General features: G+C 36.0%; 3 protein-coding genes across 4 annotated transcripts; all 3 read right to left on the reverse strand.

Moving 5' to 3' along the window:
- Positions 1-6,787: 6,787 nt before the first annotated feature.
- LOC139847167 (uncharacterized) lies at positions 6,788-15,224 on the reverse strand. 2 transcript variants are annotated; one of them, XM_071836785.1, is made up of 23 exons: positions 15,085-15,224; positions 14,866-14,971; positions 13,942-14,475; positions 13,622-13,842; positions 13,190-13,258; positions 12,954-13,088; positions 12,733-12,857; positions 12,274-12,570; positions 11,927-12,014; positions 11,744-11,849; positions 11,307-11,414; positions 11,066-11,229; positions 10,564-10,684; positions 10,239-10,463; positions 9,931-10,121; positions 9,584-9,751; positions 9,386-9,491; positions 8,656-8,793; positions 8,369-8,530; positions 7,841-8,047; positions 7,509-7,703; positions 7,303-7,374; positions 6,788-7,206 (listed from the first exon to the last, which is right to left on the reverse strand). In XM_071836785.1, exons 2-23 carry the CDS (start codon positions 14,911-14,913, stop codon positions 7,036-7,038), a joined length of 3,651 nt encoding a protein of 1,216 aa, XP_071692886.1. In that variant the 5' UTR covers positions 14,914-14,971; positions 15,085-15,224; the 3' UTR covers positions 6,788-7,035. The 2 variants fall into 2 exon arrangements, with proteins under 2 accessions (XP_071692886.1, XP_071692887.1); XM_071836786.1 differs by lacking the exon at positions 15,085-15,224 and having other exon boundaries at positions 14,866-15,058.
- A 4,231-nt stretch (positions 15,225-19,455) lies between these two features.
- On the reverse strand, positions 19,456-23,295 carry LOC139848172 (succinate dehydrogenase subunit 6, mitochondrial). The gene is made up of 3 exons (XM_071837903.1): positions 23,027-23,295; positions 20,978-21,080; positions 19,456-19,739 (listed from the first exon to the last, which is right to left on the reverse strand). Exons 1-3 carry the CDS (start codon positions 23,201-23,203, stop codon positions 19,585-19,587), a joined length of 435 nt encoding a protein of 144 aa, XP_071694004.1. The 5' UTR covers positions 23,204-23,295; the 3' UTR covers positions 19,456-19,584.
- A 3,717-nt stretch (positions 23,296-27,012) lies between these two features.
- On the reverse strand, positions 27,013-31,547 carry LOC139846875 (beta-adaptin-like protein A). Its single transcript, XM_071836421.1, has 11 exons — positions 31,414-31,547; positions 30,692-31,208; positions 30,446-30,570; positions 30,067-30,265; positions 29,648-29,876; positions 29,380-29,546; positions 29,065-29,274; positions 28,841-28,951; positions 28,582-28,758; positions 27,501-27,914; positions 27,013-27,419 (listed from the first exon to the last, which is right to left on the reverse strand). The coding sequence occupies exons 1-11, from the start codon at positions 31,458-31,460 to the stop codon at positions 27,129-27,131; spliced, it is 2,487 nt and encodes an 828-aa protein (XP_071692522.1). The 5' UTR covers positions 31,461-31,547; the 3' UTR covers positions 27,013-27,128.
- Positions 31,548-72,089: the final 40,542 nt, after the last annotated feature.

Here is a 72,089-nt window from a genome sequence, read left to right on the forward strand (position 1 = left end):
CTAATTTATTAGAGTTTTTATCAAGGTTGCTGACACTTGGCACTAACAGGCATTTATTTAAAATGAAGAAAGTTGCAAGATCTGTGCGAAAGTCGCTGTTATATGGGCACAGACTTAGTTCAACAATCCTAAAGAGATTGTGTGCCACGAGTTGATTCTAAACCATAGTGAGGTATGCTTCTTATTTGATTGTTTTTATATTATGTGTGTATATAATTTGTTTTTTGGTTACAAGTACAACTATAATTTATGAACTATACTTTTGACAAGAAGTTTACAGTTGTTTACAAAATGCTATACATGTCACGTATTAGATCATTTACTACACATCCGATTATGTAATTTTATATTTTTTTGTGTTATTCTTATCATTGCTAACTTACCAGACACGACAAGACAGGGGAACACAATAGTTACAGGCGTTAAGATATTCATGTTTGAAGATTGTGCACCATTTTTGGTTGATCGCTCAAGTAAGGTTAGCTTCTACCAAAACACAAAGGTTCATCAACCCCCATCAATGTTGCAACATATGTTTATGTTTCAAAAATAAAAATTGGAAGGTAAGTTACTAATTGAATAAAATCTTTTGAACAGGTGACTAGGTGAGCCACGAGTAAGAAATCAACTATTTGGGCATGAACCATTTGGGAAGGTATAAATCAGTTGCAAAATAAATAAATAATGAATATTTATGTGGGAAAGTATGATTTTGTCATGTTCATAAAATTGGCGCAATGAGCAGTCCTTCGATATGCTGATTATTTTAGCTGTGTGTGGGTACTAGAATATCCCCGAGTTTTAAACTGATTTTTTTTTTTTTAAATCTGAACATATGTGGTAATTTGGCTAATTATATGTATGCTTTTGTTTTAAATGAAATTAGGGACTGTATTTTCGTCTTTGCATTCGTGTTAGATTATGCAGGTACAACCCTAAACCGTCACACACACGTTCTTAAATCAGATATGAAATAATTGTTGTATATTCTAAAAATTTATTTCTGTTTGATTTGTATGTTCCTTTCACTACGGATTAAGAAAGCCAAATAAGTTTTGTGAGAATCGCGATTTCGGGTTTCCATTATCAAGCTTTGCTGACGGCCAATCACAGACTTGCGTGTTAGGTTCGTAATTCATATGATTTTGTTTATTATTATAGTACACTAAATATGAAGAACACTGTTATTAGATTATTCGTACAGGGTACAACTAAACCATCTTACATACGATGATGAGGTTATATAGTTTAATCTCAAAACATTACACATGTTATGACTTATGCGAGAATCATCGGTTACAATAAACAGCAGTTAATGAATATTACAAAATTGCACGCCATGTTTTTGATGATATACTCGAGATACATGTTATATGACGTTTAACAGTGATGAATATAATTAAGTCTGTTATACTTTTAGAAATCTTGCATAAGCCTTTCATTTATAGTTGTATGATTATGGGACAGGTACTCTGAATTAATCAAGTTATGCATATCTTCATATATTCTCTATAATCAGTACTATGATCAGTTAGATATCCAGATACGCAAATGTTGTGTTTTTTCCGTAAGAAAGATGTCATTAACATGTGGTTAGAATGATTAAAGTTACCAACTTGATTTGGGTAAGGTTTTTTGGAATCCTTATCGAATTACAAAAGTCACCAACTTGATGTATACTCTGTATTTCAATGTATGAATATTGAATGTAAACTTTAATTTTTTGTGTTTGCAGTCTGTTATTAACTCTAATTAAATATGGGCAGGATGCAACAATGTTGGTGATGAAGGTGGTTTTGCTCCTAATATTCAGGTAATCATAGTTTTGCAGTTTCATATATCACTTTGTTCACCAGTTCAGTTTTCTAGCACAACTTTATCGCGGCTTCTAACATTATATGTGGGTTTATTTGTCTTAGAAAACAAAAAGGGCCTTAAGTAGCTCATGACAGCCATTGCTAATCTGGTCCGACTTGTGGTGGTATTTAATTTCAAGAGTAAGTATAAATTATGTTATAGTAAATTAAGATTCGGGTTGAGTAATAAATCAAGTAGCCTATTGTGTCCAGGCAATATCCATTTGAGCAATATTATTGAGACATACTATCGAAAAAATACCTGAGAATCTCGTGACAAAGTACATATTGTTGGATACGATCTTTAGGTCACTAACCCTACAGTTATAATTTTTGCTTCTAATCTTTAAATACTCAAAAGCTTAGATTTAATGTTCACTAACCTTCTGGATTGTATAAACTCACCTAAATTACATATTCAAATTGTGTTACAGAGAGTTAAGATGAAAATCTCCAAGAAGACTTGTGACATCCTTCTCCTCAAGGTATATCAATAACTATTTGTTTTGTGCTTTACCGCTTGGCAATTTTGGCACATTTACTTATACACGTAATTCCCGTTTACGACTGATCTAAAATGGGTGAACAGATGAACTTAAGGCTAAAAGAAAATGTGTCAAGCATGTCAAAATCCTTTTAATTGTATTTTCTAACATATAACCTCTTCACTAATTCAAAACCAGATGCAAACAACTCAAAAGATTTTATTCTCTGATGTGATATTTTACAAATATAATATTTTGTGTTAAGTCTAAACTCGATGAAGTTTAGACTGATATTATTTTACATGTGTTTTGATCAAATCTTCATACATTCCTTCACAGATAACAAGAGATGTTCAGTTTGTTGATTCAAATATCCAACTTTAGACAAGTTATCCGATGATTCAATAACGTCAACGATTATTTGAGACTTATTCGAACCTGGTATCGTTTATTAATTACCAATCCACATGTTGAGTTTGATTTTTTTAAATATGTTATTACTTTATACACTCTATTTTGACCATCGCAATGCTTAGTGTAGACCACAAAGATCAAAGATCTATATAATTTAATGTTTGTGCCACCCATTTGATGAATACATGGATGATGAACAATTCGCTTGTATATCACATGCTTAAAATGTTAATTGGTAACACTGAAAGGCTGCCGAAAGAGATGGAACTTGCAAATAGGCTGCTTGGATTTGGTTGGGTAAGATTTGCCACGAATTCATGTGATCATCTTGGTTATCTTCAATTATAAGTGATCTTGTCGTTATATTCCATTATATATATTGGTGACAAATTATGGATCCAAGGCATGTATAGATTAAAAGGGTTACGCCTCTTTCGTTAATGTTCTATAACAGTTAGAGGTGGCAAACTAGGTGGGTTGGGGTGGTTAGAGGTAATGGGTAATGTGGTGGTTGGTACATGTCAACATGGGTCGGGTACTTGAACAGACCCGCATATTGTTCGCTTATGTAGAGTTGTGCGTATGAAGAATACACTTTGGGTGACCTTTGACCCACTCGGTCGTGGTTGTTGTATGCTCCTTTGTTTTCTTGTCTCTTTTCGAGACTAAGATGTGTTATAAAGTTTTTGTTTTTTTGCCCAAAAAAATGAAAGAGTCATGGTCAGGAAATGAATCATTCCTAGGGGGTAATGCATGGTGGGTAATGAAAAATCAATGTCCTATGGGAATTGAAGTTGCGATATTGACGTAATGAAATTGTTTGATCTTATAATGTTGGTTCACACGTTAACATACAAATGTTTGTTTATTTTGGTATTGCAAAACTAATAGAAGGGTTTATGGGTTGTCAATGTTGTATAGGTCTTGACTGACAATATTGATGTTTGTTGAAGATGCAGGTGGAAGTGGTGCTCAACTTTTTAGTTTCAGTTTAATATGATGCGCAAGAAGTTAATACAGTTATTGGAAGTGTCGCTAATGGATTGAATCTTGTGTGCATACGCTTTGATCATTTAATGTAGATGCATTTGTGTTTTGATTCACTTTTTGGGACAACTAGAGCCAAAAAGGATTAATGATAAACTTGCGTTTACTTATTTCATATAACCATAATTTTACAATTTTGTACATATACTTAAATTAAATGTCTAACAAATAGTATACAGTAACACTTTCTCATATAATTCCCCGATAAAACAAGTTGAGAATGATGTTCTCTCTCAAGTACATCTACACTTTGATTTATAGACATTCCTACTGAAAATATATGATGTCAAAGTCCCGCGAATACGCGGGTTATAAACTAGTAATAATATAAAATAAAATATTACCATAAAGTGAAAAATATAATAAAATCAACTCACTCATATAAAATCACAGGAACTTCCACTTAAGACAACCTCTCACTTTCTTTGAATCATTAAAATCATAGGAGCTCTCCTCTTTGATAGCCTAGGTTAGATTAATAGACAACAAACCGGACCACATAACATGGAGAAACGAATCATGTGAGTCTTATTCGGTAGCCGACGCCATTAGAATTATGGTACAATCGGGTAACCCCTCATCTTCAGTTTGGCCCAAAGTCGTGTGGGAAAATAATGTTCCTTCTAAAGTTATGCTCTTTCATTGGTTATCGATTAAATAAAGTATTCCCGTTAAGGTTGTCCTTTCACAAAGACATATTCTTCCTAGTAACCAATCAAAGTTATGTGTTTGGTGCATGCTTGAAGACGAAACGATCGAACATTTGTTGCTTCATTGTAAGTGGTCTTTTAATATTTGGGTCGAGTTATTTCGTTGGGGAATTTTAGATGGATTATCCCAAGAACGGTTGAAGAGTTTTCCTTCGATTGGTATCACGGTATGGGTACTAAAGCCACAAAGTATTGGAAGATGATCGGTCCCGCTACTATTTGGGCCATTTAGATAGCTCGAAATGATCTCATCTTTAATGGCAAGCGCACTTGTCATTCTATCATAGTTCGAAACATCAAGCTAAAGGTCTTCTTTTGGGCGTCGAATCTCAACTATTGTAACGGCTTTCAATTGTATGTATGGGAACAAAATCCCTTCTTTTTATGTATGTAGGTGGTCGATTTCATATTTTGTATTTCTTTCATTTCATGATCGAGCACGACTCCATCATTGTATCTTTTTTAGAAGTTTCTTCATTGTTTTGATGAAGTTCTCTTTTATCTTTTATAAAATTTTCGCCTTTGATAAAAAAAACTCACTCATATATGATTGATTGATAATTCAATAAATTATTAATGATTTTGGAGGTTGTTCGCATGTTTTATGAGAACATACCTAAATATGAGGAAGCTGCATTGATTATTTGTTCATAGAAGGTACGTAAAAAAATTTGATATGAACGATGGACTATCCAAATTAGCTTCTCTTTTACTTAATACAATTTTTTTTTTTTTTTTTTTATGAATCTTATACGGAGTACAAATGTTTGATTTTCGTTTCATATATAAAGTAAGAAGATGAACAAATACTTATTGGCTATTTCACTCTAATCTTATTAAATGTTTTGGTTACTTAACATTTTTCTTTTTTTGAATCGTGGACTCTAATTTCTATGATTATAGTAACACATTTGCTTGTTGTTGGGCTCTATTTTTGTCAACGCCAAGCATCGATTTATTGGCGTCTTTTTAGAGCCTAAATTGAATTCCAGGCAGGATTTAAAACATATAGAAATTTGATTTCTACCATTTTCATGGCGTCTAAATTTTATTTTACTATTTTTTTTTAAAAATTTCCTACTTATTGGTCTGAGGTCCACTCAGAAGCAATCCCTTTATCCGTCGAATAGAGAGAGGGATGACTTTCTCTACTTTTGAGAGTGTTTTCACTCTGGGTGGAGAAATGACTTGTATTTATTCTCGGATAGAGGAAGGATTGTCAGCATCTCACCTCCTCCATACACCACTCATGTGGTATTGATTTTTATTGTTGTTGTATTTGCTATTTTATTGATGATATGAAAGTCCAAATAATAACAAACAAACACTGGTTTTAGAAATCAACACAATATTAACTATTACTAACACGTTTTTCGTAACTAAGCTTCTTCATACGAACGAAGATACGTTATTACTTGTGTTGGTTGGTCGTAATGAAAGACAATATTGCGATTGTGAGAGACCCTCTTGCGAAGGTTTTTGTAAATCGTGGTATACCTTGAATACAAGTGTTTCAAGTGGTCTACTTGGAGACGTTGATTTGAGATCGAGAAAGAAGGTAAATGAGGCGTCCACTTCATGTTCTTATAAGTTTAAAGATCACATTGAAATTGAAGACTTGGATTATGGAAACACAATTCAAAACTTGTTTATGGGAGTTAAAGAAGTCAAGAAGGGCGTTTCAATGGATGCAGTTAAAAAAGGCGGTTCGTTGGCAAATGGGAAACGAAAAATGTTCAAGGAGAGTTTCTGGCTTTCGATGAAATGATGACGAGTATGGTTGAGGAGAGCGAACCGGTTATGCTACTCTTATTAATCCTTGTTAGATTCTTGGTGCGCCGTTTAAAAATAAGAATCAACAAACGAGGAAGAAAAAAATTAGTTTATTGCAGAGATAAAAGAATTTGGCTTATTTATTAAAGATATTTGCTCGGAATTCTCGATTTCGTGTTTCATAATGTCTATTTTCTTGTTAGTTTGTTGAGAGTGTTGGGTTCTTTCTGATTATTTCTTATCCCAACTTGTATCGATTTTTGTTTCAGTATAGTCAAAGACTCGAGACTCGGTAAACATAGTTTGTATGCTTGCCGCTCTTTAGGTCCGAGTCTCATCGAGTTCCCTATGTATCTTATGTTGAAGACATTTTCTATTCGAAAACATTTTCCGTACGTGTATCCATCCGGTAGTGTTTATTCTTTCTATGTCATTGTAGCCTCCAAACAGTAATGTTGTCTAATACTGACAAGTTGGATAATTGCATTGCTATAGTAACTAGTAACTATGATATATAATATTCACTATTAACTAAAACATCAAGAAACAGATATCTAACATGATTAGTCGATCAAAAGATATAAGTAAAAACCATGCTAGGGAAAAACCGACAAAACTTGAGCTTGGAGATCAACCAACAGGAGTCGAGTCTAACACCATCCATGAGCGACGCAGCCATATTCCTGTATGTTATGTTAGGTGTTTTGTTGTTGTTGTATGTGCATCTACAATACTTCTAATTCTGATATTCTAATAGTAGAAACTACTACTCCTACTAGTGTTGTTGTAACTACTACCAGCAGCATCCTTGCACAGCATTGATCGCACTTCAACCATGGATCTTGGTGGTTCGACATCCTTTTCTTGGAGTGTGTTTCCAACCAATTGTTGCATCTGTGACGCAAATGTATCATCCAACATCTGCAAATTTGTGGGTCTTAATTAGTTAGTTTGATGACTCAATTAGTTAGATTAGTAGTAAGTAATAATGTGTAGATAACACAGCCAGGAACTTACAGAAACAGCAACTCTTGAAGCTTTGTACCACGAACGGTTCTCTTTCCTGTTCTCAAGAAACTTCAAAACATCCTGAAGCAAGAAAACAAACAAACAAACATCTAAGCTTCCAAGTACACCGATAAAAAGGAGGTTGCATTTATTATTACTCTTTACATTCTTGTTCTGTTTATATTTATTTAGCAGAATGTTTAAGATAAACTCACTTGCCCCATTCTGTCCCAGTATCCTCTGCATATTGCAATAAAAACACGGGTCTCAAATATGGTGTGGAGATGATTTATTGTATTTATCAGCTGTTCTATTAACGGTTGCATTCTGCATCGGATCTCTGATTCCGCAACACTTTCCTTTGAATCTTGAAGGATCTTTTTCAGTTTCGTACCATTATGTAATCTTGTCTGCAAAAAAAAAAATTAAAAAAGACAATCAGATGCGCTATAAACTGGTCAGATTTGACTTGGTGTTTTACTGTTATACTAGGAAAAAAAAGAAGAAACGAAGCAAGTAATGATGAGTATAATAATTGGGGTCTCACATTCTCGAAAAGCTTGTCAACGAGCGCTTGAATATAAATTCTGAATTTGGATCTAAGCATCACAGTGACTTCGCTTAAACGTTCTCCAGCTGCAACATTATTCCCGCCGTCAGGGATGCAACATGAACCCCGTGATTTGAGTTGGACCTCAATCTTTGGCCGTAAAATATCAAGCATTCTCTTCATGGAGTTCAACAAAATGCCAAGCTAAATGGACCCAAAATAATAATTAGATTATTAAAATTATGAAATAACTTGATACAAGGACAAACTAATTCCATCTATACGAAAAAGGGCTCATTGCTAAAGGTCAAACAGAAAAAAAGTTGAAGACTTTAATGATTTTAAGAATCTGATTTTAAGGATCTACTTAAATAGCTTTAATATAAAAACTTGGATGATAAATTCTATAATTTCTTGAGCAAATGGATGATTCATTATAAACAAAAGGTGTTGGCAGGTCAACCCTACCCGTGTTGACCCCATTTTGCGATCCAAACAGATCTACTATTACAAAACAGGACATACCTCGGGAGGCACCACATATGGATTAGTGGTTCGTTTGGCTAGCTTTTGAACGTACTTGAGCCCAAACTTCTTGGGTGCCAAATTCTGTTTCAATGGTGCTACTACATCCGCATATTGTTTGTCTAGGGCTTCAATTACCGCCTTTTCAACGTCAGCAACCGCCTATACATACAATTCAAGCAACATACAAACCAAGTTACAAAATACAAATCAGAACATCCCCTTTAGCAATTCTATTGTAAAAAAGAGATACGGGCAACATCGTATTAAAATAAATAAAGACATACATTTTCCAAAGCGAATGTATATTCAGGCCATCGGCATATAATGACCTCATAATCATTCAAAGTCTGTTTGATTTGATCATACATCTCATCCACAAATGGAGTAGTCGAATGTTGTGTCCTCACTCCACACCATTTTACCTACAAATTCATCAATTTGCAATTTAAACCTTATAATAGCCATATATCTAAAGTATACATATAAAGATATATATTTTCAATTATTTTAACTAAAACACATTATTGGAATACATAATAGATCTCAAACAACAAGAAGGAAGTAATACATGATCATTTTCCCTCTTTACCAACATAGCAAAATGAAAACGCAATGACTCAAAGCTACAATGAAGAACAATTCAATCTCTAGCACATAAATACGCAAATTACTATTAACAATCTTATACATCACAACGGATATTTGTTTTACCACCAACCACCTAAAAGGGACTATGATTGTGTTTTTGATAAACTTCACATAAAAATTTGCGCTTTTGAGTGGATCAATAAATATATCAAGAAAACATGTTATAAATATTATTCAATGTTGTATTAAACTCGTAAATAGACACTTGACACAAAATGGTGTGTAAGTGAGATAGTAAATATAGGAGAGTCAATTAATTTAAGACAAGAAAAAATAATAAAAAAATATAAAGAGATATCTCATATATAGCATGTAACAAAAACAATATAAGATTATATACGAAGCAGGATTTAAGTTGGTACGTACCTTGTCCACCTTACACGTCTCAAGAAGAGAGAGGCGCTTATCTTGAATCCAGATCATGATATACAAATGAAACATTTCTTTTGCGTCAACCCCATTTTTTACATGACTGAAACAAAGGCTCGCATTAGTAATGTGTATAAATTAGTCAAACAACTAATTAGCAAGAACAAAATTTGGTTGAATATTATTATTAAGTACTTGATATTCCAGGTGGCAAGATCCTTTTGGAAGTCTGCAGTTGCAATCACAAGATCAGTAACATGAGGACAAGGAGCCGTTGGTGGGCAGGCAACAAGAAACGCTCGTAATCTGCTCGAAAGTTCCACACTATATATTGCTGCTGAAAGATTCGGAAGATCGATAAAACTGCAAAACCCGGGGGACGCAAATTACTTTTATTGCTAAATCCTTCAAAATTAACTTTGTGTTAACAGATATTGTGCCTGCTAATCATCAATATTTGAACTAAGCATCCTCATTTTAAGGAGACTGAACAAATATGTGTAAACACCCCCATTTTCTAATCCGTATAAATACATACATACCTAGGGAGTATATTGGAATTGTGAATCTCAATGTCTGTAAAAATCTCGTTTCTTATGTTTACGCAAAGTGATCTCATTTTCTGATAGGCCGTAGAAACGGCAACATGATCCATCAAAATGCCTTCACCATTCCCACTAACATACTCGTCAGTTTCAGTCAAGTGTCTTCTCGATCTTTTTTTGACGGCAGCCTAATCATCACAACAATTGGTTTCTAGTTACGATAAAAGGATTAATAGGTAACAATGTCTTTTGAATAATAATTGTTATAAACATAGAAGATAGTTAATGTATGTGAAATTGTAAACCTGAAAGTAGCTATATAGCTTATTCTGGGCTTCAGGAGATAAGATATCGTGAGTGAGCTTATAAAGTTTAACCGCATGCTCCAAAACAGGTGGCACCAAACCAGTTGCAGGCCTAAAAACATCCATGATGCCCGATGCTGATTGCTCATCCAATGACTTGTAGTTCTCAAAAACAAGACCAACAACCTCTTCGACTTGCTCCTCAATGTCTCCCAATATTCTATTCTGTTAAAATTCATTAAAACAATAATACTCCGTATCACACAATAATAAGTACACAAATTATTGCTTTATAATACAAAAGGTTAACTAATTGGGGTCAAACCTCTTGATGGCTAAGGGTGGTCTTGGTGTTTCCCTTCATCATAATCGGTAATAACAACTCATAAACCAGTGACAGACAGTCAGCTGTCGGGGTCGCAACATCCATTACATACGATAGGTACCTGCAAACATTTTTATACAAGATTAAAGATTAGAGTTGACCCGGACTAGAACAGAAAAATAAAATGGTAATAACCAAAACCAACTTGAAACGGGTTGATACTGGCTCACTTTGTCTTTAGAACCAACTAGGTCCTACCCTACCAGATTCTGAACTAAATAGAAATTCAGGTTTCCTAAATTTGAAATGGAAAAAACATTCAACTTTGGAAAGAAAATGATAGGTGACAATTTCAACCCATTTAATTATGCATGAGTAGATATGGAGTCTAACGAGTCACCCAAGATTTTGGTCAAACTAACACTACCCTTTTTAGCCCAAACTTATTTTGACCCTCCTACTTTGCACCTTTTTGAAAATATAAGCGATGGAAGCATCCAACCTTAGCTTAGTGTAAGCATCAGAGACTCCGTAATACGATGCAAATTCAACGAGCAACCATTTCCATGGACCATTCAACAGCAACTTTCTTTGTTGGAAGTTTTGGACTTTCATGGCAACCTCCAAAACAATGTCATAAGCCACCGTCTCAGCAACTGAACCACACTGTTAAACATCTTTTGAGTCAATTTATCAAGATTTTATGGTACATACTTAGATTCAAGAATTTCAACACTACTAACCTTGAGGTTATCGTCTAAACTTGTTGTATAGCTTACATATAGTTGAATTTTGCCAACAAGCTCATGCTGCGGTTCTTGGTATATAGACCACCATCGTAGTTTCTCGTTCTACAAGAGATAAGTGTCTTATATAATATAAGAACTTGTGCAAAGTGTAATACACAACTTTCCTTTGTATTTGAATATTGGTCATTGGCTACATAAGTTGTTAAGGACTAATGGGTTGAAGGATGCACGGATCTTCTATTTTAACACATACAACCTCCTAAACAATTTTCTGTTGACATTCCAATTATTATGTACGGAAAAACAATGGTTGGGGGTCAACCAATCATTACCCATTTAACGTCTTACCAATCCACTCAACATGTGATCTTAAATATTAAACTTTTTGTAATCTTGACCCACTAATAATAGTACGAAAAATTGACTGTTACCGGATCTTCAGAAATATTAGCCACTTGGACCAGAACCCGGCCATAATGGTTCCCATTTGCGTCATGCACTTCTACAATCAAGTCATCCCCAAGGCTATCCGGCAAACTGTAATAACATCATTGGTCAGAAACGCCAATTTCCACACAACAAATCAACGAATAACAGATTTATTAGAAACATACAAAATATGAGTTTCGCTTGAACCAGGTTGCATTCGGATAGAATCCCCTTCAGCCGAGCTTTTGAGTCTTAGCAAACACGAATACGCTTCTGTTGAAATGCAACATGAGAGGTTGATATTAGATTGAATAACAAGTATAGTGGGGTGTTTGAACTTACTTATTAAATTATTTGACATAGTCATGTAACTCTTGTTTGAATGAAAATTAGATGAAACCCCTATTACACAAGACGTGTCTCATTATCGCGTCTAAATTACCTTATTTGTTATTAACTTTAGTAAATAACTCATGGCATGACGATTACAAATGTCAAAATAATCCAAATTCAAATGCCACCAAAGTCTAACCTTGTGTAACCTCATTAGCAGACGAAGTGCTCCGTAAGCTCGAGACACCGGTTTTAAGAAGGCCCGAAACTTGTTTGATGTATTGTGTGCTTGCTTGCATATAGGCCAGGCTCTGGTTAGAAAACGAACCGTTGACGGGAACACGAGGCGTAAAAGGAATTCTTCTAACTGCTTGCCACCCGGATGAGAGTTTGGATTGTGCAGTCGACAAGTGTCGTTTAACAGTATCCAATTTTACTTTCGATGACGAAAAGTTGCATCCTGTAGGTGGGTCCAAGGCCATTCTCACCTTACGAACTGCAATCATAAACAACAGTACCCACGATTATTCAAAATTATTTCTATCATGCAATGAGTAAAGGTGGAAATCTAAACCCAATGCTAATGATTGAAAAGGAAGTTAATTATAATTCTGTGTGCAGGGTAATAATCTGCTATGTGTTGACTACAAGTCTATACCTTGTACTTTCATCTTTCCAACCATTTTCTTCGGTTTGGATGCACTTCCTTTGTTACCACCAGCTGCTTCAGAAGACCTTTTTAAATATAATTCTTCCTCGGATTGCAATAACACTTGTTGCAAACTATACCAAATATTAGAAACAAATGCATACGTATAGATTAAGCTTAAGAGTTAAAAGGTCCACTCATCAAAATAATAAGAAATAAAAAAAACTCACTCGAACGTTTGGCGTAACAAGGCACATTCATTCTCAAGGAACGTCGGGGCCTCCATGCAACCCTTGGCCCAAGCATGAAGGCAAAGGCGTACACATGCATCGTACGCAATCACAGAATGCCAAGGCCCAAGGGAACTACATTAAAAACAGAGCACTGTTTTAGCTATAAGGTATATCGTATAAGTTTATAGAACATAAATTAAGTGACCTTTAGATTTTATTTATTTTTAACCTACCTTGCATGAAATGTGGGAAGACGGGCATGAAACGGTCCAGAAGACGGCACACTTTCGGCACAAACACTCCTAGAAAACAATGTATAAGTTACGAATACAAGCCATGCAGTAATAAAAATTAATCTTTATGCTAACATAACCTTGACTCGGGGCATGTACAGCAAATCATCAATTAATACAGATGAAAAGTTACAAACATCATTATAATAATTCTTAAAGGTGGTAAATTTGACTGATCTATTTATGATTGGTTGATTTAGTATGTTTTAACACTATCGGGTCAAGGAAGAAAAAACCCACAGTGCAATTCTAATGCATAAAACCTCGCAAATCATATTATCCTGTTACTTAAAATATTTGAAAAAGTTTAAGTTGATAAACACTAACATAATTAAAAGATGAACTATTCTTTAAATATTTATGGCAACGAACCTATTAGACGGTTTTGAAGTCTCATGTTTATGATTGTCCTTCGAATCTACACTAGTAGCCATCTTCTTGATAGTAGACTTCACTGCAACATCTGGTAAATCAGTTGTTAGTGACGTATGATTTGTTTTGAAGGATTGGGTGGGCTCTTCTTGCTTCACATCTCGAATCGAGCCCGCAAATGGAGGTGCACTAGGAATCTTTTCATCAAAGTTCGTATGATCCTGCAATGGATGATTTTTATAAGTAAACTATGATATGTAAATATGATACATTCATGTAAAACCAAGATGACAGTCAATGAGTCAAAGTAAGACTTGTACCTTTTTTAAAGTATATCCGTTGACCCTTGACGACACTTGTGCAGTCGAAAACTGTGAGCTACCTCTTGAATCATCTGACTCATCATCTTCTTCTGTACAAGTGCCATCTCTAACACGGGTTTTATTGCTTCCGCTCATATTCGATCTATCAAACACATTCTCCCTTCCGCTCACTCCAGTTGTTTCAATCGAGCTTACATCACTAGAGTACACATGATACTGTGGACGCATACGCGCAGGATCATAGTATCTGTTATTATTACTACTAGCCGGAAGTCTATCGTCTTGAGGGGAGGAATCCGGTGAATATCGTCCACCGTACACCTCTCCTTCTGAATCGGTTGACATGTCATTTTCAGAAGCTGAAGGTAATACTTGAGATATTGGAACAACTCCAGGTAGATGTCCACTTCTGAATTTTGAGGTTGGAGGTAATCCGAATCCTCGACCTCCATTTCGTGCAGAAATAGGATTGATTCGAGTCTGTTCATTCACCACAAAGTTTGGAACTTGCTTCTTGGGATTATTTGACCCCTAATTATCAATCAATTTTTACATTATTCATTGAGATTTATAAACAAACCTATAAGCTATATAATGCTGAAAATATGGATATGAAGAAAACAAGATTATGACAAATCTCTAATTCTCAATACTTATTTTCTAAAAAACAAGTATGCCAAAGTGAAAGTGATTACGCTAATAAAAAAAATTGATTTTTTATTATGAAAATACACATACATAGACAATTGAGAATAAAGAAGTGCAATTTAAAATTAAAAGATAAAATGAAAGTAAATTGATTTAAAAGAATTAACTTAATAGCTAAGATAAAAAAAAAAAAATGCAAGTAGATTGATTATATAATGACGAGGAAAAGAAACAATTATAGCAAGTTGGGGATATTAATTGAAAGTTGCTAACCTCTTTAACCCATCTAAGTGCATTGGTATCTAACCCTTCTGTAAACATAATTATTGTCCTTTTAAGGTCTTCTTCTTCTTTGCAAATCACATTCAGCAACCAAGAACTGCAAAGGGGGGTAATTATTACTAAGAACGTATAAAATTAGAAACCCAAATAAAAAGACATGAACTTTATTAAGTAAAATGAGTGAACTGAGAGTGGTTCAGGTTAACATACTGAAACAGATCAAGTTATGGCGGTTTCTCATTGAAGGGGGGGTTTTTTTGCTATTAAAATTGATGAAGTGTTGCCGCAGATGAAGGAAGGGAATGTGAAAAAAAAGAGAAAATCTTTGATGGAGAATTGGAGAGGGATGGGATCTTGATCAAAAATAAATTTGTTATTAAATGGAATTGTTTCATGTATTTATATTATCCTCTCTCTCCAACTTTTTACTGCAGTTATTTTCATTATTTTCATTTTTCAAACAGCTCAGCTAGGTCATCATTGATCAAATTGAGTGATCAATAAAAAAAAAAGAAGCTAGGTCATCATTGATCAAATTGAGTGATGGATTCTAATTTATTTATTTATTTATTATTATAATATTTATTATTATAATATTTATTATTATTATTATTATTATTATTATTATTATTATTATTATTATTATTATTATTATTATTATTATTATTATTATTATTATTATTATTATTTCAGCGTAAATACTCATAGTTTGTAAATTGATAAATTAACATTTTTATCTTTGACATTTCTTTCACTTTTTAATTCAGAAATAAAACTTTAATTGGAAACATTAAAGTAAAAGTAAACTTATCAAATTTTATTTTTATATCTTGAATAATAATACATAATACATACAATTAAAAGGAAAAATGAACTAATAAATTGAAATAGAGATAGTAATATGTATCTACAATTTTTCATTTTCAAATTTATATGTATTTTTATTTTTACTCGGCTCTTCTTAAGTTCTTCTTACTTTGGCTTGATTTAACAATTAATTGTAAAAGAATATTATGAGAAAAATATTTAATTCGGGGATGTTTTCTTTATTATTATTTTCATTTTTGTATAGGTTGGATTTTGATATCACAAAACATTAAAAAATTTATGCGAATTGTAGATAGCAGTTTTGATACATGTATTAACTGTAAAGATACGATATTTATTTCATTGAAAAATATAAAAAAAAATATTGTGTGCGATTATATTTTTGGCATGATATCATTACAATTGTTTGACACGCCTAAAGTACATTCTATAGAAATCCTTAAGCACATTTATCAAATGTCAATTACTATGTAACAACACAGTTCTAGTTTTTTTAATGTTAAGATTTCTTTAGAACGACTTACACACGAATACTAATTTATTTACGAGTATGTTCACGAAATAGCTCTAACCTCCAACCTCTTTGATTTAAAGACTTATCGAATACCACTAATTATAGGTTCTTTGGTTTCTGTTAGTTAATACTCTCTCCGTCACAAATTAATTGTCCAGTACTTTTTTACGAGATGTCTCAAATTAATTGTCTATATTAAAATATAAAAAATAAATTTAATGAAATTTACAATATTGTCGTTAATGAATTAATTAAATTAAAAAGTGAGAGAATTTTCTAATTAATTAGCTCAGAGTAAAACTAAAAAATTAGAAAAAATTACATAAAATAGCACAACGCGATAATTTATTTCTTAAATTGTGTATTTTTTTTATGGAGACAATTAATCTGTGACGAAGAAGTATTAAATAATAATAATAATAATAATAATAATAATAATAATAATAATAATAATAATAAATAAATAAATAAATAAATAAATAAATAAATAAATAATATAATTTAAAGAGCAGGATGTAAACTGTTAGTAAATAAAATAAAGTTAGCTTCGTGAGAAAGAAAATAGTACTCCACAGAGGCGTGTATGTGTGATCGAGAGAGATTAAATTGGGGATGTGGACAAAATGGCCCTCATACTAACACGCGCAAGGAGACGATTTTTAAGCTTTTTAATTTAAAAATATTTACACTTCTATACCAGTTATTAGTAATACTAATAGTATACCGTATAACTCCGTATATTAAATATTAATTTAATCAATATTATAGTGGATTAGAATAATTAGTACCGTATAACTCCGTATATTTACACTTCTATTCTATACCAGTTATTATTATTAGTACCGTATAACTCCGTATAACTTATTATCAACTATTAATGAATTAAATAATAATCAATTGAGAATATTATTTGAAAATACATCGAACTTTCACCAAATTCCTATTGTATGTATCCAACTTTCAGATCTCCTATTGTATGCATTCAGATATTTAAATTGTCCTATTGTATGCATTATGTAACTTGTACACCAGGTATCCGGTTAATATGTATAGAAAGTTCATGGTTGATCCCTCGACTTAACGTCCATTAAATTTTTCTGGTTATATTTTAACTTTCACCTTTACATTAACAATTAACAAAGAATAACAAAAGCTAATTTCTTCATCTTCTTCATCATAACAAATTTAATATCCTAAATCAACCCAAATAAAATATAAAATCAAATTTTATACTTGCAAACCATATCTTTCTCACATTCAAATCAAAACCTAAAATTCAAATACATACATACATAAACCATAACACATATTCAATTCGAAAATCCGTGTTAATAAAATACAGATTGCAAACCAAAAAACATTAGGTGGGTTTAATACAAAACATTTAGATCTAAAGCAGTGAAAGCTTCGATCAGATTGCAAAACTAAGTCAATTTAGAATTGAATTAAATTAAAGTCTTTACAATTTGTTTAATACCTTCATTTCAAGCCTTCAATAGCTGGGTTTAATGCAAATCAAGTCACAATATATAAGTCGTTCATATACAAATCGTTTGAACAAAACTCAAATCGAAAGAAGCTTAAAGAAAGAAATAGTGATTCCGACGAGTTTGATGACGGAGTTGCAGTTGGAAGCGCCGGTGAGAGATGGAATTGGTTGCAGGCAGTGGCTGTTTTACAGAATAAATCAAAGGTAACTGGATCTGAGGTGTGGATATGAGTTTATACAATCGTTTTTAACAAGCAAGTTGATGGTTGTGGATGTAATCGACATCGGATTTGGAATATAAATGTTGTACAGAATGTGAATGGAATAGGTTTTGAAAGTGGTGGTGTGAATCTGGGTTTGAATCTGGGATTTAAAGAATGGTGATGAAGATCATCAAACCAATCTTCAATTTGATTCATTATCTTCTGAACGTTCACATAGTCTTCAGATCTGGTGGGAATAATTTTGGGAAGAATGGAGCGCAAACATGCGAGAAGATGAAGATGAAAGTTAAGTTTATAATTTGAGAATGTAAGATAAAAGAGAAAAAATAGATATTATGGACCAACGCTGTAATTTTTTTTTAGAAAAAACAAATGATGCAATATATGACAAACATGATGGACCAATGATGTAATATTAAAATTGAGGTGACCTGTAAGTTACATATTATAACAGGTTAAATACATACAATAGAACACTTTAAATAGTTAAATGCATACAATAGAATATTTGAAAGTTGAATACATACAATAGGAATTTGGCGAAAGTTCAATGCATTTCGAAGTAATATTCCCTAATCAATTTAAAGGAACGTAATAGTGGAGAAGCATGGACTCCTTACTGCCGACTCATGTTTCCCGTGGTATTAAAAATGAAAATCATAATAATAATAATATTCATAATTAATCATAATTATAATTATTACTCGTATTAAGTAAAAAAAAAAAAAACACATGGAACCCACCGTCATGGTGCCCTTGTGCCAAACGTAACAATAGTTGCATGTTAATAAGAGCACTGGGAGTGGTGACTGAGGTCACTTGGCATGTCAGGCGTGACTTGCTGAGTCAGAAAAAGTGGGGAGTGGTGACCTATGTCAGTTAGTGTGTTAGTTAGTGTGTTAAAATAATATTTTATTATATTTAAAAATTTATCCATTTAGAAAAAAAAAGCAAAAATAAAAAAGGGGGGTAATTGTGCGTCGCATGGGAGACTGACAAAGGGGCGACGGACCAAACTGAAGCAACAGGGGAGTGGGGCGACGAGCCCGACGTGGAGGTGACATGCCTCCACTCCCACTGCTCTAATCTGTCAACATTAAAACCTGTCACCAGCACGAAAACATGAATCGTGATGTAGCTAGCTATGGTAATTGTCTTCAAATAATCTCTTGAAGCTTATAGTATAAATTTGTCTGCGTTCCCATCTTCATGTACACTTACAATACAATATACAGTATACTAGTATAAAATACAGTCGAGTCAACCAAAGTATTGTACCAATTCATACGTACCTTAATAATAATAATACCTATGGTAGTATATTTTTTGATCAAGGTGACCATTCTTGATTTTGAGTTGAATTCTAGACAAGATCATGGTCATGTTTACACTCCTGGTTTTAACTTTTCATCCACATAATCATGTTCTTTAAATCATTATTTAACACACGCACAACTTATTTATAAATGCATCATCTAGGTGGGACTTCCACCATGCAGACGACTATCTATTGAAATAAGATGGGTCCAAAACCCATTCTTCAAATTTCAAAAAACAACGCAAATTTAAATACTGTTATTTATTTATTTCAGGTACAAAAACCACCGAGTGAGTCCCTGCATGAACTTTTTGATGAAGATGGAGGAGGGAGTGTTCTAATATCGGCCTTCAGATTTCTTCTGCCACCATTCCATGTACTTGGCCTGGGCAGCCATGGTGTCCAACTTGTATAGTTGAAGTGAATGATTTGCAATTTCTTGCCCAAAACTCATCCCAAACACTGCTCCGGCTCCTAACGCCAATGCAGCACCTGCAAATTGTACACGCTCTCTTTATAACCAATTATCAATTATGATTTGGGGGTGGTTGGTTGTTTGTCTTTTATTAAAGTGATTATATGAACTTGATAATCATAATCAGTTAATCAAGATGTGATAATAATAAAAATACCATAAAAAATGGTATTTGAAACCGTTTCTGTTACTGTACTTATAGCTGTAAAAAATTAGATGTTTCAAGACTGACAAATCAGATTGTTTGGTGAACTAGCAGAATAAGGACAAATGTGTAATTGTAATTAACCTTTAGAGTGCAGCTGGTACCAACAGATTTAACAAAACTGATAATTTTTCATCACTAAAAATCCAAAAGCAATATCTATTTAACAAAACCATCATGGTGGCCCCCCCAAAAAAAAACGACATGACCTCACTTTTTAGAAAGATCCAATTGCTAGTAACCTACGAATGATGAGTAAACATAAATGAGAACATCTATATAGCTATGTAACCTAATCTCAGCCAATTGCTAGAGACGAACAATAGTAATTAGTGACTGATAAACTGCTCCAATTACTATACCTAATTTGCTGTTACAGACAGGCCATTTTCACAAAATTTAGAATTAGGCAAAAGGGAAAAAATAAATAAAAGAAAAGGTGGCTGTACCTAGCAATGTTATCGATTTTGCGAATGTAAGATGTTTTATAAATTTTCGCAATTGTGCTTTGTCCAACGAATCGGATTAAATGGGTCTAAAGTAATATTGGAAAATGGACTGTCTATGACAGAAAATAGGTCACAGGAAGGAAAAAAAAGGCTTATTTGCCACTAATTAGAATACACGAATACGATTTCAAATAATAACTCATACATTTAATTTTTTGAATAAAATCATTTAAGATATTTCACGGATTACTTAATACACGTGTGAGCAACTTTGAATCTGTTTGACACATCTAACTATTCAATTCTTGTAGAAAACTCATACTTATATTACCCATTTGACTCTAAAGAAACCCGGTTATCTCATTTAAACTCATAAGTAAAAGGGTTAAAATTTCCAACTCTAGTCTAGGAAATAATCACTTTACTGATCTCAGACTCACAAATAAGATAAATGAAAGTTCTCAGATATCAAACTGAAGCAATTTGCATGCAACTAGCCCAAGAAGTTCTGTAAATCTAGTAAACTTGATAGTCCGAAAATGGTTCTCGAAAAAGACCATCGAGCACTAAAAGCACAAAAGAAAAAACAGAGTATGCTTACCATGAGGACTCTTCGAATATTTCCACGCAAAACTAGCAGTCGATACAGCTCCAACTACACCTCCAAGAGCCAAAAACTTCACAGCATTACGGGTTGTCTTCAGCTGTAAATACAACAGCCATTTCATATTTCTTGGAATATGATAATAATAGACACATAAAAGTACATTATACATTCAACTATAAATTATCAGATAACAATTTAGTATCCAATGGTAGAATCAAAAGATCTAGCTAAAACGGAACACATTAAATGTATCAAAAGGGTCCAAAGTTGTCCACCACGTACTTTCAATGCATACAAGCTCCAAAATCGTTTACTGATATTAACAGATTAAAACTGAACTAGCACATTTCCCATGATCATATATTACACATAAACGATTAATTTAAATTGCACGAAAAAGTGTTTTTATCCACTCGGACTGGCATGCATTTAAGAACTACCGTGTTTAGCCCATTACCTACTGCACTAAATAGAACAGAAATGCACTTGTGGAATGTAGTATGGTGAGCCAACATTAGTAAGATATACTTTGTTGCACATGCAAATTGCATGTCAAAAAATCATGTTATTGTGCATGATATTGATTCATCATTAATATACACAAGTACAAGGGTATGCTGCATCTGCTAGTAGTAAACAAAAGAAGAGTTTTTTTTCACACGAAATAATTACACAGAGAAACAAATACTACCAGTGTATGCTCATATTAAACACTATGTTTCACAAACCATTTTAAACTTCCTTACAAAGATAACCAAGAGACGGATCCTAACAAATTCAACACAAAGCATCTCCCTTACGTGAAGCCCACTTCAACATAACACAATAAACTTAAAAGTCATGATACAGGTTGTGGTGCCAGTAAAACGTGAGCATTAGTATCAGTAACGTTGTCATATAGAAAGAGAAGACAATGAACTTTGTTGTGTTCCTTTTCTATAAAGTCAAAACAGTAAATGAGTAGTTACTACTTGGTCGTTACTGACTAATGAAACTAAAGTCTTACAGATAGCCTCGGAGATGACTGAATTGTAATAAACCATGAGGTTATTATCTAATCTTGTCATAAATTTTTTAGTGTGGTGAATTGTACGGAGTAATAGATAGCTACGCACTTAGCTACGCACTTTCACTTTACACTAATTCAGTCACTAGACTTCAAACAAACCTGACTAGAAAGTAGAAACCGTCCAACTTTCTGAGATGGCTATAAAAAGGTTAAGAAAACAATCCAGTTTTAAAATAACATGATAAAACCACTAAGCCACATCAGCATTTTTTTAATAGTTCTTTAGTCAAAACACCATGCCATGAAACAGTACAACCGTGGTCAGCATACAGAAAACCACTGCGGTCGTCAATAACCACAACATGAGTTTAATGGCACAATTCAGCTTTATACGATTTATAAGCTCAAGGGGCTGTTCCGGTTAGCTTATTGCTAGGGCTTAATAATTTTATAATAACCTTAATAATATGTTTGTGTAAACTTATTGTGATGGACTTTATAAGCTTTTTTGTGAAGGAACAAGCTAATAAGGTTGAGCACCATTTTTAGACTTACTGCGCTTATAAACTTAAACCATAAGCTATGCGAAAAAGCTAACCCAAACACCGGCCCCAATATAACAACCTCAAAATAATAGTCATGTTGAAGTTGCTGAAAATGATTACATTCCACATCAATTTGCCATGAAAATTAACCTAATTAGCTTATACATGCACAAAAAAAAAAAAAAAATTTGTTCCCTGATTTATAGAATATTGAAACCTTCAGAGCAATAAAACGCTGGGAAATTATAACAAATAAAAAAACCCTAATAAGAGCAAAAATAACTCAAAGGAACAACTGCAAAACGAATCGAATAATAAAACGGGCAATCATAGTGGCATGTACGGATGTTCGCATGCAACAATTAAATTATAGTTTAACCTAATCAATTAGTCAATCAATAATTAGGAAACCGTAAGCATGTGATCAATTAACATTAATATGTATAATCAAACAATAAGAAATAAAATATAAGAGAGAATGTAACATACAACAGGTCCGTGAACTGGATCGGAAGCGATAAATTCCTGGACGTCGGCGTCAGACCACGACGGAAGAGGTGTATCACGGCGGATATAAGGGCGATAGCTATCTAAGATTCTGAATCTTTCGCTCACAAAACCTTTGAATCCTTGCCATACCGATTGCTCACCTTCTGCTGTCGCCATTTTTTTTTTCTCGATCTGTTTCTTTCACAGACTCAAATCGTTACGATGCTATTTTCTTTATCTTACGCAATTTTAAATTGATTTATTGAAATTGATTGATGATAATTGATTAAATTATATATTTATATTGATAAAATATATTTAATCGGGGTCATAATTATTTTGTGTACATATTTAACTATATTTTCAGTTTTAACAACAAAGTATCACTGATAAGCAAGGTTGCAAAATTCGTTATTCAGGAACTAATCGGTCGGGATTTTAAATGATTAATCGGATTATACTTTATAAATTTAAATATTAAATTTTAAAAATTATATGTGTAAATATAGAAAAAAACCATAAATATAAAAATAAACTTTCATAATTGTCTAAAATTATTAATTTTGCTCAGAAAACATAAAGTTGTAGTTTAAATTCATGTTAAAATATTAATCATTTGTTACTTTAACTGACTTTGATTACCATATTCGATTTTGACCCATCAATTGGCGTTGACTGTTTAATTAAACAGATTTTTAGAAATCGGAACAGATTGTTCTTAAAAATGATTAATCGGCGAGTAATCGGGTTTTTTGCAACACTGCTGATAAGTTCCCCAAATTATGGTAAAAACACTTTAACCCGACGAAGAAATCCAAAATTCAATATTTCGGATCGTGTTTGGGTACGAATCCGCGGGTCTAAACCTGTATACCTGAAAAATGTCTTAAATTTAGTGACGATTCCAGGAATAAAAACACCTTAACTCAGCGAAGAAATCCAAAATTCGATTCGTAATCGTTATTAATGATTACGAATCGACCAAACACTCCTACAATAAAATGTAATTCGTTGCAAGCGGAGTTTCGCTTTCCCGACCAACTCATGCCATTTTTTCGGTTTAAGAAAACACGTAAAATTTCGAGTTTCCGTCAATGTATAAGAAGTCAGCGCTCTCAAAGTCAACATGTTCCCTTAAAAAATCTTCCAAACTAGATAAATCCCAACCGGTAAATATCAAGACGGTCAAACGTTTTTTTACGATCATAGTAAAATTTTCGGTCGTGACTGAGTCCCCCAACGTGGTAAAACTTTGAGATTAATAATGCATGTATTAGCCATGAAGAATTTATGTGAAGTTTAGAAATTGAAATAGTAAGATTATTGTATAAAAATGAGTTTGAAAGTGAAATAATGTTTGGGCAAAAATGAGTGTAATGGCGGTGTTGTATTTATAGTGGGGTGAAAATGAGTGTTTAATAAGAAAAAAAATTCAAAAAAAGTTACAAAATGGCAGAGAGCCGTTTGGGTAAAATTAAGTGTTTTTTTTATAAAACTAAAGGTAAAAAAAACACGCAAGCCTCATTAACTTACGCCAAGGACCGTTGCAATCTTATCTGTTGATGGTGTCGCTCTCTACCCGCACCACCAAGCGGCGCCACTCACATCCCCTCACTCACCATAGATAGGGATCGGCCTAATCAAATTTGTATACTGCTCAAATGAAAACTAATATTACAAGTTTCTTAAATACTATAAAGTAAATAAGACAACACTACACTATACCCAGCCACTCCTAATTAAACGTGTAGCACACACCCACTACAACTCCAACTCCAACTCCAACATTCACCAATAAAAGTCTGTTAAGTTGGAATATCGATTCAACCTTGCTAAAACAATATTATTATTATTATTATTTTATCATCCTATATACTAAATGTCACACCGAATTTCGTTGTTTTAGTTGTTTCGGATTGTCGTTTTGAGTTTGCGTTCATACTATGACTGGTCCTCCGACTTTGGCTCAATTTACACAACGGCCCTTCAAGTTTACATTTTTTCAGGGGTAAAAAGCGTAAATATATAATTTTATTAAAATAAAGAAAGTAACTCCACCCGAATTTTTGACGGGCGCTATCTTCTCGCTCGGTGCGAGTTAAATTTTTCCGTTACCGCCGTTCAACTCGAAATAATTTTACGAACACAACGCAACTAGCCACGCGAGAAATGGACTGTTTTTAAAAACGCTAAATAATTTCGGACAATTTTTTATACATATACATACACATATAATAAATATCTCAAACTAACCACCTCATATCGATAGTTCCGGTCCCTTTGTTACTAGATTTTCCCATCATTAAAAACGCGTTGTGCATTATGTATACTAGGTAGTAACCAAGTGTTTCCAGAAATACCCGTGGCAACGCGTTTTAAATTTATATAAATAAATAACGCTACGTGTAACACGAATATGCAACCTGAAAGGCCCCGTCGCCTCGCGCGGGGCGATATTTTTCTAGTTAAATACTATATATGATTGAGAGTATTTTGATATTATTGTTTATTATTTACATTTATATAATAGATGTTTATAATATATTTAAGCATTTCGGGTGAAATCGAGTTCATCCATGAATTACAAATTATCATTCGATATAATAAACATTGATATCCATATCATATCGAATATTCATCCATTTAGATCATCTATATCTGCTTTAAGCATATCAGATCGGAATATCCATCGGATCAATCGGAATATCCATCGGATTAGATGTTAATTTCCATCCTTACTCCCAAGTCCCAACCACCACTCTCCTCCACCACCACCACCCCACAACCATATTTCCACATCTTAACCTACTCCTCACACCAACAATGATCGTGATAATTCTGACTTCCGCATCACCCCACTCCCGCCATTGTCCCAAAACTTATCACGATTTCAATACAAGCTTCATCGAAGGATCATTTCAACGATCTTCAATTACGATCTTCAATTACGCATAATCGAATTGAACCAACTGTTCCCATGAACGTATGCCAAGTCCAAAATATTTTTTGAAAGCAAATGACGAGGTCACAAACACTTTCGAATTGTCTGCTATGTTAATCGACAAGGAAAAAATTTCAATTGACAAACTATTACCTGGTTAAGAAGCATAGATTTGCAGACTGCTTCTTGCAGCATGTGGGACTCATTTGGGTCCAAAATATTTGGGTTCATTTGGGTACAATGTAAGACAAGGAAAAAATTTCAATTGACAAACTATTACCTGGTTAAGAAGCATAGATTTGCAGACTGCTTCTTGCAGCATGTGGGACTCATTTGGGTCCAAAATATTTGGGTTCATTTGGGTACAATGTAAAAATATCGAAGGCTTTACAGGAGTTACCCATGGTCCAACACTAAACGGTGACCATTTTCTGAGGGTGCAACCCATGTCGGAGAGAAAAGGTTTGTTCTCCAAATTTGTGTGGATTTATATTAAAGGGCTACCGTTCGAATGTGCTATGTCTGATTGTATTGGGGCAGTCGCTAAGATGTATGTCGACCTGTTATACATCGACGAAAGATCTAACGAAAAAAAACAATCTTGCTCGTCATAAGCTTTTATTGAAAGCAATGAGCCCAGGCTCATCCAGGGATATCAAACTCTAAATTTCTAAAATATGAAACCTTGCAAACTCTGGATGGAAGAAGTTAAAGACATCCCTGATGCTGATAACAATATATCTCAAAAAATGATATTAGCTTATAATAACGGCCTTACTAACACCATAGTTGTTAAAGACCTCACCGATCAGCTGGAGTAACACTGGCTAATTTACAGAAAATATTCGGAAAATAATGGAAAAGAAAAGATGTATTGGGAGGAACAAAGGTTTTTGGACTTTATCAAAAATACACTTGGCAGTCACGATTATTCGGTGAACTTGACGTGAAGATTAACTCCGACCCATTATGTGGGCATCTCATCCGTCCATTTTGTCACCCCTAGGTCGATGTTGTGCTAATTATCCACCCAAAGTTTATTAGATAAACAACAAGTGAAAGTACTTATTAATTTATTTACTCCAAAACATACAATAAAATACACAAATATAAAATTTTTCTCATAATGTCTTTAAACAGACAGAAATTAAAATTACAAAACTAGGGCATACCAAATTTAGACAAAGCTGATTGGAACAAGGCTGAGAAGTCCTGGGATGCACTCTGATCATCAGCTTTTACCTTAATCTGTGCTTTACACGTGGACGAGTTAATTATACACTCTACTAAGAAGTTTGATGGCTCGTCTGATTTCTGTGCAAAAAAGAAGAACTTGAAGTTGGGGGCTTGTCCCCCTGAAGCGATACAGTTGATGTAATGAACTTGCATGTGGCGTACAAGTGCTTGAGGAGTCGTCATTGCAGCCACACCTTGCGGACTTACAGACCCTTCCTGCAACAACAATGGCAACTCCTAAATTAGTAACTGATCCATCGTGGTTACTCTTAATGGGTGAGAATTCTTATTAAAAACCTGTGATGATGAAACTGGAAGTTGGCGCCATTTCTGCTGAAAAGAGCTCGGATCAAGCACTGCTTTAGCATTTAGCTTTAATGAAGGGGAGGATGGAGCAGGAACAGGTGTAATAGACAATCCTAGACCAAATAGATCATCAATGGTAGTAGTAGTAGTAGAGTTTGGTTGTTGAGAATTGGATACATCAGTTTGATCTAACGATACAAGTGCTCCATGAGAATTATCAAATGCAGAATTGTTATTATTGCTATCTTCTTTCTCACTGGTACCCAAAAGTAAATCCTTGTCATTAGCCTCAATACTTTGGGCAATAACATCAGCAGCAGGTTCTGCACCTAGAGACAAATTTCCAAGCTCTTCTGAAAAGGCAAATGGTCCTTGATGTTCCTTATCCGTAAACATGTAGCAAGGCTGCCACCACACCCAGTTTATGAAGGTAAACATTAGTTTTGGTGTAATGCTACATGTACCAATTGGTTTGCATGTTTACATAAATACCCAGAAAGATGTAGATCGTGCAAATGTGTACACCACATAAAACAACTAAAAGAGAAGTTACAAACGAATGCACAGAGCTACTACTATTGTTGTAGTATAAAATTACATTTTGTAAAAAAGCTAAACCTGAAAGCATCTAACTTTCTTTCTCATTTTCATACATCAAGTCAACAGATTAGTGCTAAGATTAACAGCAACTTAACGTTCTATTCCACGAACTTATTATCAGAACAACTATCTTAAGCTTTTTCATAAAATCTAACCTTTTGAATTATAACCACTGCCGTCACCTCACCACTACGGCACTACCGTCAACTCTCACACTACGATCCCGTCATTCACACAGGTACAATGCTAATTAAATGAAAGGGCAATTAGGCTTATGGAGATGCTAATCGAATTAATTTATTTAATAAAGTCCTTTGATGATAGTATTACTATTGTTAGTGCCTGATGATAACATAGGACTCCTACGATAAAAATGTAGGAAGAAACCAGGACACGTAAAGCCTTCCGAAACTGTATAAAGCTACTATGCAGCCTTCAAGTGAACGACAAAACGTAGAGCATAATAAGGTACCTTTTGGTATAGAACAGACAGGCTGTTAAACTCATCAAATATGCGATCTTTAATCTCGTTGCTTTGAGTATCCGCAAAAACTGAAACAGCTTGCTTCGGAGGATTTACCACACTATTTGCAACTGATACATTATGCTGCAAAAGTCTGTAGTAAAATAATGCTCTATCATGAACATCCTGCATACAAAAATTAAAAATAAAATACTAAGTATATAATTTCCAAGTTTTCTACAGTCATAAGATAGCAAAATATTTCAACCTGATGCATATCAGCAAGACCGGCAGCTAGTGCAGAGCCTAAGGCCTTTTGAGTCTCTGGTGGTCTTCGAAAAAAACATTTCATCACTGCTGTAAGAAGATGCAAACGTACCTGCACAGTTTAACCATGATATATTGCTCGAGTCTTCATCCATTAGGGAGGTGTAAAACATTATTATTATTACTAATAAAATAGAAATTGATAAAGTAAAAAGGAAATGATACCTCGGGAGAAGTCTCATCTTCCCATTCATCAATGAGACCCTCCAAAGCATAAGGAGCATCCATCATGTCTTGAGCATACTCACCTAACATCCATATAAGAGCCGCCTTGGCTTTTGGTTCTTGGACATTATTGCTGCTTATGTTCCCAATAACAGCAATGCAACCATGACTCCATTGTGGGTATTTTCGCAGAAGATCTTTTACAAGAACCTAAGTGAATTACATAATATAATTAGCAAATAGCCACCTACCATTATTATGTACGTGATGCATGCACGATTCAATAAAGTATGCAATTTCAAGTCTTCAAACTACCAGTGTCTCTGCAGTAACATAGTCTTTCTCCATCTCCAAAAACTGAAGCAGCCTATCGACAATGGCATTTACGTCATATTGCTGAAGTGCAATTTTCCCAACAGCTCTGATAGATTCCCTTGCAATGGGAATATCAACATTTGCAGCATACTCGCACAATTCAGTCACTAAAAAAGATAAATTCAAAAAACTTGTTAATGAATCATATATGAAGAACTAAAAAGAATAAAATTTGAAATAAACGCTGAAAAGTGTAGTTAAGCCTTGCCTATTTCGTACGTGTTGCTCTCGTTTGCCACAGCGGTCAACATTTCAAGCTTCAATTTCTTAACATAGAACGGTTCATTATATTGACAATAGAAGTGCTTGTAATCTGAAGCAAACAACATTGGTGCACGCATCACCAATAGATGCAAGTGACTGAGAACCGCATATGATTGCTCAGGACTCCCAGAGCTTACAAGAGTAAGGAGAGGGGCTTTTATGCGCTCATAAACCTAAAAATCATTCATTGAGATAAAATGTTCAATTACAGACCTTTGCCAATGTTGTAGAGTAGCAGGGTTAAAACAATAAGCAAACTCGATTCTAAAGTCCAAGGTATTAGACTATTAGCTGGTTACAGCTGCATTAAATATATAAAGAAAGAATTCTGGAAAGGAAATGTTATATGAATTGTAAAGGCACCTGCTGATGTACATCTGTCATAGACAGTGTCAGTTGTAGAAATAACTTTATGGTTGCTAAAACAACTGCACCATTTGCATGCTGAAGCCTGTCTTCTAAAAGATTCATAATATCGAATATCTCGTTGCTATCAGGTGGTGCATATTTAGAAACCAAATCAAGAACTGTACACTGAGCCCATTCACTGAATTCCTTGATCCTGCAAACAAACAATTATATACAGGCATTAGTAAAGGAATCCAGATACAATATTAGTTTCTATGTGTAAATTATTCTTTGTTTATATCCAGCCCAAGTCTAAAAGAAACTAAATTTGCAAGTTTAAAAGAATCGTATACATGTATCATGCAAATAAACATATAAATAAAGATTTGTATACCTATTTAACAAGTAATATATGATGGGTTTGCTAATTAAAGCCTCTCTCTCCCTTGCAGCTGCTTCCGACGAACTTGCTTCCAAGCCCCATATTTCTTGCAGAGCAGATAAACAATTTGCAACCACCTGCCATTATTTTACAATTTTTTGTTGAAACGGTCATCAAATCTACTATATCCAACACGCTATATAATGCTAAATTATACTGAAACAAGTTCCTAGGGTCAAGTAATACACATCATCTCACCTGAGCATCAGGATCATTAAGCATGAGATGTTTGAGAAGCGGTGGGAAATCAGCATCAAGACAAGTAGAAGCAGATATATGATACAACTTAAGTACACCTACAGCTGCAACCATCCTAACATAACTATTCCCATCTTTCAAACCAAGACCCAACGGTCCCACCAAATACTCAACAAGATTCGGAACACGAAGCGAACACAAACTTCTCAACGCCAGCCCTCTAATCATGGGATCCTCATCCTTACAATCTCTTTGAAGAAAATTAATCGTAAGCAACGCAAGATCGGGATTATACTTTGCATAATTACCAACATACAAGTAGCACATTTTCTTTAACACGATATCAGATGTAGCTGAACACATCACCATTTCACTAAAAACAGAAGATACATCTATACCAACTGTCATGTATGATATCACCTTTTTGAATAGATCTCGTTTCGAGTCATCGGTTCCTGGTGCCCTACTTCCAGCCAGCTGTCTAAGCTGCATCTTTAAATCAGATACCTCTCCTTTACTGTTACAAAATCAGAATTGAAATTACAATTACGATCATGCTTATCAGCATTATTATTATTATTATGATCTATACTATATGTGAATTACAATATCCAATTTGCAAGAATTTGTTAATGTATTAGGATTTCGAGGAATTAGGGTTTCAGGTGTGCGCATATAAATAATTGAACTGAAAAGGGAGAATTAAAGAGATGAAAATGTACCCGGAAGGTTGAGAAGGGGAAGGAGATCGCTGCTGGGTTGGAGCCATTGTTGTTCGGATCGATCTGAATTCTTACGATGATGATGTCAGCGGAAACGATGATCTGGTGCGGATAGGAAGACTTTTAGGACTAACATCATATAATACTGTATTTATTTATTTAATCCCATATCCCAATTTAACTGGTAGTTACCTTGGATCAAATTTAACCGTAGATGCGACCACAAAGACAAATAACGTATTGATGATGTGGCAAGGTCAAAAAATAAAGTTTTTTAATGGGTGCGTTAGATTTGAATGTTAAATTTGTAGTGAGTTATGTGGTAAAATATTATTGGTGTTCAGTATAAAATATATTAATTAAACATATATATAAATTAGTGCTAAATTCTGATTGGCTCGACGGGATTTGACCCTTTTTTCCATTTCCGTCAATCATATGACTAACGTCACTTTTTCGTTAGTTCTAACGCCCTGTTAGGCGTCAGGGATGTCAGAGCCCTGCCACCTAAATTGCCATGTCATGTTTCGGAAATTTTTGATGCCCCATTAAAATTGGTCTTAGGGATTATAGATTATAGATTATACATGATTATTCTACGGAGTATTACTTATTTGTTTACCTCTTAATTTTCATCACATGTGATTGGATTTTATAATCACATGTGATTATATTTGACATACAACATCACATGTGATTAGGTTTTACAATCACATGTGATTGGCATGCAGAATCACATGTGATTGAGTGTTTCCAATCATATGTGAATGTCTTTCATCAAATTGTACTGATGATGAACAATAGCGAGCGAGAGTCTTCATATGAACTTGAAGAGTGATTTATCGAATTAAACACTTTCAAACTGTGATTCCTTCATCAAAGTTGTTCAAAATCAATCCATAAACACTCGTGAATCGTTAAATGAAGCTAAATCATCACATAATTCATGAATTTAATAATGAACACACACGGTTGACTTTTTTATCGAACCTTTGACTTTGAATTTCGAATTTGTTTCTTCGATTTAGGAACTGAGATTTTGCAGATAGTTTCACGATGAGATTGTGAACACTTTTACATTTTCACATTTCCTCAAATCGTTCCTGATTGATCAGGAGACCTAATCCCCTCGACTTTTTAAAGATCGAAGAACATGAATCAAATAACTTCAATTCTGTTGTTGTTGATTCAATTTGATGATGAATAAGGTTTAAAATTATGATGTAGATCATGTATTTTAGCTCAAATGTTGATCATGTATTTTAGCTCAATTCATTGTAAGAATCATCATTATAAGAATTCAAAATTTGAAGGTGACGAAGAAGATGAATTTATTGTTGCAGTTCTCCACAATTTGAAGGTGATGAGAAATCATCAGCAATTGATTTAAGAGTTGAGATTTATCCCTAAAATCTCAACTTAAATGAAGGATACATATGAACATTCCTCTATAACACGCACCTTTTCCACTAATTTCCCTTCATATTTGTTTTTTATTTTATCAAATAATATAATTTACCAAACATTATAAATCTTATTGGTAAAGTAACTAGCATTCAGTTTCTTTGTTTTTCAATTTTCACAATACGATTTTGGCCATATAATAGTTGTTATCATTTAGTTTAGGCCCAAGAAATAAGAAAACTAGAGAAGTACTCTGGTCCATTCATTAATAAAATACTCCGTAACATTATGGGATTACAATAAAAGAAGTATTTAACTAGACCATAAAGCCCAATTCGCGAGATTTAGCCATTTAGGGAGGCGTGTTGTGGTTGATACGAAAAAAAAGTTTTATTTTGAGGTTTTACCATGTTTAAATCTTCTCTACCCTTTGCAAACCATGTGGCTTAATCAATTACACATCACCACCCCTACTAACATGCCACGTGGCAATTACCCAACCCCAAATCACCCCACACTTCCTCATTCGTTAGTTTCTTCAAAAAAAAAAAAAAAAAAAAACCCTCTCAAAAACGACGGCGATTATCACCACCGTCCGCCGCTAACGTTTGGTTCGATTTAGGGTTTGAAATCATTTTTTTATATCCATTTTTTGATCTATTTCTTCAATCGCAATCGTAATCGACTTCTTCAATCGTAATCCATCGATGTGCATACTAGAGACACAAGAATTACGGATATAATCAACACACCGATAGCCGCAAGAAGAATCACTCAATTTGTACGTTCTTTTTTTCTATTTTCATTTAATTTGATAACTTGATTCGATATAATCAACTTTTATGTTATATTTAACCTAAATCCCTAAATTAACAAATTTATTTGATTTTTGTATCCACAACATTTTGAATCCAATCACTTTTTTTTATTTCATTTTATCATATCAGATAAGGTGCATAAAAGAAGAGATAAATAACATTTTTTATTTATTTATAGAGATTACTGGAATGATCTGAGAGCCGATCGATGCATAGAAGATAAGTTTCCTTCGCTGATTGATCAAGCATTTCATTTCGATCATTTCAAGTTTGCAGTTCGTGAGGTATAATTGATCTGTATTCCATGAATTTGTAATTTTTCTAATTAATCGTTTCAATTAGTTACGGATAAGGTTTTGAGTCGATTTGATTTCAGATTCTGATGATCGGATAAAGTCTGCATCATTCCTCAATTTTTTGAATTCGATATCACTATAAAGTTATAGAGTTTTCAATAAAACGATTTGGTTTTGAATTAGTAGTTTTGTTATATATTTTAGATAACTTTTTTTCTTTTTCTTTTTTGTGTGTGTTCATGATTATTAAAGGATCAGATTTTGAAGCTGAAAATAGAATCATCATAAATATGTAGTGCTTTAGCTAAAAATAGTACATTTTTACATATGTTGTTTTCTGTTTAAGCAACAATTAAGGTCTGGTTATTGCAATGCCGTTTGCCGTTATCCGGCAGTGGTTATCATAGATTATAAATTACTATACTATTTATATTTATACTGGCTATGTAACGACCCTAGAATTTCCAACGTTTATTTATTAACAATTATTATTATTAATACGTGTGATTAAACGAATGTATGTAATTACATTTACATGTTGCCATGATTGCCCGTACTTGACTTTTAAGTGCCCGAAACGTCTTTGTGACACCCGGAACTTTCACGAATAATATTTTTAGATATTATTTACATTCATGATTAGTTTTATTAATCATTTTAATTAACTAAGGTTGATGGTTAATTACTTGGGCTTTAAATGGATTAATTTGTTAATTATTTGAACTTGGGCTTTGTTAGTGTAATGGGCTCATGATATTGGGCTTCCAAGCCCACCCTACTTCTTAGTTGGACTATTTAGCCCATATTTACATGTAAGTATCATGTTTGAATGGAACTACTTAGTCTAAAAGACTTGGAATCTAGTTGCTACACAATCCCCATGAACTAACACCAAGTATCCAACTTTTGTAAGACTTTACTTGCTAATGACCAAAGAACATTTCCCTCCCCCCTTATTCACCCATAACCGTCGGCCTTTACTAGTGTAGGGGAGAGATTTTCATTTTTTTTTTTACTACATGTACACTAGTATCTTTCATTTACTTCTCATTCTCAAAACACACTTCAACTTGCACTTCAACTTTCCTTTCTTTTTCTCTCAAGATTGTAAGTAACTTGAGACAACTCTTTCTTCTCTTTTTCTTGCTAAAACCGAATTCCACATTCACAAACATCATCATCTTTTGTTACTTGTAGTTAATTACTTGTTGTTTACATACTTGTTGATGATTACTTACTAGTTAACAAGAATCAAGCTTTCTAGTTTGAATTCTTCTTTTTATCTTGTACTAACAAGAACAACAAGAACTAACTTACTAGTTTATGTTCTACATATGTTGCATCAAAAGATTTAAGTTCATGGTTGTATAAAATCATACTTGTAAGTCATGGAAGTAAACTTAAAGTTTACTTTACTTAAAGATCAACTTTGGTTGAATCTTTAAAAGTATGAACAACCATGAATCTTTTTCTTGTTTATTTAAGCTTACTTCTTCAATTTATGCACTTTAATTTCATGTAGTTAGTTTATATGGTCAAGTACTACAAGTTAGTCTTGATCTCATATCTCTTGAACAAATTAAGTTAACTTTGAAAGATCAAGAACACACAAATAAGTTTTCTTTAAATATAACTTTAGATCTAGACTTTTGAGTCTTGGATCTTCAAGATCAAACTAAGAACTATGTTCTACTACTTATGATCTTTATTAGTTAGTTAACTTTCAAGTTTATAGTTCATGTAAGTGCCAAACCTAAGACTTTGATGTAACTTTGGTTCATCAAACTACATGCAACTCTTAAGTGAGTTGTGCTTCATGTCTTAGACTTGCACTAGGGTTATGATGGTCAAGACTTGGTTAAGATGATGTAAACACACCCATGAGTTGTACACTTGAAGCTATATGCATCAAGGATGAGAACCATGATGAACATCAAACGCCAAGACCACCGGAACCCTTTTAAACTTACTGTTTCTGTCCAAAACTTTCTGACCTGATGCTTCTGGAACAGACCAGTATACCTGGGCTGTTCTAACCTTGATTTTTAGATAGATATTTTCGAGTAGATAACTTTTCATATAGGACTCGTCTTAATCCGAGTTACGGTTTAGGATTTATGGCCCTCCGATCGTTACTATGTCCTTTAACGTTGTGCAGAAATTTCTGACCTACTCGCACTTAGACCGTCGCCACGGTCAAACCAAGACGAGTTTGCTTCTGTAAATTTTACCACACTTAAGGAACTCATAGACGGAGCCATGACCACTGGTCTCACCTTAATTCAGTAAGGGTAGAGGCCATGGTGACTGACTGAAGTCAGACTTTGTTGAAAACTACTTTCATAAACGAAACTTACTTTACGCCTTTTGTTTAATGATGAATGATGATGACCCTTAAGACCTTAAATACATAATTTTAAACCTATTAAGACGATTTACTGACTTAGTACTATTTGAATTAGGTTGAGGACTTCGGACCATTTACTTGCACACCTTTCCCGACTACTACTTTACCGCTACATTATCATTGTGAGTTATAGCATTCCCTTTTTACTTTAACTTATTTTGGGAACTGAGAATACATGCGGATTTTATGTTTTACATACTAGGCACGATTACTTAAACTTTATATATGTGTGGGTTATACAACGGCATAAACATTCCCTTTAGCTCGGTAACGTTTAATCATTGGTTTTTGAACCGTGAACGCGAATCTTAGATATGGATCCATAGGGTTTGACATCCCCACTCGGGCTAGTAGCGCTAGCATTTAACGAGTGTTTAATACTTCGTATACATACGCACTTGCCAAGTGTACTTTCAGGGGGTATAAACGTTAAGTTAGTTACCAAGTGCCCACGGTTAACATATACTTTATCATACTGTTTTGAAACGCTCTTTGTAGCACTGAAATCTCGTGGCCTACCTTACATACTGTTATACTTAAACTATAGCTCACCAACCTTTGTGTTGACATTTTTAAGCATGTATTTCTCAGGTGCTTGAGGTTGCTTCCGCTGTCTTACTTGTTGTGCTATAGACACCCGCTGCTTAGAGTTGTCCACGCATGAACTACTTTACTTTGCATTCAAACATTAGTACTTTTGAATTATGACTTGTAACGACCATTTGGGGTCACGTACACTTAATTATTGCTTCTACTTAGTGAAGCATGCTTTTGAAATGTAAAACATTTAATGTCGGTTACGACATCACCTTTTTATCGTGAATGCAACTTCTTTAATTACAGCATATAGTACTTAACCATGTAATGATCCTGTTGTTGATGATTCGTACACGATAGTTTAGTACGGGGCATCACATTTGGTATCAGAGCATTGGTTGTAGGGAATTAGGTTGCATTAGTGAGTCTAAGACCGACCCGAGTAGGATTCACTAATAGGACTAATCTACAACTTGCTAGTTTACTCGTTTTCGCTGAATTTACTGCATGCTACTGCTTACTTTTTCCGCTATATGCCGTATGCTACTACATGATTTCACTACTGCATGATGCTACTTGCTTTCGATTGCATGCTACTTTCATACGAATTACTGTTATTGCCATGCTAGTTACTGTTATACGTGATTTAAACTGTTGGCATATTATTTGCTTGCTTTACGACATACTGACATGGAAAATTTATTTTTCCTTGTTCAGATGTCGGATGTTCCACCTGCTGACATTTCGGGCAGTACAGACTCAGACCCCGTCGCCCTACCTACTGCTACACCTGCTGCTGCTACTGCCGATACACCGGCCCCGACACCCACTAGTGATCCCGGCGCTTCTACTTTCGGAGCTGGTACTAGTGCACCTGCCCCAGTGTCTGCTCCCGGACCCTCGAGGTCACAGCCCCGCATTGGTGGTATTGAGATCCCCGCGAAGTTCGGGGAAGGGCCGTTTCGTAACCACATGCGCACGCCTTGCCGACGCACTCCCGACAGACGTTTAGTCGTGATTCCACCAGGCAGACACAGACAGATGTTGGCCGCCTTCGGACGCTTCGGATTACCAGCTCAGCCACCAGTGTCACCACCACACGATTCGGATGACTCATCATCCGCCGATTCTTCAGCATCAGACGACTCCAGCGATGATGAGGATCCTGCTGATAGACCTATTCAGGCACCCTCCACCCTGCCGAGGAAGCGGTACCGTTTCGACGGCACCGTCATTCCAGGGGTGAATGGAGGTCGTGCTTTTACTGACGCATTTGGCCATCGTCGTAGGGTTACTGCTCATAAACGAGTTGTGCCATACCTTGCCGACCCACAGATACGTAAGGTTCCCCGTTACGTATTGACTATTCCTGGAACCGTACCACCTAGATTTAGATACGGACCACTTACATCTAGGGACGTACCGTCTACATTCGGAGCCGGACCATTTACATCAGCACCACCGGCACCACCCGCACCACCCGCCCCACCTGCACCGCCTGCCCCACCAGCTCCCTCTAACGAGGAACTGATGAGGGAGATTGAGACTCTCCGAGCTCGAGTCACTGAGCTCGAGGAGCAGTTGGCTCGAGGATCAGTTCACCCGCCTTCACCGTAGGACTTTGTATTTAGATTTCATGATGTAATCTAGCAATAGTTTCATGTATTTCATATGTATTGTACGAACTTATTCAGATGTATGAAACTTATTATTATTAATGAATGGAACTTTGCGTTATTTAATTCTTGCACGATGTTCTATTTACATTGCTGTACGATGATTCTGTGGTATTTGTACCTAGATGCATTATTTAATAACATGTGATGTTTTGATTCCATGTTGGTCACTATATACTATATTATTACTACTTGCATGCTGGATTTTGACTTGGGTCAAAATTTTTGTTTAGAATACCATGGCTAACAGAAGATCCACACCTACCGCCGTCCAGATTGAGGACATGATCAACGAACGGGTCGCTGCAGCCCTAGCATAAAGAAATCTCGAAGCTCCACCGCCACCACCACCGGTTATTCCACCCGTTCGAAATGGGTGTACATACAAGGAATTCCAGAGCTGCAAACCGCATAACTTCAGCGGCACCGAGGGACCAGTTGGTCTCACCAGATGGTTCGAGAAACTTGAATCAGTATTATGAGTTAGCAACTGTTCGGAGGACAATAAGACCAAGTTTGCATCTTGCACGCTATCTGACGGCGCGCTAACGTGGTGGAACACGTTAGCTCAAGCAAAAGGTATCGATGAGGCGTATGCTACGCCATGGGAGGAATTCAAGGCGGCTATGATTGATGAGTATTGTCCGAGAACCGAAATTCAGAAGATGGAAATTGAATTCATGCAGTTGAAGGCCGTAGGGAATGACCTTAACAGTTACAATCGTAGGTTTTTGGAGTTGGCTCTTATGTGTCCGACCATGGTCACCCCCGAATTCAAGCGCATGGAGAAATACTTCTCGGGACTCCCTAAGTCCATCAAAGGAAATGTCACCTCATCCAAACCACCGAATGTTCCCGAAGCAATGCGCATGGCGCATACTCTCATGAATCAGATTCTTATTGATGAGCCGAAGAAGGCTAAGTTTGAAGCTGGTAGTAGCGAAAAGAGGAAATGGGACAATAACCATAACAACCACAACAACCACAACAACAACAACAACAACAACAGGGGGAGAAACTACGATCAAACCCCCGCCAAGAGGCACAACAACGGTGGAAACCCTAATCCCAACAACAACACCAACACCAACCTGAACTACAAAGGAACCTTACCACAATGCAAGCGGTGCTACAAGCACCATACTGGATATTGCAATGTTGTCTGTGAGAAGTGCCAACGGGCTGGGCATATCGGAAAGGACTGCAAGGTCACCACTTTGAATGGGAAGCCGAACACCAATGGACCTAAGAAGTGCTACGAATGTGGACAGACGGGCCATTTCAGAAATGCGTGCCCAAACAAGCGAAAGGATGGTGGACCACCGCGCGCTAGAGCTTTTAATGTTAATGCAAGGGATGCATGCGATAACCCCGACTTGGTGACAGGTATATTCACAATCAACAATCTTTTAGCTTCTGTCTTGTTTGATACTGGTGCGGATAGAAGTTATGTATGTAGACATTTTTGCAATAAGATTAATTGGTCATTAGTCCCGTTAAAAGAAAGTATGCTTGTCGAGGTCGCCAATGGAAAACTTGAAAAGGTTGACCACATTAGTCGAGGAGCTATTATCAACATAGCTGGTGTAGATTTCGAAATTGATTTGATACCTATCAAACTGGGAAGTTTTGACGTGATCGTCGGTATGGATTGGTTGAGCAAGATAAAGGCCGATATAATCTGTGGAGATAAAGCACTTCGTATACCACAAGGAGATGGCGAACCACTGGTTATCTATGGAGAGAGATGTACCTCGAAGTTGAACCTCATTAGTTGCGTGAAAGCGCAAAAGATTATGAAGAAGGGACGTTTTGCTGTCCTAGCACATGTGAAAGCGGTAGAAACTGAGGTGAAGAGCGTGAACGACGTTCGAATTGTGAACGAATTTTCCGATGTCTTCCCAGAGGAATTGCCTGGATTGCCACCGCAGAGAGCCGTAGAGTTTCAGATTGACTTAGTTCCAGGAGCTGCACCTGTAGCTCGCGCACCTTATAGACTCGCACCTTCCGAGATGCAAGAATTACAGAGTCAACTACAAGAGCTACTTGATCGAGGATTTATTCAACCAAGCTTCTTGCCTTGGGGCGCACCTGTGTTGTTTGTAAAGAAGAAGGATGGATCTTTTCTTATGTGTATCGAGTACCGTGAACTCAACAAATTGACAATCAAGAATCGGTATCCTCTTCCACGAATTGACGATCTTTTTGATCAACTACAAGGATCGAGCATTTATTCAAAGATCGATTTGCGATCCGGCTATCACCAGTTGAGGGTGAAGGAAAGTGACGTGATGAAGACTGCATTCAGAACCCGTTATGGTCATTATGAGTTCCTCGTGATGCCATTCGGTTTGAAAAATGCACCTGCCGTGTTCATAGATCTCATGAATCGTGTCTGCAAGCCTTACTTGGACAAGTTTGTTATCGTCTTCATAAATGATATCCTCATCTACTCTAAGAGCGAAGAAGAACATGAGCAACACCTTCGATTAGTGCTTGAACTCTTAAGACAAGAGCAACTTTACGCCAAATTCTCCAAGTGTGAATTTTGGTTGAAGGAAGTACAATTTTTGGGTCATGTTGTGAGCGACCAGGGTATCAAAGTTGATCCCGCCAAGATTGAAGCCATCAGCAAGTGGGAGACCCCCACTACTCCGACGCATATTCGCTAATTCCTAGGTCTCGCCGGTTATTACCGAAGATTCATCGAAGGATTTTCTCTGATTGCGCGTCCTTTGACCGCACTGACTCACAAGGGCAAGAAGTTCATTTGGGAACCCGCACACGAATCAGCATTTCAAACATTGAAGAAGAGGTTAACCACCGCACCTATCTTATCACTTCCTGAAGGCAGTGACGACTTTGTTGTTTATTGTGATGCATCGAAGAGTGGTTTTGGTTGTGTACTGATGCAACGATCAAAGGTTATTGCCTATGCCTCCCGCCAACTGAAGATTCACGAGCGGAACTACACTACTCACGATCTTGAACTTGGAGCCGTTGTCTTTACGCTTAAATTGTGGAGACACTATTTGTATGGAACTAAGAGCACTATCTTCACCGATCACAAGAGTCTCCAGCACATCTTTGATCAGAAGCAAATGAATATGAGACAACGTCGATGGATCGAGACGCTCAACGACTACGATTGTGAACTCCGTTATCACCCTGGCAAGGCCAATGTTGTAGCTGACGCTTTAAGCCGAAAGGAGAGGACGACACCTCTTCGTGTTAGGGCTCTGAACATCACCATCCATTCGAACCTCAACAGCCAGATCAGAGTAGCCCAAGATGAGGCTCTCAAGGAGGAGAACATATCTCATGAACGTTTAAACATACTTGTCTCTCGATTCGAGGTTAGGGAGTCTGGACTTCGATGTTATGCCGGAAGAATTTGGGTACCTCTTTATGGAGATCTACGGAACCTGATACTTGATGAAGCACACAAATCGAGATATTCGATTCATCCTGGAGCGGGCAAAATGTACCACGACCTTAAAAAACAGTATTGGTGGTCGAATCTTAAGAAGGACATTGCGACTTATGTTGGTAAGTGTTTGACTTGCTCGAAGGTTAAAGCCGAGCATCAGAGACCTTCTGGTTTACTCCAACAGCTGGAGATCCCACAATGGAAGTGGGAACGGATAACAATGGATTTCATCACCAAGCTACCAAAGACGGTGGGCGGATACGATACTATTTGGGTTATTGTTGACCGCCTTACCAAATCTGCACACTTTCTAGCGATGAAGGAAACTGATACAATGGAAAGACTTGCTCAGTTATACATCAAAGAGGTTGTATCTCGTCATGGTGTACCTTTATCGATCATCTCAGATCGCGATCCCCGTTTTGCTTCTAGATTTTGGCGTTCTTTGCAAGAAGCCATGGGAACTCGTCTCGACATGAGCACTACTTATCATCCCCAAACTGACGGGCAAAGTGAACGAACGATCCAGACATTGGAGGACATGTTGCGTGCATGTGTCATTGATTTCAGAAAGGCCTGGGAAAGGCATTTGCCACTCGCCAAATTCTCGTACAACAACAGCTATCACTCTAGCATTAATGCTGCACTTTTGAAGCATTGTATGGCCGTAAGTGCCGATCTCCTATTTGTTGGGCTGAAGTAGGCGAAAAACAAATCACCGGACCCGAGGTAGTCCATGAAACAACGGAGAAGATTGCTCAGATTCAAGCTAGACTTAAGACTATCCGTGACCGCCAAAAGAGTTATGCCGATCTTAAACGTAAAGACTTTGAATTCAACGTTGGTGATCGTGTTATGTTGAAGGTTACACCTTGGAAGGGTGTGATTCGCTTTGGAAAACGTGGAAAGTTGAACCCACGATACATTGGTCCTTTTGAAATCTTAGAACGTGTTGGACCCGTTGCATATCGTTTGGATCTACCAGCACAATTGAGCTCAGTTCATCCTACCTTCCATGTGTCAAACTTGAAGAAGTGTCTTGCTGCACCTGAACTTATCATACCACTGGAAGAACTTACAATTGACGACAAACTCCACTTTGTGGAAGAACCAGTTGAGATTATGGATCGTGAGATCAAAACTTTGAAACGCAACAAGATTCCGATTGTACGAGTACGATGGAATGCCAAACGAGGACCTGAGTTTACTTGGGAACGAGAGGATCAAATGATGCGAAAGTATCCTCACCTTTTCCCGACTCCTCCATCTACCTCAACTTAAATTTCGGGACGAAATTTTCTTTAACAGGTGGGTAATGTAACGACCCTGGAATTTCCAACGTTTATTTATTAATAATTATTATTATTAATACGTGTGATTAAACGAATGTATGTAATTACATTTACATGTTGCCATGATTGCCCGTACTTGACTTTTAAGTGCCCGAAACGTCTTTGTGACACCCGGAACTTTCACGAATAATATTTTTAGATATTATTTACATTCATGATTAGTTTTATTAATCATTTTAATTAACTAAGGTTGATGGTTAATTACTTGGGCTTTAAATGGATTAATTTGTTAATTATTTGAACTTGGGCTTCGTTAGTGTAATGGACTCATGATATTGGGCTTCCAAGCCCACCCTACTTCTTAGTTGGACTATTTAGCCCATATTTACATGTAAGTATCATGTTTGAATGGAACTAGTTAGTCTAAAAGACTTGGAATCTAGTTGCTACACAATCCCCATGAACTAACACCAAGTATCCAACTTTTGTAAGACTTTACTTGCTAATGACCAAAGAACATTTCCCTCCCCCCTTATTCACCCATAACCGTTGGCCTTTATTAGTGTAGGGGAGAGATTTTCAAAATTTTTTTTACTACATGTACACTAGTATCTTTCATTTACTTCTCATTCTCAAAACACACTTCAACTTGCACTTCAACTTTCCTTTCTTTTTCTCTCAAGATTGTAAGTAACTTGAGACAACTCTTTCTTCTCTTTTTCTTGCTAAAACCGAATTCCACATTCACAAACATCATCATCTTTTGTTACTTGTAGTTAATTACTTGTTGTTTACATACTTGTTGATGATTACTTACTAGTTAACAAGAATCAAGCTTTCTAGTTTGAATTCTTCTTTTTATCTTGTACTAACAAGAACAACAAGAACTAACTTACTAGTTTATGTTCTACATATGTTGCATCAAAAGATTTAAGTTCATGGTTGTATAAAATCATACTTGTAAGTCATGGAAGTAAACTTAAAGTTTACTTTACTTAAAGATCAACTTTGGTTGAATCTTTAAAAGTATGAACAACCATGAATCTTTTTCTTGTTTATTTAAGCTTATTTCTTCAATTTATGCACTTTAATTTCATGTAGTTAGTTTATATGGTCAAGTACTACAAGTTAGTCTTGATCTCATATCTCTTGAACAAATTAAGTTAACTTTGAAAGATCAAGAACACACAAATAAGTTTTCTTTAAATATAACTTTGGATCTAGACTTTTGAGTCTTGGATCTTCAAGATCAAACTAAGAACTATGTTCTACTACTTATGATCTTGATTAGTTAGTTAACTTTCAAGTTTATAGTTCATGTAAGTGTCAAACCTAAGACTTTGATGTAACTTTGGTTCATCAAACTACATGCAACTCTTAAGTGAGTTGTGCTTCATGTCTTAGACTTGCACTAGGGTTATGATGGTCAAGACTTGGTTAAGATGATGTAAACACACCCATGAGTTGTACACTTGAAGCTATATGCATCAAGGATGAGAACCATGATGAACATCAAACACCAAGACCACCGGAACCCTTTTAAACTTACTGTTTCTGTCCAAAACTTTCTGACCTGATGCTTCTGGAACATACCAGTATACCTGGGCTGTTCTAACCTTGATTTTTAGATAGATATTTTTGAGTAGATAACTTTTCATATAGGACTCGTCTTAATCCGAGTTACGGTTTAGGATTTATGGCCCTCCGATCGTTACTATGTCCTTTAACGTTGTGCAGAAATTTCTGACCTACTCGCACTTAGACCATCACCACGGTCAAACCAAGACGATTTTGCTTCTGTAAATTTTACCACACTTAAGGTACTCATAGACGGAGCCATGGCCACTGGTCTCACCTTAATTCAGTAAGGGTAGAGGCCGTGGTGACTGACTGAAGTCAGACTTTGTTGAAAACTACTTTCATAAACGAAACTTACTTTACGCCTTTTGTTTAATGATGAATGATGATGACCCTTAAGACCTTAAATACATACTTTTAAACCTATTAAGACGATTTACTGACTTAGTACTATTTGACTTAGGTTGAGGACTTCGGACCATTTACTTGCACACCTTTCCCGACTACTACTTTACCGCTACATTATCATTGTGAGTTATAGCATTCCCTTTTTACTTTAACTTATTTTGGGAACTGAGAATACATGCGGATTTTATGTTTTACATACTAGGCACAAGTACTTAAACTTTATATATGTGTGGGTTATACAACGGCATAAACATTCCCTTTAGCTCGGTAACGTTTAATCATTGGTTTTTGAACCGTGAACGCGAATCTTAGATATGGATCCATAGGGTTTGACATCCCCACTCGGGCTAGTAGCGCTAGCATTTAACGAGTGTTTAATACTACGTATACATACGTACTTGCCAAGTGTACTTTCAGGGGGTATAAACGTTAAGTTAGTTACCAAGTGCCCACGGTTAACATATACTTTATCATACTGTTTTGAAACGCTCTTTGTAGCACTGAAATCTCGTGACCTACCTTACATACTGTTATACTTAAACTATAGCTCACCAACCTTTGTGTTGACATTTTTAAGCATGTATTTCTCAGGTGCTTGAGGTTGCTTCCGCTGTCTTACTTGTTGTGCTGTAGACACCCGCTGCTTAGAGTTGTCCATGCATGAACTACTTTACTTTGCATTCAAATATTAGTACTTTTGAATTATGACTTGTAACGACCATTTGGGGTCACGTACACTTAATTATTGCTTCTACTTAGTGAAGCATGCTTTTGAAATGTAAAACATTTGATGTCGGTTACGACATCACCTTTTTATCGTGAATGCAACTTCTTTAATTACAGCATATAGTACTTAACCTTGTAATGATCCTGTTGTTGATGATTCGTACACGATGGTTTAGTACGGGGCATCACAGGCTACATTGTTTTCAATGTTCAATTCAAATCTTTGACACTAATAAGGTTTAAAAGTCATATATTATTGGGCAATTGAAATACATTTCTACCTTTTAAATCTGTTTGTTTAATTATGTAGATAATAATTGGAGGATTAAACAGATAATTGGGATATGAATTGGATATAAATTTCATGGGTAACGATGCCACAACTGTGAAGTGCAGCACGGAGATCAAAACGGGTCGGTGATCTTCAGCATGCAACTCAACCAATTGACCAAACTGATAAGGTCATTGCACCAATCTAAAACAGAGGTAGAAGAAGAACAGGTGGTGGCGGTGACACCTGGCAGGCCAGCGGCTGGTGGTGGTGGTAGAGGAGGCAGAGGCGTTAGGTTGATTGATTTAGATCAGGAACCACCGTTTGAAATTGGTCCTGACCCTTTGGTTCTCGGTGTTGGTGAGCCAGTTCTGAATAAAGATATTGTAATGGAAGGTGCAAGTGGTTAATTATGGCGGTTGAAGAAGAAGGAAACACGGCCCCTGTGCCTGAGAGGGTATTATATTCTTATTTTGTGAATCACTTATTCTTTCTTTATGCATTGCTTTATGAAATATATAGCATTAGGTGATTTAAATAATTATCGGCAGATACTTTATGGGATGGTGGTTGGCTTATAAAGCAATTGCTTCCTTACAGTGACACCGAGTTCAACACTCATCATCTTCAATCCCTTAAGGTAAGTAGAGTATGTTTATTCATGAGCTATAAGTAATTAAAAATCTCAAAATTATTTAATAATAGGATCTTATTCAAACAAAAAGAGACAAAATCCATCGATGTGCATATAGTTTAAACGACACACTTTAATTTCTAAATGTTAATTGGATTTTTGAGAAAGAAGGCTTATGGTTGTTATTATTAGTAGTAACAATAATACAACAGATGTGCATGTGCTTGATATACTAAGCTATTCATTTTTTTCGTTTAGGTAAGATATCTCACTCGATCAAATAAACATGTCACAATGTTGGTGTTTGAGAAATAAAGCACCAAGGTGGCATGAACACTTGCAACAACGATGGTCATAACCTTTTGAGAAATATGGCGAAGGTACTTGTCAAAACCACAAATAGGAAACAACATGATTTTTTTTAATTGCATAGCTGTTATGCTTTTTTTGTGTTTTGTTGTCATAGTGGCGGTGGCTCAAGCGCCAGTGTCTGATTTAGTGGTGGACGCAGCGGTGGTGGCTGATTCAGCTACCATTTTGGTGGCAATAGTCATAAACTCATAACGAAGGTCCATCGGGAATGGTCATAGGTCTGTATTATTCATCTTCTATATGTATTAGTTTATACATATTCTGTAGCGACCCCGACAAATCGTCAAATGACGGCGTCATCTACGTATGGTCCCATTACATGGTCGTAAGTCTTTATAACAAAGTTTGACCGAAAAGTATGTCGCATTCATTTCATAAATAAGGGTGTTTCAAAGTTTACAAAAGTAGTTTCCATAACAAGTACATAACAATGTTTAAAGTTTGTATGAAACACGTGCGACACGATTAAAAGTAGTTAAAAAGACGCTCCACGTATGCAAGTATACTCGACATCCAATGCAGGTATCAAAAAGTATGAGCGGAAGCATATATCGCCTAAGTTCAAGGACCTGAGAAAAACATAGAGAATCTGTCAACGAAAACGTTGGTGAAATCATAGGTTTAAATAAGTAAGTGAGTAAAAGTAAGTTGAACCACAAGATTTGCAACATCGATAAAGTTATAGTACATTCTAAAAGTTAATATTCACGAGCACTCAATTATCAAAGCTTAACATTCCGTCCGTTGAACCCCGTAATAATAGTGTTAGAACATACACTGTTTCCCGAAAATATATTTCACCCGTAGACGGTAGCGAACCGTCCGAAGTGAGGGTTTGTCAAACCCATATGGCCATATAACATAAGTTCTCGCTTACACCATCTGATGTAACTAATGATAATCGAATTGAGGATTTGTGTTCAAACTCGTATGTAGAATGTTTGTTTTCCTTGTACTTGTGTTCACGTAGTTTAAAAGAACGTTTATGTTTTCTCATCCCAAAAGTAAGTTCAAAAAGAGTAAAAGTGGGACTATGATCTCACCTTGTATGCACGAACCAAAAAGTACTTCGACAAGTAACGTGTGCAAAGAACAATGCTAGTCTTGACCTAAACAAATAGGTTGTATCAATAACGATAGTCACGAAGGGTCAAAGATGTTCAATTAGTCCTATGGCTCAATACGACTCGATTATGTTAGCATGTGAATCAACTAGTCAAGTTTCATGCAAGATACAAGTAAATAATCATGTTAGAAAGGTTGTATAAGTATTTGGTTAAGTTTGACAAAAAGTCAAACTTGGTCGGGTCAAAGTCAACGGAAAGGTCAACATGGTCGGGTCGGGTCTCGGACAAATTTTCTATGCTAGTTATTCATATATAAGCAGGTTAAAACAAGTTGCACGTGAATTTGAGGTCTAGAACATGCCAAACATTTTTCGTCAAAAGACTAAGCGAACAGCCAGTTTTAGGCCATTAGGACGGCGTCCCAGATGACTGGACGGCGTCCTATATTGAAGAGTGGGACGGCGTCCTGAGTACCTAGACGGCGTCCTGAGTTTCTGGACGGCGTCCTGGTTGGTTTCCAGGCCCTGTTTGCTGCAACTCTAAGTGCACGAACCAACAATCAAACCAACCCAAATTACAAACCGCAAACAATTAGAACATGTATTTTATATCACCGGAAAGGTAATTTGACGAGGAAAACACCTAGACACATTTCATCAAGCAATTCAACACTTACACACCCCAAAACCGCATTTAAACGTCCATAATCAAAGTTCAAGTTCCAAATATGCATTTCATGATTCGGGCAACCGTTTTACATGTATGATATGCCGTTTCGAAGGTGATCAAACACACATTGCAACAAAACACTTAACAACAATATCTCATAGCATTTGACGCATCAAAAGTTCATGTAAAGCATATCAAACCCTAATCCAAGTCACAAAATCACTAATCATGTTCTTGGAGTTTCCTTAATCAACCTATACATCAACATGAAGCTAATGATGCTAGTAACACTTTTAAAACATGCACTTTAACAATCTAACAACATTTGATCATCCAAAATCAAGGATTTAGCAAGCAATTTTCATAATGAACTAGTTACACCAAAAACAACAAATCGAGCATACAAATTACATACACGACATCACAATGAGCCATAGACACTAATTAACATACTTTTAAGTCAAGAACACGAATTTAAAGAAATCTAGTGTTTTAGAAATATTACCCAAAAGTGATGAAGTTGGTATCAAATCGAAGAGGATGAAGAGAGGATCACGAATACGTATTTTGTTTTGTTGCTAGCTCCTTATTCCGGATTTAGATGATGAATTTGTGTTTGAATGTTGAGAGGATTTGAAAGTAGTAAAAAGAGGAAGAGGAGGTGAAATGAATGGATGAAAAGGGGTTGACTCTTTGACCTAGTCAAATGTTTCAACCTTTGGCAAGTTTGGTCCCTCAACTTTAAACCGGGTGCGGGAATTACCTAAACGAGATAATTCAACGCATATTAACGGGATGTGTTATAAACATATAACGGAACTTAAATAGTTAAACGGAAAAGTAAACGGAAAAAAAGGCGGGATGTTACATTACCTACACCTTAAAAGAAATTTCGTCCCGAAATTTAGGTAGGCGTAGTAGTCGTTGTTTCTTCCTCGGAATCTGACGTTTCCGGGACCGGGAATAGATGAGGGTGTTTCTTTCGCATTTGATCTTCTCTTTCCCAAGTAAACTCGGGTCCTCTTTTGGCGTTCCATCGGACCTTAACAATCGGGATCCGGCTTTGTTTTAATTCCTTCTCGACGTAGTCCACAATTTCAACCGGTTCCTCCACAAAATGGAGTTTGTCATTAATAGTAAGTTCCTCGAGAGGGACGACGATATCGGGCTCGGCGAGACACTTCTTCAAGTTAGATACATGAAAAGTAGGATGGACGGAGCTTAGTTGAGGCGGAAGGTTTAAACGATAAGCAACGGTTCCAATACGCTCTAAGATTTCGAAAGGACCAACGTACCGCGGATTTAGTTTCCCACGTTTCCCAAAACGGATGACACCTTTCCAAGGTGCGACTTTTAACATGACGCGGTCACCGACTTGAAATTCGAGGTCTTTTCGTCTTTTGTCGGTATAGCATTTTTGACGACTCCGGGCCGTCCGAAGCCTATCTCAGATTTGAAGAATCTTTTCGGTCGTTTCGTGAATGAGTTCGGGCCCGAAAATTTGCACGTCACCCACTTCGGCCCAACAAAGAGGAGAGCGACATTTTCGACCATATAATGCTTCAAAAGGTGCGGCCTTAATACTCGCGTGATAACTATTGTTGTAAGAGAATTCGGCGAGAGGTAAGTGATTGTCCCAAGCTTTTCCAAAATCAACAACGCAGGCTCGTAACATATCCTCTAAGGTTTGTATTGTACGTTCACTTTGCCCATCGGTTTGGGGATGATATGCGGTGCTCATGTCCAAACGCGTTCCCAACGCTTCTTGTAACGTACGCCAAAATCTAGAAACGAAACGACCATCTCGGTCAGAGATAATCGATAACGGTACTCCGTGTCGGGCTACAATCTCTTTAATGTAAAGTCGTGCAAGTTTCTCCATTTTGTCGGTTTCTTTCATGGCGAGAAAGTGCGCGGATTTGGTGAGACGGTCAACAATGACCCAAATTGTATCATAACCGCCTGACGTTTTCGGTAGTTTGGTGATAAAATCCATCGTGATCCTTTCCCACTTCCATTGCGGGATCTCGGGTTGTTGAAGTAACCCGGATGGTCTTTGGTGTTCAGCTTTGACTTTAGCGCAAGTCAAACAATTGGCGACGTATCTAGCAACCTCCTTTTTGATGTTTGGCCACCAATATTGTTCTTTAAGGTCATGGTACATCTTATTGGCGCCGGGATGAATCGAGTATCGCGATTTGTGGGCTTCGTCTAGGATGAGGTTTCGTAGATCGCCATATCTAGGCACCCAAATTTTTCCGGCGTAATATCGAAGTCCGGTCTCCCTAACTTCGAATCGGGAGACGAGAATGTTTAAAAGTTCGCGTGCGATGTTGTTGTCCTTAAGAGCTTCATCTTGGGCTACCCGAATTTGGCTATTAAGGTTGGAGTGGATGGTGATATTCAAAGCTCGGACACGAAGAGGCACCGCTCTTTCTTTTCGACTTAAGGCATCGGCCACTACATTTGCCTTCCCGGGGTGGTAACGAAGCTCGCAATTATAATCGTTCAAGGTTTCAATCCACCTTCGTTGTCTCATGTTTAGTTGCTTTTGATCGAAGATATGTTGGAGACTTTTGTGATCGGTAAAGATAGTACTCTTGGTACCAAGAAGATGATGTCTCCATAGCTTAAGTGCAAAGATGACGGCACCGAGTTCAAGATCATGTGTCGTGTAGTTTCATTCGTGAACCTTGAGTTGTCGAGAGGCATAAGCAATGACTTTCTTTCGTTGCATTAGTACACACCCATAACCGTTTTTCGAGGCATCACAATATACAACAAAATCATCATTGCCTTCAGGAAGTGACAAGATAGGAGCGGTGGTTAGTTTAGTTTTCAAGATTTGGAAAGCAGTTTCTTGTTCGGATGTCCAAACGAATTTTCGTTCCTTGTGAGTTAACGCGGTTAAAGGACGAGCGATTAGGGAGAAGTCCTTGATGAATTTACGATAGTATCCGGCGAGACCCAAGAATTGACGAATTTGAGTAGGAGTAGTAGGAGTCTCCCATTTACTAATGGCTTCGATTTTTGCGGGATCGACTTTAATGCCTTGATCACTTACAACATGACCAAGAAATTGAACTTCCTTTAACCAAAATTCACACTTGGAGAACTTGGCATACAGTTGCTCTTTTCTCAAGAGCTCGAGCACGAGTCGGAGATGTTCTTTGTGTTCCTCTTCGCTTTTAGAATAGACCAAAATATCGTCAATGAACACGATAACGAATTTGTCGAGGTAAGGTTTGCACACGCGGTTCATGAGATCCATGAACACCGCCGGTGCGTTAGTGAGACCGAAAGGCATGACAAGGAATTCATAACTACCATAACGAGTCCGGAAAGCGGTTTTGGAGACATCTTCCCCCTTAACCCTTAGTTGATGATAACCCGAACAGAGATCGATTTTTGAATATACACGAGAACCTTGTAGTTGATCAAAGAGATCATCGATGCGAGGAAGGGGATATCGGTTCTTAACCGTCAATTTGTTTAGTTCACGATAATCAATGCACATTCGTAGGGATCCGTCTTTCTTCTTGACGAATAAAATCGGAGCGCCCCATGGTGAATGGCTAGGTTGAATGAAACCACGGTCAAATAACTCTTGGATTTGACTTTGTAATTCTTGTAATTCGGATGGAGCGAGTCTATATGGTGCACGCGCTACGGGTGCGGCTCCTGGAATAAGATCGATTTGAAATTCAACCGGTCGATGAGGTGGAAGACCCGGTAATTCGTCGGGAAATACATCGGAAAAGTCACTAACAATTGGCACATCTTCGATGCGCTTTTCGTCGGCCTCGACTTTCTTAATGTGAGCAAGAATCGCGAAACAACCCTTGCGAAGTAGCTTTCGAACTTTAAGGCACGAAACGAGATTGAGTCCGGTGCAATTTTTGTCGCCATAGACAATCAATGGTTCACCATTCTCGATAGGAATTCGGATTGCGTGAAGATCGCAAAGAATGTGAGATTTATTTTTGACCATCCAATTCATACCGATTATTACATCAAAACTCCCTAATTCCATGGGTATCAAGTCAATTTCAAATTCCTTACCCAAAATGTTCAAAGTACACCCCCGGTAATATGTGTCGGCACTTAAGAGTTTTTCGTCGGCCACTTCGATGGAATAAGTAGTATCTAAAGGGTGTGGTGGAGTGCAAAGGGTAGGAGCCAAAGTCTTAGACACAAAACATTTATCGGCACCCGAATCGAATAAGCAAGTAACATAAGAGTTGTTGAGAAGAAACGTACCCGTGACTAGTTCATTGTCATCTCGGGCTTCCTCGGTGTTGATGTTAAAGGCTCGGCCTCGGTTGTTGGGGTTGGCTTTCTTTTTCGGGCATTCGTTCTTATAATGGCCCGTTTGGCCACATTCGTAACAAGTGACCGTTTTTGGAGGATTGGGCCCCTTTCGAGCAACGGGGGCGGCGCTTGTGCAATTGTTGGCCCTATGACCAACACCTTGGCAACGGTGACAAACTAGCTTGTTACATTCGCCGTGATGATGCTTGTGGCATTTGTTGCAAAAAGGTAAGTTTCCGACATAACCCTTCTTGCCGTCGTTGTTGAAAGGCTTTTTGGTGAAGGTGTTGTTGTAGTTGGTTGATGGAGTGGCTTCCCATTTCCTTTTGTTGCCACCCGACTTGTCCTCGGCCTTAGGAGCCGGCACTACGATTTCGTCAACCGTTTCGATTAATTGACGGGCCATGTTCATAGCGGCTTGATGAGTAGCGGGTTTGGATGACATCACCCCTTGTTTGATGCTTTTTGGAAGACCGAGCATGTAGAGCTCAATCCTTTGAGATTCGGGGTTAACAAGATTAGGACACATCAAGGATAGTTCGGCGAAGCGTTGATTATAAGCTTTAAGATCGTTTCCGACCGCTTTCAAAGCTCTTAGTTCTTCCTCAAGCTTTCGGGTTTCTTCGCGCGGAAAATATTCAACAATCATCTTTTCCCTTAGATCGGCCCAAGAGAGGGCATGAGCTTCATCGGTACCCACCGATTGAACATAGGTGTTCCACCATGTTAGAGCAATTCCGGAGAAAGTGTGGGTGGAGTATTTGACCTTGTCTTGATCCCGACAACCGCTTATGCTAAAGACGGCCTCGGTTTGTTCAAACCAACGAGTAAGCACAACCGGTCCCCCGGTTCCATCATAAGTGTGAGGTTTGCACCCCATGAAAGCTTTGTAGGAGCACCCTTCGCTAGAGTTACCGGCTCCTTGGTTATTGTTGTTGTGGTTGGTGTTATTGTTGTTGTTAGACGAGTGACCAGCCATGGCCGCATCCACGGCGGTGGCTATCATGCGTTGTAAGGCTTGTTCGGGAGTTTCATTGCGTCGTACACGGCGAGGAGCCATTGTTCCTTCAAAACAAAAGAATACCGTTGGTTAGTATTCTAAATAATACTAACCGTGATATGGGATAAATATAGAGAGAAAATTATCCTTGACCCGCCTTAAATTCTTTATGTCATAATGTCGGTATGTTCATATGAGTCACCGTAATATAATTTCCGGGAATTATATTACCCTAATTCATATGTGCATTCGACATTACATCATATAGTCAAGGTGGCGTGTCAATTAAATTATATAACGCAAGATTTAGATAGAATAAGAGTAGATATGAGTAGAAGAGTCAGAGTATAAATGCACAATTTATCAAGTAATTCCTATGTCAAGTCTATATGCCGGTTGTAGTCTAGACTCACCAATGTACCCTATGACTCGGGGTTGACACCAATGAACTCTAAATCCCTACAACCAAAGCTCTGATACCACTTGTAGCGACCCCGACAAATCGTCAAATGACGGCGTCATCTACGTATGGTCCCATTACATGGTCGTAAGTCTTTTTAACTACTTTTAATCGTGTCGCACGTGTTTCATACAAACTTTAAACATTGTTATGTACTTGTTATGGAAACTACTTTTGTAAACTTTGAAACACCCTTATTTATGAAATGAATGCGACATACTTTTCGGTCAAACTTTGTTATAAAGACTTACGACCATGTAATGGGACCATACGTAGATGACGCCGTCATTTGACGATTTGTCGGGGTCGCTACATATTCGTCAATATACGTATCCATAAAGCAGATATCCTTGAAATAATTTGATTGTTAATAATTCCATTTGATCTATTTTTTTTTTGTTTTTGCTGTTATTTGTTGTGTGATTCTGTTATAGCAATATGTGTTCTACCATATTACATACATCAAACATATTTAACTTATAGTCTTTAGGCTCACATCTTATTTGACTTCCAAGTTCACACAGAGTTGTAAGACACGTGGCTTCCGGGCCAAAAGAGTTGAAATACATATGTTTTCAGTATATATCTCACATTTTTAAAGAGTATCCATTTGGGTTAATTTGACCCGTATAACTAATTGGGTGTCAATTCAGTTAACGGTTAATTTAGATACGTCACATATGTTGTATTAAGTGTATTTGTAAGTTTTGTGTTTTTAAAATGTGTTTTGAACTTATTTTGACTTACCTTGGAAATTATGACCCATTTAGGTCATAAGAGGCTAAGAGCCTATTTATCCATATGCATTATTTCTGGAAACCGAAGTTACAAACACTTCCATAATGTCATTTTAGATTTTCTGGTTGTATCCACATACATAGGTTTCTTGATAGCATTTAGGGAAATTTCATTATTATTATTTTTTTTTGCCATTATTTGTGTCATTGGTATGTACGATTGATGATGTTTGTGAATACAGTTTTAGTGTGTTTGTCTCTACATTTTTTGTTGTTTATGAGTTCTTTGATAACTTTGTTATTTATTGTCTAAGGTGTATTGTATTTTATGAGGATCTTTGTGACATTGGTGTTGTTTGTTGTAGACTTTAGTGTTGGTGGTCAACAATAGGATTAAAATCAATAACCAATTGACCATGTTTTAAACTTGCACGTCCAAGTTGCCAGCTAGAGTCTCATGTTTGTACAAAAATGTACAATGAGCTTTACAATAGTTAGTGATGTTAGTGTTTTATCTCTTATGCCATTAACTATGTTACTTTATTTGTTCTTCTTTTTTCATTTTGAGGTGCTACCATCATTTGTTTGTGGGTTGTGAGTATACCAAACTGTTATGGGGTGAATTTAAGGAAAGGTGATGGTATTATTTCAGTAAGTCAAACATGCATCTGATATTTGGAGGTTTGGCTATTAATCTCCAGTTAATGATCAAAATGTTGCATAAAATAGTGGTACGGTCATACATATATATAGTTACTACTTATTCTGTTACTACCAATCTTATACTTAGTCTTTATAGGGCCCTCCGTGCAACGCACGGGCTCTTAAAGGCCAGTTAAACTAACAAAGGGAGTGAAACTTTTGCTTTTGATTGTTCGCGGACAGAAACTAACACTATACTACTTATATTTTTATACTCTATCAAATATGAAATGAAATGATAAAATAACATCACGTCTTTTTTTTAAAACAGTAGTTTGGGGGCACTCAGGGGGACTAAACCACTCACACGTTCATCTCCTTCAGTTGCATGATCCGCCCTCAACTGCTGTCCCGTAGGAAACTCGTTCCAATCCGAAAGCATGGTCGGTAAAACCCCTCTCCCACTACCCCCGCAACACGATGTGCGGAAGGCACCCTTAGGTGAAATTTAAGGGTCAAGGGACAACCAAGTGTGCAATGCTGCACCCTACGAGAATCGAACTCTTAACCTCTCGCTAAAAGAGACAGACCACTGCTACATAAACTACAACAAAATGTTAATAACGTCACGTCTTAAACTAGAATTTAACAAAGAAATACTTTGGGTATTTTATACATTAATAAAATAGTTGCTTTTCAAAACAAAAAGAAAAAGGAAAAACTACCAGTGCAATATAAACAAAATGTGTTTGAGTATTTTATCTATTTTGTGACAAATAAAATAAACAATAATAATAATAAATAAATAAATAAATAAATAAATAATAATAATAATAATAATAATAAACTATCAATATCTATATTCAATATGTATAATAAATAATAATAATAATAATAATAATAATAATAATAATAATAATAATAATAATAATAAAACGGAGTAATAATTAATGATAAATATATGGTAATATGATACTCCCTCCGTCCCAAAAAATTGTCCACCTTTCGATTTTCGTTTGTCCTAAAATTATTGTCCATTTATCTAAATAATCATTAAATATTATTAAGTTCCAATTATGTCCCCTTTTTGTTTTAAAAATTCAACTTTAAACATATCAATTAATTTATTTGTTACTTTTTATAACTACATTAAATGAAGGACAAATTAGACAAATCACTACTATATTTTAAATCCAACAAAAAGTTAAAATGGAATGTGTTTTGAGACGGAGAGAGTAATATATTACCCATATATTAAGTATCCATATTTTAGACAAATTTTATTTTGGAAATTCAACTTTAAACATATCAATTAATTTATTTCTACTCTTTATAACTACAATAAATAAAAGACAAGTTAGACAAATCACTACGTACTATATCTTAAATCCAACAAAAAGTCAAAATGAACTGTTTTTTAAGACGGAGAGAGTAATATATTATCCATATATTAAGTGCCCATATTTTAAACAAACTTGTATTTATTACTTGATGAATGATAATATATGGTAATATATATTAAGTACCCATATTAGAACTTGTGGATGTGATGTAGTGGATTGACGTATTCTTCTCATAGGAGAGATGCGGGTTCGAATCTTTGCACACACAATTAATTTTCAAGTTCACCCCTACATAACGTGGGATGCCTGGGTTGAAGTCACCAATTTAAATCTCTTCGTGAGAGAAGATGTCTCATTAAAATAAGCCCGACTGGGAGGTTTTACTGGATTTGTTCACGGACCTCTACCCGGACACTGCCCGTATGGATGTGTTCCGGGTACCGTCGAGCGGGTTCAGGTTTCTGCCCGAACGTTTGTGTAACGTGCAAATGATGAGGGTCGTTGAAATAAATAATCCGCTGATACAAAAATTGTTGTTCAAAAAAATAAAATAAATTTAAGTAACCATATTTTAAACAAACTTTTATTTATTACTACGTGATGAATGAGAAATATACGGTAATATGGTAATATAGTATATGGTATTATGGTATGAAGAAATAAAATGGGGGTGTGGCAAGTACAAATGGTGAAATGGGTCTGTTTTGTTGTGATCATTCCGTAAATAGCGGGAATTTATCTGCCAAACTTTGTGCGTGCTTCCCTTCAAATTTACCTCATCTCACCCCGATATATGGTTGACTTTGACCATTTCAAAACGTTGTTTTTACTGTGGATATTTTACCTTCTCATTTTTAACGTATATATACTTGCAATTGCTTCGAACAGAATGTTTTAGGCGTTGCTCAAATCAGTAAAATGAAAAATATAAAATAAATATGTTTCATGATGTTGTAGTACAGTATAACACATTAGAACATGTTTGGTCCCGTGTGATAAAAAATAATTGTACACGAATCAAACCATCTCTATTTAGTTAAGTGGTTATCGCCCTTCTTGATGTCCGTGAGATTTGGAGTTCGAGTCTTACCTGAGAATTACATAATATAATTTTCTTTGCAATTGATTATAGAGTTCTCTTGAGGCATCGCTGTCAGAACATGTTCTATGACAGTTGTTTAAGGGGTGTTTCCTAAGGGTGACTGCACGCGGAACCTGTCTAATGTTATTGTTCAGTGGAACATCCTTGACATATGATCGGTTGGTGAGAACTCCTTTGGTGGTCCTCCATCACTGACTCCAATCTCGCTATTCGAAAAAAATGTAGTACGAATCATCACCACATTTTATATGTTTCGAAAGCTAATATCACTACCGGGAATTTTCTGTATGTAATATGGAGTATAATTTATACTCTGTCAGTTACAAAATTACTGGCTCATTTAACTTTTAAAGTTTTTTCTTCATAAATTTGACTTTACATATTTTAAATTTTTATGAAATATTTAATGAAATTTATATGAACATATTAGGTTTTAAACGTGTATTCATTTATATATTTTTTTATCATAATATATTATATAACACAAATAAAAATCATTTAAATTAAAAGTTAAAAAAACTACAAAAGTCAAACTAGGCCAATTATTTTGGGTCATAGGGAATAATTATAATTATAATATAAAATACAAAGTAATAAAAGTATAATATGTTTTTTTAAGGAAGAATAAAAATATAATATTACTATAATACAAATATACAATAATTTGTGTTATATTGTTAAGGTGTTCAATTTAAGGGGAAAACCGAACCGAATGAAAACAAAAATAATTTGAATTTACTTTCGGTTCGATCGTTTTTCAAACTTGAATTCATGATTTGATTTTATTTTTTCGAATTCGGTTTAACAAATAATCAAACTCAAACCCAATTCAACTAATAGCAATAGCGGAGCTAGAGGGGGTATGGTGGTGCCTAGCCACCCCCAGCTTGCAACACATTTGTTATTTCATAAGCTTAAAACTTATACAACTAAATAACTACTTTACTCATGCCTCCCTCATGTAATATTTTTCACCAACTTTAAGCCTCACAGTCAGTAATTGTTGACTATTCTTTTGTTATCATTTACATCTTCTTCCTTTATTTTTTCATTTTAAACTACGGAAGATAAATACTTTGAGATTTGACCCTTTCAGTAAACTACCTGGTTAAATTTATTAGATAAAGTTTAGCATCATCATTATTTTTTAAATAAAACACCATAAACAACATATTAATCGTTATATCTAATATACTTTTTAGTGGTTTAATGGATATTGTACACCTATAGTGAAAAAATGATGGTAAAATAGATACTAATGAAACAAGTTATTTTGTTTACGAATAGTTGGTGTGTAATTTCTTTTTACTCACTGTCTTATGATATTTACTATTACCATATTTGTAGTAAAATTCGAGCCCCCCTAATCAAAAAATTCTAGCTCCGCCCCTGACTAATAGTACACTCCATTCGTTCTATATAAAGTGTTTATAAAGAAATTTTTGTAGGATTTTTAATAGGTATCACGAATATCAGTTTTAATATAATATTTAAAGTATGTTTGACTGAATCTATATAATTAAAAAGTGACTCCAAGTGTATTAAGTATGCACATTTAATTTCATCTAAATAATGACTTCATTTATAAATATATTATTTTTATTTATAGCTTTATATCTATATAATTAAGTAGATAATTTTAAAGTAATGATTTTAAAATATTAAATTTGTGTTATTATTAAAATACTAAATTGTTATCGTAAATTTGATCGAAAATATTTTTAATAACTAAAGTTAATCCCTTTCATACATAAGAACAATTTTAATCTTTTCATTTTTTCTAAACATCCATAATAAATTTATGTCATATCATAAGTAATAACAAGAGTTTTAGTCATTTCACTTTATTTTATTAAATACTTAATTAAATTGATATACATTGTTACCCATAAATACTATTTTTTCGTTTTCATATCACCTACATTTTGCAAATGAAATAACTGATAGAGTTATATAAATATTATTCTTCGTCATCATATTTAATATGTTTGATCTTTCAATGTCAAATATCATCGATCACACGAAGGTTGAAGAAGATATATTACATTAGCCCTTCTTTAAGATATTATTTATGTACATATAGACTTTATATATAATTTTATTTTATTCATGTTCATTTTAGTTCATAACTTTCCTTTATTTTTTTATCACTCTGAGTTTGAATATTCATTTAGATTTAGATGTTTGTGATAATTACATTTTTAGATTGTAAAATTATTTGTATATCATCTCAATATTATATATAATGTTGCTTATTTGAAGATAAACCTTTTATATTACAATTGTGATATTTTTGCCATCGATGTTACTTAAGTAGATAGTCAAATATTGCTATAATAAACATAAGTTCTATTAAAGTGCTTATAAAATATGTTTGCATGTATATAGTAAACTTGGCGGTTCATGAATTTTTTATGTTATGTGTGATAAAAGATGTACAGTTAAATAATTATTGCAGTCTTTCATATTTGTCTAAGTATTACATTCAAGAAATTTATATATAGAAAATTTATATATAGAGTGTAAGCCTAAGTAAGCGTTTAGGTTGTGATCAGTATAAATTAAAGAATTAGATGTCAAATACAACACACACATTCATGTCGCAAATTGAAGAATAAGTCATTACAAAACCTACAAATGCTAATGTGGTAATTGAATGAAATTACACATTTACGTATTTTTAATTTGTTATTTACTTGGTGTTGATAATATTAAACATGTCTATGAGAGATTAATAAATAGTCTCAGAAGAGTGAGGAAAGACAAAATTTCTTTGTTTTATAAAGTTGATTTACCAACTTATTTGAACTTCATTTATGTTGTTAACAATCATTAGATCATTTTTTGTTGTTCATGTTAATCATCATTATTTAATAAGGAGTATCTTGGCACATGAACTAGGAATGAAATGTAAAAATCTCGACAAGATATATAGGGGTTTAACAATTCACTTTAAAAATAACTATATTATAAAATTCTTAAATACCTGTAATATCACGGAATGTCGTTTCAAGAGTTAAACCTCAAAATAGGACTAACGATAATGTTTTTAAATGTTGAATCGTACCGAAATTCGTGCAACGCACGGGCCTTACCACTAGTTTATTTTATAAGTAGATGATTAATAGTGATAAATGAGAGTAAAGTGTGGAGATAATTTTTTATTTTTTTAAAGGTAAAACTGAGTAGTTTAATAAAATTTATGGCTGGACAATTGTCATGAATCAGGCCGTCTCTGCTCCCTATTCCCATGACTCTTCATGCTTGAGGCTAACAAAGACACAAAGGTTGTGTCATGCCCCCCAAATAGGGTCGGGGGTAAATATGACTTTTCCAATATCATCACACAGTTATATAAACGAGAACGACTCTAAATGAGACGTTTAATAAAATCAGTAATTTAATTGTAGCGGAAAACGAATTGTTTTACATGATAAACCCAAATGTAATAAATGTTTAACAATGCTAAATATAAGAAATGTGGACTCCAATGCAACAGCAAGCAAGCAACATAGGGCAGCACATAAGCTATTTTTCACCTGAGACAAACATGCTTAAAATGTCAACACAATGGTTGAGTGAACATCATAGGTTTAATAATCAATAAGTTCAGACCACAAGATTTATTTCAAAACATCAAAATATTCAATATGCCATGAGTTCTAATATCGAGCTAAACATTAACCCCTGACACTGTACGGGTTTCGTTAGTCATTATTATGTACCCCATTGACGATCGGTCAATGAGTAGAGACGTCGCTCTCAATAGGCCTACTCACAATAATTAAGTTTTCAACATTTCAATTCCTGCAATTAACGATATTATGGCGGGGATTTGCATGTAAGAATACAAGTTAACAAAATGTCTCACGAAGTTGCATATCAAAAGTTTAGGCACTTGTGTCTAAATTGTAAATCATTTAAAATACAAGCATGTGTCTCACCCCAGGATTTATAAAATTCAATAAAATATGTAAAAGCGAGGCTATGAGTTCACCTTAGTAGCACAGAAGAGTTATTCCACAAGAGAAATGAATTGAACGGAAGAACGTGATCGAGATCTCAACCTAGAGATAGAATGTACGATCAAATATAGCCTAAAAAACTTAAGTATAATAATTATACTAATAATGATGGTTTTCTAAAATAATTTCCATTTTCAGAAAGTTACTATTTATGGAAAGTTTCCACTTATAGTAACTTTCTAATTATAGAAAGTTCGGGTTATAATCTATAACAAGACTTTGTACAGCTTTACCCAAATCTCGTTGCTATCATACAAGTCACTTGAATGATCAGTTGTTACCGGGCGCCCAGGATTCTTGACCAGAATCTATGTCATGGCATTCGAAATCCACAAGCGGTTCCCATAAAGCAACTGTAGCGACCCGACCAAATCATGTTTGACGGCGCCAACTACTTAGGTCCCGTTACGTGGTCATAAGTCTTTAACGTGACGTTTGAAAAAAATATGTCGCATTCATTTCATAAGTAAAAGGATGTTTCAAGTTTACAAAAGTAGTTCAATGACTAGTTACATTTCAATGTTTAACGTACAAATGAAACCTATGCGACACAATTTATAAAAGTAGTCAAAAGACGCTCCAACAATGCACGTATACTCGAAATCCAAGCAAGTATCAAAAAGTAAGCTGAAGCTTGTATCCTTAAGCATTCAAGGACCTGAGAAAACATATAGAAAACTGTCAACGAAAACGTTGGTGAAATCATAGGTGTTTTAGTAAACGTTGTATTTGAACCACAAGATTTAATATAAGATGATTATCAAAATCATTTGCATTCCAAAGTTTGTTATTTGTTTCGCGGGCACCCAATGATCAAACTTAACTATTTTGTACCCTGTTATGTAGTGTTAGAACATACATTATACTCGAAAATATATTTCATCTGCTAACGGTAGCGAACCGTCCGAATGAGGCTCGTCAAGCCCATGTGATCACATAATATAAGTTCTCGTTTACACCCTGCAAGTGTAACTAATGATAATTGAATTGAGGCTTTTTGTTCAAACCCGTACGTGGAATGTTCGTTTTCGTACTTGTGTTCAAAGTGTAAAAGTATGATACGTATATGTTTCTCATCCCATAGTTTAAAGCATAAAAGTTGTTTGAAAGATGGGACTATGATCTCACCTTGTGTGCACGAGCAATAAGTACTTCAACAAATAACGTGTACAAAGAACAATGCTAGTCTTGACCTAAACAAATAGGTCGTATCAATAACGGTAAACACGATAGGTCAAAGATGTTCAATTAGTCCTATGGCTCGTTACGACTCGATTATGTAGCATGTGAATCAAATTGTCAAGTTTCATGCAAGATACAAGTATAGAAACAAGTTAGAAAGATTGCATAATCATTTGGTTAAGTTTGACAAAAAGTCAAACTTTGGTCGGGTCAAAGTCAATGAAAAAGTCAACACGTTCGGGTCGGGTCCCGAACTATTTTTCTGAGGTTTTTAATTATGTATAAGCATGTTAGAACAAGTTACATGTGAATCGGAGGTGCGTAGCATAACAAACATTTTTCATAAAAGTGACAAGTTGGTCAGCCCACTTTGGCGCGCCGCGCGGGGATATTGCGCGCCGCGCCATTACCTGTGCAGAAATTCTGGCAGTTTTCAAGTTTAATGCACGAACCTAACTTCAAACAATCACCATTTATGACCCGCAAACAACCAAAACATGTATCTTATATCATCAGAAAGGTATTTTGACAAGGAAAGCAACTAAACACATTTCATCAATAACATTTACTTTTACAATAACCAAATTGTACATTCAAAGCTCCTCATTTAATGCATCCAAGTTCATAAATGCAATTCGATGATTTGGCAACCAATTTACATGAACGATATGCCGTTTCGAAGGTAATCAAGCATACAATACAACCTAACACTTACAAATAACATTTCATGTTATTCAAAGCATCAAAAGTCCATTTCAAGTTCATCAAACCCTAACCCAATTTCACCAAAATCACTAATCAAGTTCTTGAAGTTTTCTAAAGCAACATACACATCAAATTGAAGCTAGTGATACTAGAAACACATTTAATACTTGCACTTTATCATAACAACAACATTTAAGCAACCAAATCATCAATCAAACACACCAAACTTTCAAGTTCATGCTAGTTACTAAAATAACAAGATCGAACATATAAATCATATATTCATGTTAGACTTGAGCCATAGACACTAATTAACAACTTTATTAGTTAAAAGCATCAAGAACACAAAATCTAGTGATTTTAGAAAGTTACCCAAATTAGATGTAATCGGTATGGAATCGAAGAGGAAGTTGCAAGGATTCCAAAAATGTAATTTGTTTTGCGAAACACCCGCTAGCTTGGATTTGGATGATGATTCTTTGAAATGGTGTTTTGAGAGAAAATATGAAAGTAGTAAAGAAAAAGGGAAATGAAAATGAAAAAGAAAGGGAGGTGGGTGTTGACTAGTCAAAAGCTAGTCACATCTTTTCTCCCTTGGCGAAACTAGTCCCTCGAGTTCGGTTACGGTTGCGTGAATTACCTAAACGAGATATTTTTAAAATGCGTATCAACGGGAGATGTTATAAACATATAACGGAATTTAAAATAGTTAAACGGAAAAGTAAACGGAAAAGGCAGGATGTTACATTACCTACTCCTTAAAAGAAATTTCGTCCGAAAATTTAAGTAGGCGTAGTAGTCGTTGTTTCTTCCTCGGAATCTTGCGTTTCCGAAACCGGGAATAAGTGAGGGTATTTCCTTTGCATTTGGTCTTGTCTTTCCCAAGTAAACTCGGGTCCCCTTTTGGTGTTCCAACGGACTTTGACAATCGGGATTCGGCTTTCTTTCAACGTCTTGACGGAGGTGTCCACAATCTCAACCGGTTCCTCCACAAAATGGAGTTTGTCATTAATAGTAAGCTCCTCGAGAGGGATGACGATATCGGGTTCAGCAAAGCACTTTTTCAAGTTAGATACATGGAAGGTAGGATGAACGGAGCTCAATTGAGGTGGAAGATCTAAACGATAAGCAACGGTTCCAATACGTTCCAAGATTTCGAAAGGACCAATATACCGTGGATTTAGCTTCCCGTATTTTCCAAAACGGATTACACCTTTCCAAGGCGCGACTTTTAACATTACTCGGTCACCGACTTGAAATTCGAGGTCGTTGCATCTTTTATCGGTATAGCACTTTTGACGACTCCGGGCCGTCCAAAGCCTATCTCGGATTTGAACGATCTTCTCGGTGGTTTCGTGAATGAGTTCGGGTCCGGTGATTTGCACGTCGCCTACTTCGGCCCAACAAAGAGGTGAACGACATTTTCGGCCATATAACGCTTCAAAAGGTGCGGCTTTTATACCCGCGTGATAACTATTGTTGTAAGAGAACTCGGCGAGAGGCAAGTGCTTGTCCCAAGCTTTTCCAAAATCAACAACGCAATCTCGTAACATGTCCTCCAAGGTTTGAATTGTTCGTTCGCTTTGCCCATCGGTTTGGGGATGATATGCGGTGCTCATGTCTAAACGCGTTCCCGACGCTTCTTGCAAGGTACGCCAAAATCTAGAAACAAAACAGCCATCTCGGTCGGAGATAATCGATAAAGGTACACCGTGTTGGGCTACGATCTCCTTGATGTAGAGTTGTGCAAGTTTTTCCATTTTGTCTGTTTCTTTCATAGCGAGGAAGTGTGCGGATTTGGTGAGACGGTCAACGATAACCCAAATAGTTTCATAACCGCCCGTCGTTTTTGGTAGCTTGGTGATAAAATCCATTGTTATTCTTTCCCACTTCCATTGTGGGATTTCGGGTTGTTGAAGTAACCCGAACGGTCTTTGGTGTTCGGCTTTGACTTTGGAACATGTCAAACACTTGGCAACATACGTAGCTACGTCCCTTTTGATGTTCAGCCACCAATATTGTTCTTTAAGGTCGTGGTACATCTTATTAGCACCGGGGTGAATTGAGTATCGTGACTTATGGGCTTCATCTAAAATAAGGCTTCGCAAGTCCCCATAACTAGGCACCCAAATTCTTCCGGCGAAATATCGGAGTCCGGTTTCTTTAGTTTCGAATAGAGAGATGAGAATGTTCAAGAGCTCGTGTGAAATGTTTTCATCCTTGAGAGCCTCATCTTGGGCCACCCGAATTTGGCTATTAAGGTTTGTGTGAATGGTGATGTTTAAAGCTCAGACACGAAGAGGCACAGCTCTTTCCTTTCGACTTAAGGCATCGGCTACTACGTTTGCCTTCACGGGATGGTAATGAAGCTCACAATCATAATCGTTTAAAGTTTCAATCCACCGTCGTTGTCTCATATTTAGTTGCTTTTGATCAAAGATGTGTTGGAGGCTTTTGTGATCGGTAAAGATAGTACTCTTGGTTCCATAAAGATATTGTCTCCATATTTTAAGTGTGAAGACAACGGCTCCGAGTTCGAGATCATGTATCGTGTAGTTTCGTTCATGAATTTTGAGTTGTCGAGAGGCATAAGAAATGACTTTCTTTCGTTGCATCAATATACACCCAAAACCATGTTTCGAGGCATAGCAGTATACAACAAAATCGTCATTGCCTTCGGGAAGTGACAAGATAGGAGCGGTGGTTAGCTTTGTTTTCAAGATTTGAAATGCGGATTCTTGTTCGGTCGCCCAAACGAACTTCTTTCCCTTGTGAGTTAACGCGGTTAGAGGACGAGCAACCAAAGAGAAATCCTTAATGAATCTACGATAGTATCCGGCGAGACCCAAGAATTGATGAATGTGAGTAGGAGTAGTAGGAGTCTCCCATTTACTAATGGCTACGATTTTTGATGGATCGACTTTAATACCTTGATCACTTACAACATGACCAAGAAATTGAACTTCCTTCAACCAAAATTCACACTTGGAGAATTTGGCATATAGTCGTTCTTGTCTCAAGAGTTCGAGCACAAGTCGGAGATGTTGTTCGTGCTCTTCTTCGCTTTTAGAATAGACCAAGATGTCATCGATGAAGACAATAATGAATTTATCGAGATACGGTTTACACACGCGGTTCATAAGATCCATGAACACCGCCGGTGCTTTAGTGAGACCAAATGGCATAACAAGAAATTCATAACTACCATAACGAGTTCAGAAAGCGGTTTTGGAGACATCTTCCCCTTAACCCTTTATTGATGATAACCCGAGCGGAGATCGATTTTCGAATATACACAAGACCCTTGTAGTTGATCAAAGAGGTCATCGATGCGAGGAAGAGGATATCGGTTCTTAACCATCAATTTGTTTAGTTCACGATAATCAATGCACATTCGTAGGGATCCGTCTTTCTTTTTAACAAACAAAATCGGAGCGCCCCATGTTGAATGGCTAGGTTGGATAAAACCACGGTCAAGTAGTTCTTGGATTTGACTTTGCAATTCTTGCATTTCGGATGGAGCAAGTCTATATGGTGCACGTGCTACGGGTGCGGCTCCCGGAATAAGATCAATTTGGAATTCAACCGGTTGATGAGGTGGAAGACCCGGCAATTCGTCGGGAAATACATCGGAATAGTCGCTAACAATTGGCACATCATCGATGTGCTTCTTATCGGACTCGACTTTCTTAACGTGAGCAAGGATCGCAAAATAACCCTTACGGAGTAGTTTTCTAACTTTAATGCACGAAACGAGGTTGAGTCCGGTGCAACTCTTATCGCCATAAACAATCAAGGGTTCACCATTCTCGATAGGAATTCGGATTGCATTAAGATCACAAAAGATGTGAGATTTCGTTTTGGCTAGCCAATTCATACTGATTATTACATCGAAGCTTCCTAGTTCCATGGGTATCAAGTCAATTTCAAACTCATTACCCAAAATGTTTAACGTACACCCCCGGTAATATGTGTCGGCACTCAATAGTTTCCCGTTGGCCACTTCAATGGTATAAGTGGTATCTAGTGGAAGTGGTGGAGTGCTAAAAGAATGAGTCAAAGTCTTAGATACAAAACTATTATCGGCACCCGAATCGAATAAACAAGTAACATAAGTGTTGTTGAGAAGAAACGTACCCGTGACTAATTCTTTGTCATCTCGGGCTTCCTCGGTGTTGATGTTGAAAGCTCGGCCGCGTGTGTTGGGGTTGGCTTTCTTCTTTGGACATGTATTTCTAAAATGACCCGTTTGGCCACATTCATAACAAGTACCCGATTTTGGTGCATTGGGCACCTTTTTGGGCGACGGGGGTGGCACTTCTACAATCGTTGGCCACATGACCACCCCTTTGGCACCGGTGGCAAAATAAATTGCTACATTCACCATAGTGGTGTTTGTGGCATTTGTTGCAAAATGGTTTATTTCCGCCATAACTTTTCTTGGCATCGGAGGTGAAAGGCTTTTTGGTGAAGTTGTTGTTGTAGTTGTTGCTTGATTGGGGGGGGGGCTTCCCATTTTCTTTTGTTTCCGCCCAATTTATCCTCGGCCTTAGGTGCCGGAACTACGATTTCGTCAACCGTTTCGATCAATTGGCGGGCCATGTTTAAGGCTTGTTGTAGGTTAGCGGGTTTGGATGACATCACTCCTTGTTTGATGCTCTTTGGAAGACCATCCATATAAAGTTCAACCCTTTGAGATTCAGGGTTCATGAGGTTGGGACACATCAAGGATAAGTCGGCGAATCATTGATTGTAGGCCTTGAGATCGTTTCCGACCGCCTTTAAAGTTCTTAGCTCTTGTTCGAGCTTTCGGGTTTCTTCACGAGGGAAAAATTCGACGATCATCCTTTCCCTTAAATCGGCCCAAGAGAGGGCGTGAGCTTTATCGGTACCCATCGATTGTACATACGTGTTCCACCACGTGAGGGCGATACTGGTAAAGGTGTGGGTGGAATATTTGACCTTGTCTTGGTCCCGACAACTGCTTATGCTAAAGACGGCTTCCATTTGCTCAAACCATCGGGTGAGCACGACCGGTCCTCCGGTCCCATCAAAAGTATGAGGTTTGCACCCCATGAAAGCTTTATAGGAGCACCCTCCGCTTAAGTTACCGGCCCCCTGATTGTTGTTGTTGTGGTTGTTGTTATTATTGTTGTTGGAGGAGTGACCGGCCATGGCCGCATCTACGGCAGTGGCTATCATTCGTTGTAGAGCTTGTTCGGGAGTCTCATGGCATGGCACACGACGAGGAGGCATTGTTCCTTCAAAACACAAGAATACCGTTGATTAGTATTTTCAATAATACTAATCATGATATGGAATAAGGATAGAGAAAAATTTTCCTTGACTCGCCTTAAATTCTTTATGCCATAATGTCAGAACGTTCATATGAGTCACCGTAATATAATCCCGAAAATTATATTACCCTAATTCATATATGCATTCGACATTATTTCACTAAGTCAAGGTGGCGTGTCAATTAAATTAAACGACGTGAGATTAAGATGAAATAAGAGTAGATATGAGTAGAAATGTTCGAGTATAAATGCACAAGTAGTCAAGTAATTCCTACTTCAAGTCTATATGCCGGTTGTAGTCTAGACTCACTAATGTACCCTATGACTCGGGGTTGACACCAATGAACTCTAAATCCCTACAACCAACGCTCTGATACCATCTGTAGCGACCTGACCAAATCATGTTTGACGGCGCCGACTACTTAGGTCCTGTTACGTGGTCATAAGTCTTTAACGTGATGTTTGACCAAAATATGTCGCATTCATTTCATAAGTAAAAGGATGTTTCAAGTTTACAAAAGTAGTTCAATGACTAGTTACATTTCAATGTTTAACGTACAAATGAAACCTATGCGACACAATTTATAAAAGTAGTCAAAAGACGCTCCAACAATGCACGTATACTCGACATCCAAGCAAGTATCAAAAAGTAAGCGGAAGCATGTATCCTTAAGCATTCAAGGACCTGAGAAAACATATAGAAAACTGTCAACGAAAATGTTGGTGAAATCATAGGTGTTTTAGTAAACGTTGTATTTGAACCACAAGATTTAATATAAGATGATTATCAAAATCATTTGCATTTCAAAGTTTGTTATTTGTTTTGCGGGCACCCAATTATCAAACTTAACTGTTTTGTACCCTGTTACGTAGTGTTAGAACATACACTATACTCGAAAATATATTTCATCCGCTAACGGTAGCGAACCGTCCGAATGAGGGTCGTCAAGCCCATGTGATCACATAATATAAGTTCTCGTTTACACCCTGCAAGTGTAACAAATGATAATTGAATTGAGGCTTTTTGTTCAAACCCGTACGTGGAATGTTCATTTTCGTACTTGTGTTCAAAGTGTAAAAGTATGATACGTTTATGTTTCTCATCCCATAGTTTAAAGCATAAAAGTTGTTTGAAAGATGGGACTATGATCTCACCTTGTGTGCACGAGCAATAAGTACTTCAACAAATAACGTGTGCAAAGAACAATGCTAGTCTTGACCTTAATAGGTCATATCAATAACGGTAAACACGATAGGTCAAAGATGTTCAATTAGTCCTATGGCTCGTTACGACTCGATTATGTAGCATGTGAATCAAATTGTCAAGTTTCATGCAAGATACAAGTATAGAAACAAGTTAGAAAGATTGCATAATCATTTGGTTAAGTTTGACAAAAAGTCAAACTTTGGTCGGGTCAAAGTCAACGAAAAAGTCAACACGTTCGGGTCGGGTCCCGAACTATTTTTCTGAGGTTTTTAATCATGTATAAGCATGTTAGAACAAGCTACATGTGAATCGGAGGTGCGTAGCATAACAAACATTTTTCATAAAAGTGACAAGTTGGTCAGCCCACTTTGGCGCGCCGCGCGGGGATATGGCGCGCCGCGGCATTACCTATGCAGAAATTCTGGCAGTTTTCAAGTTTAATGCACGAACCTAACTTCAAACAATCACCATTTATGACCCGCAAACAACCAAAACATATATCTTATATCATCGGAAAGGTATTTTGACAAGGAAAGCAACTAAACACATTTCATCAATCACATTTACTTTTACAACAACCAAATTGTACATTCAAAGTTCCTCATTTAATGCATCCAAGTTCATAAATGCAATTCGATGATTTGGCAACCAATTTACATGAACGATATGCCGTTTCGAAGGTAATCAAGCATACAATACAACCTAACACTTACAAATAACATTTCATGTCATTCAAAGCATCAAAAGTCCATTTCAAGTTCATCAAACCCTAACCCAATTTCACCAAAATCACTAATCAAGTTCTTGAAGTTTTCTAAAGCAACATACACATCAAATTGAAGCTAGTGATACTAGAAACACATTTAATACTTGCACTTTATCATAACAACAACATTTAAGCAACCAAATCATCAATCAAACACACCAAACTTTCAAGTTCATGCTAGTTACTAAAAATAACAAGATCGAACATATAAATCATATATTCATGTTAGACTTGAGCCATAGACACTAATTAACAACTTTATTAGTTAAAAGCATCAAGAACACAAAATCTAGTGATTTTAGAAAGTTACCCAA

Source organism: Rutidosis leptorrhynchoides, chromosome 5 (genome assembly GCF_046630445.1).
Source record: "Rutidosis leptorrhynchoides isolate AG116_Rl617_1_P2 chromosome 5, CSIRO_AGI_Rlap_v1, whole genome shotgun sequence".
Taxonomy (NCBI): domain Eukaryota; kingdom Viridiplantae; phylum Streptophyta; class Magnoliopsida; order Asterales; family Asteraceae; genus Rutidosis; species Rutidosis leptorrhynchoides.

Coding starts and splice junctions, on each gene's coding strand:
- LOC139847167 (XM_071836785.1), bottom strand. CDS start 14,913: ATGTTTACAGAAGGGTTAGATACCAATGCACTTAGATGGGTTAAAGAG. Junction 12,858..12,953: donor TTGTTACGCCAAACGTTCGA/GTGAGTTTTTTT, acceptor TATTTGGTATAG/TTTGCAACAAGTGTTATTGC. Junction 12,015..12,273: donor TGCTAATGAGGTTACACAAG/GTTAGACTTTGG, acceptor GCATTTCAACAG/AAGCGTATTCGTGTTTGCTA.
- LOC139848172 (XM_071837903.1), bottom strand. CDS start 23,203: ATGGCGACAGCAGAAGGTGAGCAATCGGTATGGCAAGGATTCAAAGGT. Junction 21,081..23,026: donor ATCCAGTTCACGGACCTGTT/GTATGTTACATT, acceptor TTGTATTTACAG/CTGAAGACAACCCGTAATGC. Junction 19,740..20,977: donor ATATTCGAAGAGTCCTCATG/GTAAGCATACTC, acceptor TACAATTTGCAG/GTGCTGCATTGGCGTTAGGA.
- LOC139846875 (XM_071836421.1), bottom strand. CDS start 31,460: ATGGCTCCAACCCAGCAGCGATCTCCTTCCCCTTCTCAACCTTCCGG. Junction 31,209..31,413: donor TCCCCTTCTCAACCTTCCGG/GTACATTTTCAT, acceptor ATTTTGTAACAG/TAAAGGAGAGGTATCTGATT. Junction 28,759..28,840: donor GTCTTGCTGATATGCATCAG/GTTGAAATATTT, acceptor TTTTGTATGCAG/GATGTTCATGATAGAGCATT.